This window comes from Myotis nattereri, assembly GCF_964212035.1.
Source record: "Myotis nattereri genome assembly, chromosome: 3".
NCBI lineage: Eukaryota > Metazoa > Chordata > Mammalia > Chiroptera > Vespertilionidae > Myotis > Myotis nattereri.
In genome coordinates, this window is record NC_138077.1 from 2,592,750 (window position 1) to 2,654,076 (window position 61,327).

The window sequence follows — 61,327 nt, forward strand, 5'->3', positions numbered from 1 at the left end:
TCTCTGTCACACCTATGAGCTTAGGCGGGGCAGGCGCTGTGCCCACTGCCTGGGCTGCTACCAGCAATGGACACCAATTGACGGGGGCGGGGGGCGGGGGAGAGGGGTGGGAAGGGGTGAGAAGTAGGCTGTCAACATCTCGGTAGAAGCCACACGAAACATGCCTGAAGTAACGCTTGCGGGCATCTCTAAGGGTGAAATCAATCAGAAGGGGGGGGGGGTGTAATCCCAGAGCTGTGCGCCCTAAACACGGACACATCCTCAGGCTCCCCGGGAGCGGTCAGCTGCCCCTGTGCCCGCCTTGGCGATGGAACCTAAGCGCCTGCTTCCTGCTTCGGCACCTGGGGCTCAGAGCCCCCCTTCTCCTCGGCTCTCAGAGCTGGCCTGGTCCGACTCCCCACATCTGAGGGAAGGGAAGGGCAGGGGCCAGAGCGCCCTCAGCGCGCCCCCCCCCCCCCCCCCCGTTCACCACAGCATCACTGACACCTGGCGACAGGGAAGCAGCCAGGTGCCCACTGCGGGCGAACCCTTCCGATGTGGAGCGTGCACACCTGGAATGTTACTCAGCCGTGAAGAGGGATGAAACCTGATCGTTCGTGACGACATCGCTGGGCCGAGGGGGTATTGTGGAGAGCGGCCACAGCGTTTGCACAGGTTCAAGCCTCGGACTGATGAGAGGGCCGTTCCTCTCGTGGCAAAGCCCTCCCAGCACCATGACAACCAAAGGCTACAGTTGTGAGCTTGACCTCATGGCCCGAACCTGTGGCCCCACGTGGCTGAGTGATGTGGGCTTGATAGAGTTCAGGTGCATGTAACTGACTAGGTTCGAAACCCACGAGAATGTTGTGAACATCTTGAGCCCGCTTGCTTTGCCTCGTGGAATCTGCTATAACACAAAGACTCAGCTTGCAGGCCGTGGGGCTGTCTCTCCATCCGAGACAGCTTTCTTCTCTTGTCTTCTTCATCCCTCACCGCCCCCTCAGGCTCACCCCTGACCGTGCTGGACACGGTTCAGGGTATGATGTTGAGTGAACTAAGTCAGGCAGAGAAAGACAACTATGGTATGATTTCGCTGATGTGGCATCGAAGAAAATAAAACAAATGAATAAACACAACAGAAAAGAAACAGGCCCGTAGGCATACAGAACAAGCTGGTGGTTGGCAAAGGTGGAGGGTGGGAGGAAGGGTGAAGTGAGAAAATAATAAAATAAAATAATAATGGGCCACACGAACCGTCAGCATAAACAACAACAAAAACCCTGCTCTCGGCGGCTCAGGTCCGAGGCAACGAGTTCCACCACCGCCATTCCTTCTCCTCCCCCCACGCCGGCACCAGCCCACGGTCACCGCATGGAATGGAGTCAGGGCTCCCGAGGCCATGCGCGCTGTCCCGGGCCGGCACCTGCCTCCTCCAGCCAGGCAGCCGGTTATGCCAGCGGCTCGGGCCAGGACCCAGCCCCTTCCCTTGCCAGGAGGGAGAGGCCACTGGGACTCTCACTCGCTTCCTGGTTGCTCTGGAATGGAAGGGGCTGAGCCGTAGGCCCTGCTGGACGCCTACTAAAGGAACCGAAGGCATTTCCGCACATTCTGGCAAATTATAGGCATTTAAACATTTTTTCTAAGAGCGGAGGCAAGTAGCTGGCTCTCCGGGCGCTGCTTTCACAGGAATGAACTGTTCCGAAGCCGCCTCCAACCCACGGACCCCGAACCGCTCGACCCAGAGCTCCCATTGGGCTGCCTCCTCCGGGAAACGAATAAAAAGATGCACCATTTTTGTTGCTATTTCAGGGACAGGAACTTTCTTCCTTACTCCAGCTTCATTCTTAAATTTCCTCCTAGAAAAGAAGCCCTGCCATGATTTCATGGCCTCCGAGGGCTTTAACATCAGAACGCTGGAGCTCCACGTGGGCGGGGGGAATGCTGGGAACTGGGTTACCCTCCCTTCCCAAGCCTAGAAAGGGGGCTCACTGAGGGCTGTCTTTCAAGGCGGCTGACTTGTGTGGCTTCTGTGTGAGTTAGGGCAGCACACAGTTTCAACGAGAGCATTTACAGGCTCCTTCATCAGCTGAACGGGGAGAATTCACAGTGAGGCTGTAGGGCGTCTCCTGGTGGCCAAAGGCAGGAACGCGCAGCCCTGGGGGGTCCTGGCAGCTGGACTCAGGGGCTGTCCAGCATTGGGCTGTCCTTCGGGCCATCTGAGGCCACGGAGGAAGGGGTGGCACCTGGCAAATGCTCAGCCATCCGTGCCCACCCTCGGGGGACCTCTCCCGACTCAGATGGCCCCGTGCGTTGGTGTTCATCCCTCTTCATGTTGAACTCAGTGATGAGACCAGCACTCCGCGGAGGACTGTCCGCCTCCAGCTCCCGAGGCGGCCGTCCCGTCTACACCCCAGCCCTGTCCTCCGTCGCCTCTGTGGAAGGGCTGGCCCGAGCGCGAGGGGAAGAAAAGGAATGGGCGGTGGTGGAACACGTCCCCGACCGACCTGTGCCCCTTCGGCGTGGGAAGGCCTTCGCCTCTGGAGCCTCCGCATCCCGGTGAGGAGCCAGGGGATGTGAAGCGCTTCCTTCAGGGCGAGGGAGGGGCTGGCCACGGCAGGAGGGGGGCAGCAGGGGGTGGGCGCCTCGGGGCACAGCTCACACTCCTGGTCCTGGAATTACTACAAATGGTTCACACTCCAGGCTACTCACCAAGAAACTGCCATGAGCAGCTATTCATTTGCACGTTTATAAAAGCGGGAGGCTGGGTGCTGTGTGTGTGTGTGTGTGTGTGGGGGGGGGGTGCTGAAGGATACATGGGAACTCTGCACTTTCTGTCTTATTTTTCTGTAAACCCCAAACTTCTCTAAAATATATATATTAAGTTGTTTTTTTAAAAATATTTTATTGATTTTTTTAGAGAGGAAGGGAGAGGGTTAGAGAGTTAGAAACATCGATGAGAGAGAAACATCGATCAGCTGCCTCCTGCACGCCCCCTACTGGGGATGTGCCCGCAGCCCAGGTACATGCCCTTGTCCGGAATCGAACCTGGGACCCTTCAGTCCGCAGGCAACTCTCTATTCACTGAACCAAACCAGTTAGGGCTTAAGTTTTTTGTGTTTTTTTTTTTAATTGCCTAATAACATGGCCACAAAACATGTGATTTAAAAGCAAGAAAGTCAAGTAAACTGGCTGCAGGTTGCATCTCTCCAGGACAATATTGGAGAACACAAGTCAAAAGAATCATTTGGGCCTGGCTGGTGTGGCTCGGTGGTTGAGCATTGACCCCGGAACCAGGAGGTCACTGGTTCAGTTCCTGGTCAGGGCACATGCCTGGTTTCTATCTCTCTCTCCCTCTCCCTTCCTGTTTCTCTAAAAATCAATGAAAAAACATATTTTGTTAAAAAGAATCCTTTGGTTTTCGAGTAGCTCATTGTGGCGGGTTCTCCCCCTTCAATACTGAGAGAACCCCTTTGTCAGACCACCCCTCGCAGATGGCAGGTGACGGAGAGCAAGCCAGGGCAACACTGCCCCCTCTTGGTGGGAGACAGACTTTCAAAAAACGTGGGTTGCTGCTTGGCACTGGCCATTTTTTGTAGTACTGTCACCAGCGCCGGGGAAGGGTGCAGATCCCTTTGTAAAAGCCGGAAGAAAGGAGGAGCGGGGGGAGGAGGGAGGTGAGTGGGAAGGGGAAAGAGAATTGGGTGCCCAAGTGGTCAGGTACCTAACGTTTTCCGACAGATAGACAGACAGACAGACGTGGGCAGAGGATCAGAGCTGGGAGCCCAGAGGCTGCGGCAGGATCCGTTGGCTTAAACATCTCAGGATGGAGGGCTTAGAATGGAGCTCATGTTCCCATTTAACAAATGTTTCTATTGCTTTCAGAGAGGAAGGGAGAGGGAGAGAGAGAGAAACATCCATGATGAGAGAGAATCTTGGATCGGCTGCCTCCTGTGCGTCCCCTACCCTGGGGATCGGCCCACAACCCGGGCATGTGCCCTGATAGGGAATCGAGCCGTGACCTCCTGGTTCAGAGGTCGACGCTCAACCCTGAGCCCTGCCGGCTGGCCTTTCCATGAATACTACTGTCTGCTAGTCTAGGGAACGACTCCTCGTCCCCTCCTACACCCCGTGGTGCCCCTGTGTCCTAACTGACTCACCCGGGCTCTGGCCGATTCCCGCAGTCCGATGGGGTGTCTCTGGCCTGTGCTGCTGGAAGAAGGGCTCCGCGCAGAGCCTGTGCCTTTGTCTCCCGCGCCCCCCGCGCCGTGTCCTGGGGAGATTCCCGGAAGCGGGCCTGCTGGGCCAAAGGGCACGCGCGCGTGTAGCTCGCTAGACAGTGTCGTTGACGTGAGAAACAGTCACGCCTGTGAAGAATTTTTATTTTTTTAGTTTATTTGAGCCAAACTGCCGGCAACGGTAGGGAAGCAGACTCTGCGGGTTGAGGCCAGGCTCCGGGGAAGGACAGCTTTGCACCTGTTTGTGCATCACAGTCAGGAGAGGAGCGTGGGGGGGTGGTGACATCCCCGGTGATTGATGGGCGAGGGCGGCGGGAGAAGCGCAGCGGGAGCCTCTGGGATTGGATACAGGTTCAGGGACGACGTGCTTTTCCTGCGGTGGGTGCGGGCCAGCGGCCAGTGGGCAGTGAGCTCCGCGACCAGGACGGGTGTGCGGCCGCCGCAGAGCGCTGCCTGTGCTGCGAGGGGCCAGGAAAGGGAGACTCTCACATCCCAACCCTCTGCCATTGTAGCTGCAAAAAGACAAGAGGCAGGCTCCGTTAGGGTGACGATGGACCTCTGCCAGGGAAGGTGCCGGCCTGGGACACGACAGCCCACCACAAACTGCTTTTCAGTTTAAAAAGGTTTAATTCCAGGCCGTCCCTGTGGTGACTGAGGCCTGTGAGTTTGCAGGGCCGCCACGCAGGCCGCCCCTGAGCTGTCGGGTGAGCGTGTGGCCCCGGCGGCCCCCGTGTCAGTCCTCTGGCAGGTGCCACTGGGTCGCGCGTTGTCTGTCTCCTGCTGTGCTGAGCTGGAAGCGCCACGTGGAACTCACTGGCACAGCCTCCCACGCAGGAGGGAGGTCCCGCCGACAGACCGCGACGGGTTCCCACGGCAGGTTCTATCCCCGGGCCCCTGACACAGAGCCGTGTGCGCGCACAGAACAAGCCGTTTGGCTGCTCAGTTATTGGACACGCGTGGGGTGCCCCGCTGACGTATTTCCCGTGGGAACGGCGGGCTACTGCAGCAGCATTAAAAAGGGCACTGGAGTTACTTCGGGGAAAACATCCGCGCTGCGTCCGGAGGAACCTGGCGCCGTGGCCCCGATGGCCTCGCATGGCCCCCAATCCCCTGGAATAGGCCCTCCAGCTCGGGACCTGGGTCTCCGGCTGCCTCAGGTCCCCTCTCGCTCACTCCGACTCTGGATCCTCTTTGCCTGGAAAAGCCGGCCGCGTGGAGGGGCGCGAGGGGCCGCCCCTGGAAGGATGTTGATTCCACTTATCGGAGCCTCATGGAGGCACGCCAGCCTGACTGATGATGATGGACGTGTCATCAACTCCACGGGCTGTCCATCAACTCCGTGGGCTGTCCATCAACTTCGTGGGCTGTCCATCAACTCTGAGGGCTGTCCCCCGACTCCGGGGCTTCTGGGCCCCACGATCTACGGCAGCCGTGGGCAAACTACGGCCTGCGGGCCGGATCCGGCCCATTTGAAATGAATAAAACTAAAAAAAAAAAAGACCGTACCCTTTTATGTAATGATGTTTACTTTGAATTTATATTAGTTCACACAAACACTCCATCCATGCTTTTGTTCCGGCCTCCGGTCCAGTTTAAGAACCCATTGTGGCCCTCGAGTCAAAACGTTTGCCCACCCCTACGGCTTCTGGTAGCAAATCAAGGCTTTGAACTCCTGGAGGTTGATCACCTGCCAAAAACCCCTTCCAGGTGAACGTGCCTGGAACAGGCTCACCCGCCTGGGATACGCGATCCGCGGGCCTAAAGAGGCAGCCGCTGGGATTGAAGAGGCCTGTGAAGGGCGGGGCGGGGGGGGGGAGCAGGGTGGGGTTGGGGGGGAAACAGGAGCCGGGAGCCGGGAGGGCAGGTGGCCACTCATTCAGACGGAGAATGAATGCGCTTCAGGGTCAGGCCTGGGAGGAAAAACGGCTCCTGAAACCAGACCTGCGGCTGCCGCGGGGAAGGGAGATGAAGACAAGGGCGAGCCTTTTTAAAGGAGCAGCGCGCGTCCTCAGTAAGGTTCCCAGACGGTGTGCCAGCCAGCACGGCGTTTGTTTGTTTTGTATTTTTAAACATATTTTTATTGATTTCAGAGAGGAAGGGAGAGGGAGAGAGATAGAAACATCAATGATGAGAGAGAATCATGGGTTGGCTGCCTTCTACACACCCTACCCTGGGGATGGAGCCTGCAACCGGGCCTGTTCCCTGACCAGGAATCGAGCCCTGACCTCCTGGTTCATAGGTCGACGCTCAGCCCCGGAGCCATGCCGGCGGGCGGTTCAGCATTTTGAGGAAGACACCATGGATTTAATAAGAACAGAGGTCAGCAGACAGACCGGGGGCTGACCAAGAAAGTTCAGGGGGGCCCTAACCGGTGTGGCTCAGTGGATAGAGCATCGGCCTGTGGACTGAAGGGCCCCACGTTCGATTCCGGTCAAGGGCATGTACCTTGCTTGCGGGCACATCCCCAGGAGGTGGCGTGCAGGAGGCAGCTGATTGATGTTTCAAACTCTGATCCCTCTCCCTTCCTCTCTGTAAAAAATCAATAAAATATATTTTTTTTAAAAAAGAAAGAAAGTTCAGGGGGCAGACATGGGGAAATCTGAATTGCCAGCCTCTTTTTAAAAATTATTGGAAATTCTTTCTGAATGAGCAGAAATAGCTCCATATTTACTATTAAACATTTTAATATAATAAAATGGGTGCATACGATGCAGAAGGCAAAGGCGGACTAAGGCACTCACAGGTGTCTCACTCCCACCTGGCCCCGCCCCCTCGCTGTGTGTGTGCTGAGTTCTATGATGAGCCACCAGCCACCCTGGGCAGGGCCTGCTGCCTTTCCTGGGATGTGGGAAGGGAGAAGAAAGGAGGGAGGGAGGGAGCCAGGCCTGAGGCAAAGAACTCTCTTCCCAGCCTGGCCAGGAGGGGACACCTCTCATCCAGGCTCCTTGCCACCCAGGGGCAGGGGTGGGGGTGGGGGCGCAGAGCCTTGGCAAAGGGCAAAGGGGGTGTGGTCACGTCTGGGTTTTAATGTCCGGAGTGGGAATGACTTCAAACCTGTGGACAAGGTTATCAGGCTGGAGGCGCAGTGGGAATGGGACCTTTCCTGGTGCTGGGCCGCGTTCCCAGCTCACACTGACCTTGGCTGGTTACTGGAGTGCGTGCCGTCCTGCTGGCTTCCCTGTCGGCGGGGAGTTCGTGTGGTTGTTCAAACAATGAAATCAGGCAGGCGGTGGGCAGGCCGACAGCAAACATTTGCAGGACACCTGTGCTAGGTGCCCGGGACAAGCAAGGACAGCAGCGGCCTGATGGCCGGGGTCCCCCGTGCGGTCCGAGAGTTCTGGCTTGGACTCCCGGCTCTGCTGCCTTCCAGGGCGATTTGATTCCTCTGGGCCTCAGTCTGGTCGTCTTTAAAATGGGGAGAGAATTTCAATTACCTCCCAGGGGCCTGAAAGGGCGGAACGCGACCCCCCACACGAATTCGCCATGATGTGCCGTTCATGTCAGGCCTCTTTCTGAGAGTTGGTGAGCAGGGAGGGACCGGTCAGTGCGGGAAGCCGCCCATTGTCTTCACTAGCAGAGAGGTATGGACAAGGAACCCGGAAGGCTGGTGACCCTTGAGCCCTGGCAAAGGTCAGGGCTAGGCACCCACTGTTTAGTCGAGACAAAGGTAGCTGAAGCAACTTCCCCACCAGATAGTCCTGTAAATCCTCACTGATAAGATAGTCTGCCTGTTACTGGAACTTGCCCGCCTAAGGGCTGTAGGTGGATCCCAAACTGAATAAAAGGATGGCAAGGCCTGAGCACAAGTAGAGTCCTTCTTGTTGTGTTGGGCTCTTGCCTGGACCCCCAACTTCCAAATTATCATTTCTTGTCTCATCTCTGTCATTTGCATGCGGCCCCTCTTCCCGAGCCCGAACCCTGAACCACGCGGACGTAGGTCTAAACAGGTCAGCGGAGCCTGTAGCTGAGCCTGTGTTGCCTCTGAATGATGTTTCTGATGAGGAAAAGAACATGCATAAGTCCCCAAGAAAGCCAGTTGTATTGAGATGCAATTAATACCGAATCTGAAGAGGAAATGTGTGATTAAAAGGAACTACACAAGTGCCTGGCCTGGTGGCTCAGCTGGTTGGAGCGGCGTCCGGTACACCCAAAAGTTGTGAGTTTGATACCCGGTTGCGGTGCGTCTGGGAGGCAACCTATCGATGTTTCTCTCTCTCCCTTCCTCTCTCTCTCAATATCAGTGAACATATCCTTGGGTGAGAATTAAAGAGGAAAAAGAACCACAAGAAGAAGTGCAGTGATCTATGTACGTCTTGGTCGCACGTGCAACGGAACCCAGAGGCAGGTCCAATAACCCGAGGTTCTGAAGTACTGGGAGAGTGACACCAGGCAACTTCCGTCTGGAATGAGATACAAAGTATCTGCACTTGCAGTTGGAGGCAACATCACAGATACAGTTACTGCTGTCTCTCCCCCACCCCCCCCCCCCGACCCCCCTCATAATCAGAGGAAATGCTAAACTTCACGTTGAGGTTCAAGGATATAAAACTCTGATTTCCACCCTAACTGGTGTGGCTCAGTGGATAGAGCATTGGTCTCTGGACTGAAGGGTCCTGGGTTCGATTCTGATCAAGGGCACATGCTCCGGCTCAATGCCCGGCTCAATCCCCAGCAGGGGGTGTGCAGGAAGCAGCTGATCCATGCTTCTCTCTCATCTCACCGATGTTTCTATCTCTCTCTCCCTCTCCCTTCCTCTCTGAAATCAATAAAATATATATTTTTTAAAAACACAAAGCTATAATCTCCCCCCAGGAGCCTGCTGAGCCTATCCATGTGTGTTCCGGGGACCTTGGTCGTGGCGCCCGGCTGTACTCAGGTCGCCCAGCTCATTCCACTGCCAAAGCCTTGAAAAGGAGAGGGGAGGGGACCACGGCTTTGTGCGGACTCCCGTCGCCTTGGAGACGGAGTGGTTCCTTCCTGGGCTGACTCACAGCCTTGCTGAGGGCATCACCCCCCATTTCCAGGCAGGTACACGATCCTGGTGGTTTGTGACCTCAGAAACCGCTCGGCTTACCAGTCCCCGTGTCCGAGAACGTGAACGGAGGCCTCCGTGCTGGGGGAGGCGAAGCCGGCACCTGCACTGCAGCGGTGCACGCTCTTAAGGTGAAAGCGACAGAAAAAAATAAAAGCAAGAACGGAGAAGCCGGGGCGGGCTCCGAGTTCCTCCTGAAACGTGAGCCTGGGCGGCGGTGGGAAAGCTCGGCTTCCTGGTTGGAGGAGGGCTGCTCAGGGTGTCCCTGTACCACACGCTCCACTCGCCCGGCAGGGTCCTTCCCGATGTGACGCCACGAGTGCGCCCGGGACGCAGTCATGCCTGCAAACCCTGAGGCGTGTCGGGAGGCATAAGCACCTCCCACGCGGGTTAAGTCTCTCCAGGCCGGGCTGCTTTGCCATCTCCCCGTTCCCCCTTTCTCTTACTTCGCCAAACGTCCCCCTTCCCGCCAGCGTCCAACGGGCAGTTAGGCCTCCGGGCCCGGATCGCTCCTGCACGAGGACACCCTGGTGGTCAAAAGACCCCTCACTCCGATTCTTTACCAACGCCCCTCCCCCCTGGGGTGCAGGGGGAGAGTAACTTCAGGGAACCAACAGCCAAGATTTCTACCTGAAAACCAGGCTTCCCACTGGGTCCTCGGGGCCTTAACATTTTAACGGGAACCAAGTTTTTATTCTCAAACACAGACGGGGCCAGGCGTGCACACGCTCTTTGGGGTGGGAGGTCCCTGAGCCAGGCTGACCCGAAGGGCAGTCTTCCCAGACCGGAGACCCGGAGGGGGACATCCGGGACCTACGGGGCCGGCACGGGGCCTGGAGCCTGGTGCACACGCAGCATCGTTTCTGGAGATGGGACCAGGACCGAGGGATCTTTCCTGCGGCCACGCTGCTCGGCCCTCTGCGGCCTGGCCGGGCGCGGACAGGGCACTCGCGCCTGCGGTGGAGGATGCCCCCCCCCCCCCCCCCCCCCCGCTCGGTGCAGGCACAGCCCAGTTCTGTTTGCAGGACTTCTTGTTTGGTCCCAGATACCTTTGCGGAGGAGCAGGGACCACTCCCCGGGGCTGGAGGAAAGGGCGGGAGGTTGTAGAGGACACGCCCAAGGACACCCGGACCCCAAGTGCAGGGCGGGGGGGGGGGAGGGGGGCCTGCCCTGGGCTCGTTTTGAAATCGGGGTTCAAGGCAATCTGCATGTTAATAAATGTCCAGCGGCACCGGGAACCCAGGGACCTGAACGGAACCAGTGTTTTTAAAAGCTCTTTCCTCTCGGGAGTGGCCAGGAGCCTCCCAGGGGGCCAGCCGGGCGTCCAGAGTTACTGCCTCCTCCTTTGCCAGTCCTCACCCCAGGCTATTTTCCCATGGACTTCTAGAAAGAGCGGAAGGGAGGGGAGACAGAGAGAGAAACATCGATGTGAGGGGAACACGTGAGTGGTTGCCTCCCGCACACGCCCCGATCAGGGCCGGGCATTGGAATCAAACCCGGGCCCTTCAGTCCACAGGCGGGCGCTCTACCCACTGAGCAGCCGGCCAGGGCGCTTCCCTTTCTTGGTGAGAGAAGTTGCACCTACGTGTGGGCAGAGGGGCGCCGCTCTGTTACCCAGGCCTTGCCAACAGGGCGGGTGGGTGCCTGGGCTCTGTTACCCAGGCCTTGCCGACAGGGCGGGTGGGTGCCTGGGCTCTGTTACCCAGACCTTGCCGACAGGGCGGGTGGGTGCCTGGGCTCTGTTACCCAGGCCTTGCCAACAGGGCGGGTGGGTGCCTGGGCTCTGTTACCCAGACCTTGCCGACAGGGCGGGTGGTTGCCCCAGGCTCCGGGGAGGGCCCAGCAGGGGTGTTTTTGTTTTTTGGGGGAAGAAAAAGCTGGCCTCCGCGGGGTGGGGGGCAGGGGGTGCCGTGGGTCTGGATGCATCCCCACCTCAGGCGCTGGCTCGGGGACAGCGAGCCCCGCGGGGGACATGGGAGCGGCGATGTGGGTCACGCCCTGGGAACTGGGAGCCAAGGGACCCAGGGCCAGTCCGTGGCCCCTCCAGGCGCTAAGCCTCAGGTGGAGCTAGGGACCAGAGCCGCCGCTCACCCCTTCGGCAGGGGAATGCCTGGGGTTCCTGTGCGTATCAAGTGGGGGCAGGAGGAAGGCACCGACCTCCTCCTCCTTGTCCTGGATCCTGGGTGGGGGGGTGAGCGCGGCTGTGGGTCTTGCCTTGAGGACAGTTCACAGCTGCTGTCACTCCACCTGCGTGTGGACTCGCCAGCGGGAGCAGGCGTGGGGTTGAGTCCGGGAGGGTGAGAGGACATCGGCTCCCTCAGGGCCGACATGGGCTGTGCAGACGGTCCCGACATGGGCTGTGCAGACGGTCCCGACATGGGCTGTGCAGACGGTCCTGACATGGGCTGTGCAGACGGTCCTGACACGCCTGGTCAGCTCAGACAGCGCAGAGCCTCCTGGTACCCGCATCGCCATGCCTGTTGCTAGGCGATGAGCGCCTGCAGGCGGCGCTGTTCCAGGTGCTGACGGGGCCAGAGACCAGAAGGCTCCCTGCGCCTGGGGCCCAGGAGCCACAGAGACAACAGCTGAGCAGGGGGTGGGGTGGGGTGGGGTGGGGATGAGGAGAGACTGTGCACAGGCCGGTCCTGGAGGGCGGCCTCCAGGAGGCGAGGCCGGCAGGGACCTGCCAGAAGCCGGAAGGAGCTCCGTGGAGAGGGCGCGAGGGCTTGGGCAGGGCCCGGGTTAGCTGAGTGCGGGGCAGCCAGCGGGCAGTGAAGCAGGGCCAGGGGTCTGAAGGGACCGGGACGCGAGGACAGGCAGCCTCCACGCCTCTGGGTGACAGACCAAGGCGGGGAGGCGAGAGGCACAGCGGAGCCTCTGAGGGAACAGCAGGGAGTGATGTTATCCAGTTTACATTAAAACAATAGTTCTATTGATTCCAGAGAGGAAGGGAGAGGGGGAGAGAGACACATCGATGATGAGAAGGAATCATGGATCGGCTGCCTCCTGCACGCCCCACACTGGGGATCGAGCCCGAAGCCCGGGCCTGTGCCCTGACCGGGAATCGAACCGTGACCTCCTGGTTCATAGGTCGACGCTCAGACCCTGAGCCACGCCGGCCGGGCCCCATGGCACCTTCACGTGGGCTGCTGTCCTGTCCTTAGGAACTTGTGTGGTGCTACCCCTGTGCTCCGGTCCCTGCCTCCTCACAGGCCGTTTCTGCAGCGAGAGCCCCCTTCCCAGGGCTGGTACCCCGGGCCTGCTGTCCTGGTGAGCACCCCAGGCTGGGCCGAGGGGGGCAGGTTTGAGGAGGCAGACCCGCTGGAAGAGGAAGCAGGGTGGTGGGGAGGGTGGCGGGGGGGGGGGGCGTCCATAAGCTCTGGTCTGAATGTCATAGATTGGTCATAAGCCCAAGGGCACGGCTGGGAGGCCTGTGGGGGAGGGGCCCTGTGGGCCTGAGCCCTTTCGTCCTGGAAAAGCAGCCAGAACGACGACCTGAAACTGTAAGTCCCCAGGGGCCCCGCTTCACGGCTCCTCCGTGGCATCGGGTAGGCACACTCTGCCGTTACAGGGGCCACTTGTCACCAGCAGTGGCCTCTCGCCGCCCCTCCGCGGTCTGCCACCTCTGGGTCACCCTCCTTGGCATTGAAATAGCTAATCTGGCGCTGGCCGCCCAGCTCCCAACGTGCAAAAAATCTCTCCGACTCCACAGTGACCTTCACGATTCTATGTATTTGGTTATTTCCTTTGTGTCCCTCTCTATGAACTGGCGTGGCCTTTGCTAATAATTAAAAGTGTTTGCTCAAGTAGTCACCACAGTCAGTAGATAAAAACTTCCCTGAACAGCGTGTCTTGTGACATTAGCTTGTTCCACAGCGAATAAAACCGACAGAGAAAAGCATTTTTTGAAAATGGGTTCAGGGGGATCCACGTAGGGAAGCCTGCATGTATTCATTCACTCGGCGCGTGTTTCTCGAGCTCCCACCTGTTCCCAGCGTGACCAACACACCCCAGGCTTCTCAGAACTGCGTTCTAGGGCGTGGATGAGGGAGACAGGCCATGAGTAGGCACCGTATAGTCCGTGTCATACGCCGATAACTACTGCAGGGAAATACCAGGCAGAAAGGGTGTGTATCCGTGTTCATTGCAGCATTGTTGCTATCAAGATATGGAAACAAGCATCCTTCGGTGGATGAATGGCTAAGAAAATTGGATATATATATATATATATATATATATATATATCCATTATATATCTCTGTAGATCTGTATAAATTGTAAAGAGCTCTGTTATTTTCTGTTTTCCCTATTTTCAGCTTTGAGCCTAAAATCATTAAAAAATAATGCATTAATTTTTTTTAATTAATTGATTTCAGAGAGAGAGGAGAAGGGGGGAGAGAGAGAGATTGATTTGTTGTTCCACTTTATGTATGCACTCAGTGGTTGATTCTTCCAGTGCAGTGGTCGGCAAACTGCAGCTCGCGAGCCACATGCGGCTCTTTGGCCCCTTGAGTGTGGCCATGAAGTTTCAATTGCACTGTATGTGCACGCCTGCACGTGGCATTTTGTGGAAGAGCCACACTCAAGGGGCCGCAGTTTGCTGACCACTGTTCTAGTGCCTTGACTGGGGATCAAACTTGCAACCTTGGCGTATTGGGTCAATGCTCTCATCAACAGAGCTACCGGCCAGGGCTAGACAAATACATTTGTTTAATTACAGGAAATCAAACGGAAATTTGCAGAATTATGTAACATCAGAATGAAAAATGCTTCCTAAGACACTCACTGAAAAGTAGCAGATGCTGCTTTCCATGTTCCAGATGGGACGATGTTGTGTTGAGAGCCAGTGCTGACTGAGTAACTGCCCCAGACAGCACAAAAGGGTGAGTCCAAAGGGCCTCCTGTGGCATGCGAACCAGTGGCCAGGACTGGTGCCAGGACCCATGGCTAGGACTCGTGGCCAGAACTGGTGGCCAGGACCCGTGGCCAGGATTGGTGGCCAGAACTGGTGGCCAGGACCCGTGGCCAGGACTGGTGGCCAGGACCTGTGGCCAGGATTGGTGGCCAGGACTGGTGGCCAGGACCTGTGGCCAGGATTGGTGGCCAGGACTGGTGGCCAGGACCCGTGGCCAGGACCTGTGGCCAGGATTGGTGGCCAGGGCCTGTAGCCAGGACCAGTGGCCAGAACTGGTGGCCAGGACCCGTGGCTAGGATTGGTGGCCAGAACTGGTGGCCAGGACCCGTGGCCAGGACCTGTGGCCAGGATTGGTGGCCAGGGCCTGTAACCAGGACCAGTGGCCAGAACCGGTGGCCAGGACCCGTGGCCAGGACTGGTGGCCAGGACCTGTGGCCAGGATTGGTGGCCAGGATTGGTGGCCAGGACCTGTGGCCAGGATTGGTGGCCAGGGCCTGTAGCCAGGACCAGTGGCCAGGATAGAATAGGCCTTCTCAGTGCTGTTTTCTACAAGGACACGCCCAGGCAGCTCTCAGCCAGCGGCCGCCTGTCGCAGGCCTGCACTCACCAGTTAACTGTCTAATTAAGATGATGAGTGAATCACCTCGTGGCTGATTCAGTTGGAGGTGTTTCCAGAGATGCCAGCCTTCCTCTGGCAGGACGTGTCTGTCCACGCGGCCCGAGGAAAAGTTGATGGGACACTATTGCTCACCTAGGCAGGTGCCTTGAACTCATTTCTTTGTGGAAGCAGAGCCTTGGGGGCCGTCGGTTGGCTGCTAAGAATAAGCTGACAGATGTGGGGAATCTCGGGGGGTTCCGAGCAGCGCCAGTAAACCTGGAGCCTGTCCACGGGCCACGGGAGCAATCCTTATACGCACTTGGAAACCCCAAAGGCTCGGAAAGTGGACCTCACCGGGAAGCAGCACAGGCTGACCAGAACTCGTTTGGTGGTGAACTTGACCTGGGGACCCTGAAGCGAGTCGGGTTTAGACCTGTGCCCTGAGGGAGCCTGTCCCTGTGGAATATGAAGGTGTTTCAGGCACTAATAGCACCCAGTCGTCTTCCTAGGGGTTCCTTCTTCTGAAACACCCGTCCTCAGGGCGTGCCTGGATCTGGGGGACAGTGGGCTCTGCCTTGTCGCCATCAATGATGAGCCATGGGAATGAGAAGGCGGCATCTGGTGATTCGCCAAATGTGTCCAAATCTCGAGACGCCCTGATCATTACGGTAACGGAACCCTCCGTGGACAGGGAGCGCTGCTGGGTCTCAGGGCAGCACCAAAGCCACCAAGAGCCTGGCTCCTCACGTCAGTCCTCAGGGGGCCCCTCCTCCGCCACCTTCAGACTGGGCCGCCCGGGGCCGCCCGTTCCAGCACAGACCCAAGGGTCCGGCCTGGCTCACCAACTTTCTACGTGATTTTCAGCATCACTTCCCTGTTTAGGGACACGATGCCCAGTCTGTGTTCCCGGGAGATTCCTAACCTGGTGATTTCCACAGCCCACCCCCCTTCAAATCCTGTATTTCACCCCCCACCCCCCATCGCCATCTCCCCAAACTCTCAACACACAGCTCGGAGGTGGGAGCACGGGTGCGGGTTTTAGACCTCGGGGAGCCTTCCCCCAGGGCAGCCCCCCTCCCCGTGGGCTCTTCACATGGGAAGAGGGGCCCCCATCCACAGGGATCCCTTCAGAGCAGCTCAGCTGGCTCCTCTTGCTTCTGTTAACAGAGGAAACATTCAAACCTGTAACAAATTTTTGTGAGTTTATTGAGCCAAACTGACAATTGCCAGGAAGCGGAATCTCAGAGGATTGAGATGTGCTCCCGGGAAGGGTGGTTTCACCTGTTTTTACAAATTACCATCCAAGGAGGAGGTGCTGAGTGGGTACATGAGATCCACTGGTGGTAGAGGAGGGAGGTGGGAGAAAGCAAAGCGGGGGACCTCTGGGATTGGATGAAAGTGAAATGACGGACACCTTCTACATGGGCGGGTGCAGGGTGGTTAACAGTCAACAATTAACAGGATAACAAGGACAAGGGGGGGGTTGTGGTTTCCGCCCTGGGCCTGGCCATGGTTGTGCCATGAAGGGTCTGTTAAAAGGGAAGTTACACATCCTCCCGCCCCCGCCCCTTACCCCGACCTCCCAAAGGTGTGTTACCTGGATGCAGAGACAAGAGGCTAAGATCCAAGTTGACCTTTGTCAGGGAAGGTGCCGGCCTAGGACTGACTACCCGCCATAGACTGTTTTTAATGGAAAAGCTTTAACTTCAGACCATCGTTTGTGGCTACTTCGGGTCTGAGTTTGCAAGGCCGCCACGCAGGCCTCCCCTGAGCTTGTCAGGTTTGTTCGCTGCCCCTTTCCGCCCCTCCCACCCCCACTCTGTGCGGGGGGAGGGGGTCTCTGGGACCCCCCAAGGTCTGCCAGACGGAGCGGGGCGTGGCCGCTCCCTTTTCCTCCCAGGACCTCCCTCCTCGCCCTCGGACCCGGGGCGGGACCTGGGCTTTGCAGTGGGGTGAGCGCTGGGCTCTGGGGGCCCAGTGGGGCCTAGGGATTCGGATAGGGGTGCGTTGGGGTGACTTAGATGTCTCTGAACTGAAAGCGGTTCCAGGACACACCGAGAGGCCGGTAGAGCCAGGCTCTTTGCGCTGAAATCCGCTGGACCCGCGAGCAAGGCCGCCATTGGCCGGGCACCGGGGGGCAGGGGCGTGGGGAGCAAACCCCGCCCCGCCCCTGGACGGCGCCGCGGGAGGACTTGGGTCAGACCCGGGCGGCCGGCGCTCACAGGTGCGGCCGCAACGCGCGCGGGACCCGCGGCGGGAGTCAGGGCCCGGGCGGGCGGGCGCGGAGCGGGCAGGGGCCGGTGGAGGAGCTGAGACCCGGAGGGCGCAGCGTCCCGGGCCCCGCGGGTTCTCCCCGCGCCCGGCGCACCCGGGGGCCGCCACCCAAAGCGGATTGCGCCCTCGGCCCCGCAGCAGCCTCAGGAAGGGTCGTCGGCCAAGGACAGGGATCCGCGGCCATGGCCGAGGCCACGGAGCCAGCGCGGGGCGCCCCGGGTGCGCTGGGGCCGCTGGAGGGCCCGGCCCCTGCGGCGGGCGGAGCGGGCGAACCGGGCGCTGCGGGCCCGGAGGCGACGGGGGAGGAGGCGCGCGGGGGCCCCGGGGAGGCTCCGCGGGGCGCGGGGGAGGGCACAGCCGCGACGGCCGGGCTGAAGGCGGGCGAAGGCGCGGGGCCCGACGGAGGGCGTGCGGGCGACTCGGGGGCTGAGACGCGGGGAGCGAGCGGAGCGCAGGGCGAGGCAGAGGCCCCGGAGGGCGCCCGGGAGGGCGAGGAGGCCGCCGGGCGCGGGGAGGAGGCGAGCGGCCCGGAGCCGGTGGAGGAGCCGGCGGAGGAGGCGAGCCTGGGGCGCGGTGCGCAGGGCGAGGCGCGGGGGGAGGCGCAGGGGGCGCCCCGAGACCCCGTGGTCCCCGGGGCGGAGGCGGCGGCGGAACGGGGCCCCGAGGGGCCGGGGAGCAGCGGGCCCGCGCCGGAGGCCGGCGTGGAGGCCGGGGGGCCGGCGGGAGGGGCACCCGGGGCCGAGGGCGAGCCAGCGGGCGGAGGGCACCGCGGTCCCCAGCCCCAGATGGAGGCGGCGGAGGCCGCAGCGGCGGAGAGTGGGGGCTGCAGCCGCGGGGCGCTGGTCGGGGAGCTTCGGGGTGCAGAGGCGGGAGCTGCGGAGGAGGGCGGGGCCCCGGGGACCGAGGCGTCGGAGGCAGCGGCCCCCGGGGATGCCGGGGCAGAGGCTGGCGAGGACGGGGACCAGGGGGGGCCCCAGGAGGAGCTGGAGGAGGCGGCGGAGGAGAGTCCAGTGCGCGGCCCGGGTGAGGCCGGCGAGGAGGCCGCGGGCGGGGGCCAGGAGGGGGCCGCCGACGGCAGCGAGGACGGGGAGGCGCCCGCGCAGCCCGGGGCCACGGAGCTCAGCAACCACCTGGCGGAGGAGGGCGCCCTGGAGGAGGAGGCGGCGCCGGTGAATGGCCGCGGGGAGGACGGCGAGGCGTCCGAGGAGGGGTCCCCGGGCCGGGAGCACGACATCACCCTCTTCGTGAAGGTAAGCTCGCCTCCCCAGCTCTCACGGCCCCGCCCAGCTGGTCCTGGTCTCCCGGGCGCGGAGGGAGGCGCAGGGACCCGGCCTGGGCGCTCGGATCCGCGGGCGGGAGGGCCCATTTCCCCCCCCCCCCCCCCCCCCGGCGCCTGGAGGAGCTAAAGGGGAGGGTTTGGAAGGGCTGGCTGGTTTGCGAGCAGAGGCGGGTGGAGGTTATTGAAGAATTAACTTCGTTTAAAAAAAATGCGACAAGCCCTGTTGGCATTCAGAGCGGTTTCTGCAAAGGAAGCGCTGAAAATGACGGGGAAAATGCAACCTGGTGGGTGGAGGCGGGAGCGGAGCCAGGGCCTCTGGCGATGTCACAGCCCCGCGAGGGGCCCGCTTGGTGGGATCCATGAGGTCCGCTTGGGAGGAACATGGGCTTTTATTTAAATGATAATATTGACCGACCGTTTAAACACTTGTCTGGGGAGAGTAGAGGGAGCCGTGACTCCTGGCGCCCGCCTCGCTGTCCCGCTGCCCCCCTCACCTCCAATGGGGAGAGAGCGCTGACCGTCTGTCAGAGGCCGGCTGAGGGCGCTGAGTTCAATGGGCCGGTTACAAGGCATCCTGGGTCCGGCCCTGGAGCTCACAGGAGGGTCTTTGTTTAAAAAGCCGCTTGCAAAAGCCTTTGGGCCAGGAATGCGCATTGCACGGAGAACCCTAATCCTTCCCAAATACTCTGGGCTTAGAGGCAGGCAAGGCCTAACCTCCCTGCGGAAAAGTAGGTGAACTCTAATGAGCAGAAAGAGGGACGTTCCCAAGGCGATTAAGGTGAGAATTTCCGCAGCGGGCAGGGGCGAGGCGGGCAGGGAGGAAAGGGCGGGCATGGGCTTCTTCCTGGTGAGCAGGTGCTGCTCTGAGCATTTTTAACTGGGAGATTCTGTGTCAGATGTAACCTGCGGGCACAGCCCCCAGGAAGGCCTGGGGAGCCCCAGTCTGCAGGGCAGTCCCGGTCCCGGGAGGGGCAGCTGGGTCAGGTGCTGCCCACACCTGCTGGTTGGGCTACAGGTTCCAGCCTCTGATACAGTTTAGAAACAGTAGCAGCTTCCAACTAGTCTCCCAGCCAGTCTCCTGGCGATAGGCAGTGGCCCAGGGGAAACAGATCTGATCGTTTTGTTTCTCGGTGTAAAGTTCCTCAGTTGTTTATTGTGGAATTTCCCATAAGCCCACACTCCTTAGCCAGGCCACAGGCCCTTCATGATGTTATTCCTGCCCCCTAGGCATCGCCTGGGTATACCCACCCTTTGCCACCGTGGTACCGCTGTGCCAGCTTCCTTTGAGAGGACACATTTTTCCTGCCCTTACATTTTGACCTCCCCCCTCTCCATGCCCCCTGCCTGCTTGTCTGTGTGTCCAAGATCCAGAGCAGGTATCGCCCCCAACCCCACTCTGGGCTGGGCATCGCTCTGTGGGAGCCCCACTCACACAGGACCCTACCCTCTGCGTGTCCCGCCTTTTCCGTGGTCCGTGTGAGGCTCACCCTGCATCTCGACGTGGAGCACAGTCCCGGAGCGATGCAGGTGTGAATGGGTGGCTGCCTGCATGAGGGAGTAGACTGGTAACCCATAGCCTGGACCTGAGAGCTGGTGGGCATCCGGGATCACATCCTGGCTCTGCTACTTTCTCACTGTGTGAGCTTGGGCAGGCGACTTAACCTTTCTGTGCCTTTGTTGCTGATGGATAAAAGGGGGCGCTAATCGTACCTGCCCAGTGGGGTTGTTGTGGGGATTCAAGGACTAAGGGAAGCACTTAGAACAGTTCCTGGCTTGAAATAAGCGTAGTACCGGCGGGGGTTGTCACTGCTCCTCTGCTAGCGCTCACACACTTTCATTGCTTTTGCTCAGAAACAACTCCCTTCTGCCAGGCCAGCGTGGCTCACTGGTTGAGTGTCAACCTATGAACCAGGAGGTCACGGTTCGATTCCCGGTCAGGGCACATAACCAGGTTGTGGGCTCCGGCCCCAGTGTGGGGTGTGCAGGAGGCAGCCAATTCATGATTCTCTCTCATCATTGATGTTTCTATCTCTCTCACCCTCTACTTTCCTCTCTGAACTCAATAAAAATATATTTAAAAATATATTTTAAAAAAACACAAAACAAAACAGCCCCTTCCTACTTCATCCCTGCTGTTGTACCTTTTTGTGGGGAGGTGGGGGGCAAACCCCTGTGGGTACCTAATCCCCTCGATTCCCTGGAGATCAGAATGTGAGGAAAAGTAAAAAGTTGTTTTCCCAGCTCCTGAGTGGTTAGTGCTGGCAGACGCAGGGCCATATCATGGCAGCTTAGCCAGAAGTTTTTGCTTTGATGATTGGCCCGTGATCAGTTCATCAGTCTTTTTTTTTCTCCCCCTTTAAGGAAACAAACAGATTCCAAACAGTGAGATTGATTTTCAAGCCACTACTGCCTGATCCGACTTCTGAGGGCCACTTAAGATGGTCTCATAGAACAGCTGAGGCTTCTCACTTTCTTCTTATCCGGCAAATCATTCTCTTTCAGAGCAACACAAAAGGCCCCAGAGTGAAAAACAAGCAGGAACCCCTGAGACTGTGCACCTTCTGAGCTTGTGATACTTGATTTGAAATCCTGAGAGCAGTTCCGAATGGGGTTTCTTTGCCCGGTGAGCCTTTCCTAGGTTCCTCCTCTGGGCTCCCTTTTATTTGGACCCTCGAGTCCAGCGCTGACTCTGCCCTCCTGGGTTTGTTTCGTAGGCAGGTGCTGGCAGGGGTGTCATGGGGATTCTCTGCCATCGCTGGAGTGTGAATTCACAGAGCTGCTCTGTAGGGCGAGGGCCACAGTGTCTTCCGGACGATGCCCTGCCCTCACATGGCAGCCTGGCAAACGCGGTGTGAGATGACTTTGCCCACATCCTATTTGTGAACGTTTAACTTTTACATGTTTTCCTATTTTTAAAAATAAATGTATCGGTTCCAAATATACCAGCAAGTAATGACACATGGGCCCAGTAATACGTAATAATAAAATCTGCTCCTAGTTTTAGCCACCTGGTGGTTGATGTTGCCCATCGGAGTGAGAATTGTCACCTCATTCATTTGTTGTCTTATCCTATAAATGTGTGAGAATGTATTCTTGGATGTAAAAGAACCAGAAACGTGTAGAACCGGCCGAGGAAAGCTCCCTTAAAGTTTGGATGGTAAATTAATTGCTGATCGGGCTGGCTTTCAGTTTTGTTTTCTCAAAGTGGTGTTAATTTGTCACCAAATTATAGGGCAGCCTTGCGATATTTAGTAAGAAAGGTTCTTTCCTTCTTTACTCAAAACAACAAAGAGCGACTATAATAACATACCGGCGTAATAGCAACTGCCGACAGCATGCCAACCACAGAGCATGGAGGGAGGGCGTGCATAGCTGCGGGGATTTGGTCACCAAGGAAGTCTCGCCTACAGGTGTGGCTCTCCTGATCCGCTGTGTATACTTGGAGGCAGGGTCTTGGGGTGCGTTCGTCTGAGGTACGGATTTCCTGGCAGATTTCTCATGACTTACAGAATCTCAGTGTGGCCGGTGAACAGCCCTGGGCCAGAGTCTAATAATTTCTGAGGTTAGGTTTTGGACACCGTACATTTGACTATTCATGTAGAGCTACTGCTGAGCTCGGAGACTTGCCATCACACTTGTCTCTCCAGGGAGGTGAAGCTGAGGCTGGCATAAGGGAGACTCGAGAAAGAGATGGTCTTGGAATATTTGTCACCCAGAAATGCTTCCCTCCCTCAATCAATTAATCAGTCAATCAAGCCATCCAAGCTTCGTCTCACCATCCAACCTTTGGCAGGATGGGAGTGGGTCTGGAGTCTGTTGGGAGCAGCATCTGATTGACCTCTGGTAGACCAGTAGGCTATGGCTCTCAGCACATGTCACCGGGAGAGAGCATGTTGAGACCTGCTCTGTGGGGCTTGGTCTCCCAGGAGCTTGAAATGGGGGTGTTATTTTCATAACTATGTGTGGACTATGGATTCTGAAGGGAAATGAGCAAAAAATGCACTTCTGTGACTTTCATGATATTTTTTGTTATTTGTGTTTTGAGTGTCTTGCACAACTTGCTTACAAATCACATGTATGAAGTTTGTGAGGGTTAGTTGGGGTGGGAGCTGAGGTAGGACATCATGTGTGCTCGGCTCTTACACGCATGTGCACGCACAGCATGTGCACACGGAGAGACCCACACAGCATCCTCGCCCTGGCGGGGCCGTGGGCTTCTGGGAGGGCTCAGTCAGGGCTTCCGGGTACGACTGGGCCAAGTGAGGCAAGACGCGAGACCTGTCCCCTCCTGTCCCGGCCCAGTGTCCCTTTGGAGGGCCGGAGCCATGCTTCTCCATGAAGACATCTGGGCAGCAGGCGACAGACGTTGGGACCCACAGGGCTGTGGGGACGGGTGATCCTCTTACCGGGTCCCTGTCAGGGCTGAGGGGTCCTATGCTCTGGACCGAGGGGTAAGTGAGCCACTGTGTCGCCCTCAGCGTGAGCTCCTCGGAAGGTGAGCACCCTCCTCCCCTTCCTCCTCCTCACAGCGGGTCCTTTAGATCCTTGGTTTCCCAGGGCCTGCTCGGCTCCACCCCGTCCACCTTCAGACACTGCACACGGGGTCCTGTAAGCATCAATTTCCCTTTGTTTCAGACACAGAGAGAGGAAACCTAGAGCTTGAAGGAATGTGTGCAATGCGAAGCTCTGCTCCATGTATAGTCTCAAGGGGTCACAGCTGCGTAGATTGACCTGCTGACTCAGCGCGCGGGCTTATCCCCTCCGAGCGCTGGGTGCTGTGGGGACACAGTGTCCTTCGAGACTGGCTGGGCCCCGCCCTCCCGAGCACCGTGCAGCTCAGTGGACAGACCCTGAGCACGTGTTCTGTCCCTTGGCTGGAGCAGGACCGCTGGGCGGAAGCTCGCGGCAGCAGGGACCACACAGCTTGCTCCCCACTGTTCTCCCCCCCCAGCTCAGGGGGTGTCTCCGAGCAGACACCAGGTAAGGCCGGTAGGAAGGCAGCCAGGAGCAGGGGAGTGCGAGTACATAGCGGGGGGGCCTGCAGACACAGCGGTTGTCACTAAATGCAGTAGATACGGATTCAGTTGTGTTGGGGAGAGACAGAGAGGGAGGCCTATGGGAACCCCTATGTCCATTGAGCCTCGCTGGGGCGGAGGGCAGGGAAGACAGGAGCGCTCTTTAAAGTAAAGAGACAGGCCCAGCCACGGTAGCTCAGTGGTTGAGCATCAACCCATGAACCAGGAGGTCAGGGTTCGATGCCTGGTCAGGGCACAGGCCCCGGTTGGGGGCTGGATCCCCAGTAGGGGGCGGGCAGGAGGCAGCCAATCAATGATTCTCTCTCATCACTGATGTTTCCATCTCTCTCTCTCCCGCTCCCTTTTTCTCTGAAATCAATAAAAAATAAAAACAAACATTTAAATGTCTTTAACCTCAGCTCCTGTTGATTTTCTCTGCTTCTTTTTGACGCGTGGCAATTCCTAAAGTGGCTCTGTGCCTGGCATGGCTGGGGGAGGCGGCTGTTTTCCTCACAACAGAAGGAGCTAGGAGACGGTGTCCGATCCCGCCTTCAGGGAACACACTTCCTATCAGGCTCCTTCGGAAACGTTTGCGGCCCCTCGCCTGAGCTGCTCTGACTCATTATCTGGGGGTGGGTGCATGGCCTTGAGCATGGAGATGGAGCTTTATTTCGCCAAGTAGCAGAGGAGTGCGGACCAGAGGGGCTGCTGAGTAAAGAATCAGGGTCGGTCACAGGAAGAGAGATTGGAGGCTCTAAACATCTTATATATATATTGTTAGAATTTGTTTTTTGTTTTTTGTTTTTTTTGCCTGCCAAGTCCATAATCTTGACTTAAGTAAAGTAAAAATAGAGATTAAACATATTTATACACAGTTTGGTCATTCATGTAGTCCGTGGCATTCTTTTGTAAAATGTACTTACTGATCTTTTTAAAAAAGGTGATACATTAGGATAATAAAACACTTATTAACATAAAAACATACAATACATTGAACAGCAAGCCTGCTCCCGCCCCAGCCTGTCTGTGTTTCTCCTGAGAGAGAACCATTCACCGCCTGCCCAGAGGGTTCTGTGCGTGTCCAAGCAGACATGTGCATTTCCTCACTGTTAGTTACCTGTTGCCCTGTGACAAATACTCTGATTAGCATTTTGAAACAACAAACATTGTTGATTCACAGCTTTCCTGCATCAGGAATTTCTAGGAATCCATCAGGAATTTCCAGGAATCCGGGAGCAGCTTCGTTGGGTTGTTCTGACTCATGAGGTTGCCATGGGAATGGTGGCAGGGCTGTGGCCTCATCTGAAGGGTTGACTGGGGCTGGAGGACACACTTCCAAGTTCGCTGACTCACGTCTGTTGGCAGGAGGCTCAGTTCCTCGCCACGCGGACTTTCTCCTAAATTCTCGGAACTGGGGTTGCTGGGAGAAAGGCTGTGCCCAGTTAAGAATTTGATGACCTTTATTCAACTTCCTCTTCAAAGAGGCTATGCTGAACTGTGCTCCCCTATCACTGTATGGTGCTTGTCTGCTCCCCCAACTTCCGGAATCTAAGGTGAAAAAGGACGCCCGTTGTCATTTCACTCCGGTCTTTCTTGGTGTGCATGAGGCACCCCGTCTCCTGCCCTAGAAGTAGAAGCCGGTGTCTGTAAAAACCATCTGGCTGAGAGGGAGAGAGCTTAGGGGATTATAAAACCTACATTCTGCAACATGTACATCGTCAACACGGACCCCCCAATTCTTGGCGCCTGCCTGGTGCTTGTACACAGTCCTCATTCACTTATCCGCCCACATGCACTCTTCCAGATCGAGGGGGGCGGGGGGGGGGCGCAGAGCCCGCGCTCAGAGAAGCCACACGGAACAGAAGGACCCGCTAGTCCAGCCTGGTCCAAATTCCTGACCCGGACCAGGGGGCAGGAGCTGCTTGTGTCTCCCACCTTTGGGGTGGTTTGTTTGAGGCCACAGGTAGGTGGGACACTTGGCTTATGTCTGTTCAAGCTGCTGAAATCCAGTGAGCGAAGAGACAGTCAAGGCGAGAGGCTTGGGGCTGCTCGCAGAGTGCAGAGGAGGGGGTGGTGGGGGGAGGGGGAGGGGGAGGGGGAGGGAGGGGATGGAGGACTCCCTGCGGCCAGGCCTCTGCTCCCGCCCGCGTTTTTCCCGGTGACTCACTGTGCGGCCACTCAGGAACCTAAACCTCCGGGTCCGGAAGCCCGGCCGCGTTCTGAACAGGCTTCCGGAACAAGGCGGCCCTTTGTTGTAATAATTCCTTGTGAGAATTTTACAGGGAAATAGCTTTTCATCTCCGCGTGAAAGCTTCTGTTGGTATCGGGCCATATTATTAAATAAGGATTAAAACTAGCCCTGGAGTTTTTAAAGCCTGATTCGTACATGAGGATAAATAGCGAGTTCCACGTGGTCGTGCGTGTACGTCTTGTGACTCGGTCCCACCCACGGTGACATGAACTCGGACATCACGAACCCAGGGCCAGAGTTTAGAGCGAAGAGTGGTTTGGTTCAGGGGTTAAGCTGCGTGGGTCCAGGGTGGCCGCCCCCCATCCTCTGATAACACATGGTTGTTAGGACAGGCGGAAGGAGGAGGCACTGCCCGTCGTGGGGGAGTAGTTAGGGCGAAGAGGCTTTTCGGAAAGGCCGGAGCTGTGCTTCCAGGAAGCCGTCAGCTCTGAAATATGCTGCGAGGCCGCGCTGCAAGGATGGTGAGGTGATGCTGAGGTTCTGGGCAGCGTGCTTCCATGGGGACGGCGTGATCCCCTTTGCGGTCTGGTGTGAGGGACCCCTGGGTCCCCCTGGCTCAGTGGTGGCAGATGGACAGGGCACAGGGGGTGGGGGGGCAAGGAGAGGGGAGCACGCCCACAGCACTCGGACGGGACGGACCTGAACCGTTGGCTGGCTCTGCAAGTGAAGTCGAGCTGCTGCTAGCACGTGCTCCCAGGTGTGCGAGCTTTTATTCATTTAAGACAAAGTGCTCCGCTGCCCTTTCTGCCGGGGCCTCGCTGCCCTCTGAGCGTTTTCCTCCGTGGGCTCACGGGGGGAGAGGGGGTGCGTAACGCGTGTGCCACAGGGTGCGCTGCAGAGTGCCAGGAAACAGCACCGCAAAGGCGTGGGGAGGGGGTGGGGAAGGGGGCGCGACCCCTTTCCAGGGGGGAGCTGGATGGGTCTGACCTCCCCTCTGCAGGGAGCCTGCTCCTGGGCCTGGCTCTGTGGTTGCTGCCGTCCTCACTGGCTCCACTAGGGGGCGGACAAGGGGAGGCAAGAGGGCGGGCCGGGTGGGGGGTGGGGGGCAGACAGTGGCCGGCTGGGTGGTTTCCTGTCCAGGCAGCATCCCTCTGCCTGGCAGAAAAGTTAAGGACGCGGAGGAGCCTTACAGGTGATCCCTGAGCCGCACTGCTCAGTGGAGGGCACAGCTGGGAGCGCTGGCCTTTGGCCTGCAGGCAGCCCCCACAGCCTTCCCTCTTGACCTTGGCAGTCACCCCTGCACTGATAACCAGGGTCCCACATGCAGGGCGCCCTCTGCCTTCAGCTCTCAGCTCTCTCCCGGGGGCCGCCTCCCTCCCAGGTGCGGGGTGGCCTGTCCTCACCGCCCCTGTGCCCACGTCTGCTCCTCGCCGAGGTGCGGGCAGGCCCACTGAGGATTCCTGCCTCCTGGGCACAAGGTTGAGGAAGCAGAGGGGGGACGCTGAGCGCTGAGCGGGGAGGAGCCAGCAGGAGGGGGAGAAGGACGGTCAGACTGGTAGGTGGCCTCTCAGGACTGAGATGCCAGGCCACAGGGTCCCCACAGGGTTGAGGGGACTCAGAGTCGAAATTCCGGGACTCGGCAGGCGTGTCAGATGCCGGCAGCGATGGCAGCCTCTCCTCAAAGGCGGTGGCTGCCTGCACCCCGTCCCCCAAGAGTGCGTGAGGGACCGGCCCTCCCTGTCGCACTGGTGCTGGTGTCTCCTCGTGTCGTCTCTGCCGTCCACTCAGGGTGACGTGGTGCCCGCGGGTGGGCTGGGCCAGCTCAGGCGGGTAGCCCCTTAGGGTCAAAATGCCCCTGTACACCGCGAACTCCCTCCTTTTCCTTTAGATCCGCGGCAGGTCCACGAGAGGGCTCACCGACCCACGGCCACGCTCCTCCGAGGTGGACTGGCTCCCCGTGCAGGCCACTCCCCGGCGCCTCCCCCGTGACCGTGGCCACGTTGTTCTGCGCGAAGAGCGGTGCTTTGCCACCTCAGCTTTGAACCCCAGTTTCCGAGCCTCCCTTTCCCCCAAACGTCAAGCTGAATGATGGGGTTCCGGCTTGGATTTGGAGCTGTGAGTGGGCGTGGCCGCAGCAGGACTGTGACACGTTAGGGACACGTAGGTGGCTTCTGTTTGGGCTGTTGTACGTAATGCTGCGGCAGGCATGGGCGTGCACACGTGTTTTTGAGTTAGTGTTTCTGTGTTTCAGATAAATACCAGAGGGGAGTTGCTGGGTCATATGGTGGTTCTGCTTTTAATTTCTTAGAGGAAACTTCATCCTGTTCTGCACAGTGGCCGCCCCGGTTCACATTCCCATCCACGTGCCCAGGCTTCCGCTTCCCCGCGTCCTCGCCAGCACTTGCTATTTCTTGTTTTTGACAATCAGCGTCCTCACCGGTGTGAAGGGAGGTCTCGCTGTGGTCTCGATCTGCACTCCCTGATGGTCCGTGGCGTGGAGCATGTTTTCATGCATGTTCAGCCGTCTGACATCTCTGGAAAATATTCAGAGCCTTTGTCCGTTTCTTAACTGGATTTTATTTATTTTTTTTGCTACGACGTTGTATGAGTTCTTTATGTGTTTTGGGTATTCCCCCTCTATCGGGTGTTTGATTGGCAGATATCTTCTTCCATTCAGTAGGCGGCCTTTTCATTTTGTTGATGGTGTCCTTGGCTGTGCAGAAGCTTTTTAGTTGGATGTAGTCCCACGGGTTTAGTTTTGCTTTGGTTGCCTTAGCTCAGTGATGGCGAACCTATGACACGCGTGTCAGAGGTGACACGCGAACTCATTTTTTTTGGTTGATTTTTCTTTGTTAAATGGTATTTTAATATATAAAATAAATATCAAAAATATAAGTCTTTGTTTTACTGTGGTTGCAAAGATCAAAAAATTTCTATCTGTGACACGGCACCAGAGTTAAGTTAGGGTTTTCCAAAACGCTGACACGCCGAGCTCAAAAGGTTCACCATCACTGCCTTAGCTTTTGGTGTCAAATCCCAAAAAGTCATCGCCATGACTGATGTCCGGGAACTTATCGCCTATAATTTTCTTCTGGGATTTTTTTTTTAAAATATATTTTATTGATTTTTTACAGAGAGGAAGGGAGAGAGATAGAGAATTAGAGACACCGATGAGAGAGAAACATCGATCAGCTGCCTCCTGCACATCCCCCACTGGGGATGTGCCCGCAACCCAGGTACATGCCCTTGACCGGAATCGAACCTGGGACCTTTCAGTCCACAGGCCGACGCTCTATCCACTGAGCCACACCGGTTTCGGCTCTTCTGGGATTTTTATGGCTTGAGGTTTTACATTCAGGCCTCATCGTTTTGGGTTGATTTCTGTGTGTAGTGTAGACAGTGGTCCAGTTTTTTTGTTCTGCGTGTGGCCGTCCACGTTTCCCGACAGCATTTATTAAAGACACTGTCCGTCCCCATTGCTCTTCTTTGTTCTTCTGTTGTAAGTTAATTGCCCACGTATTCGTGTGCTTAATTCTGGGCTCTCTCTCCTGTTCAATGGAGCGATGCTCCTGTTTTTTATGCCAGTCCTGTACTGTTTTGGGCACTATAGCTTTGTAACATAGTTTCAAATCAAGGAGCGTGATGCCTTCAGCTGTGTTCTTCTTAAGATTGCTTAAGCTACTTTGGGTCCTCTGGAATTTATTTTTGAGTTTTTAATCTTCCGTAGCCATAGCAACCAGCTGTAGTAATTAATACAGCTTCTCACGCATGCTGGGACTTTTTGGAAAGACACCTGACAAGCACACATTTACAAAGTGAACGTTCATAAAGCGAGGCACGAGCGTTCTTCCGGCTTTGCCACGTCCTCCAACACCTGCCGGAAGCTGCGGAGGGAGCCACCAACATGGACCCTTCCCTGCTGTGTCTGGGGAACGGACACTGTGGGGAGGGGAGAGGTCGCCGGCGTGGGGGCTCTGTCCCAGGATGGCCCTGGGGAAGGCAAGAGTGACCACCACCACTGACGCACCGGCTGCGGCTTTCCCTGACAGCCCTCTGAGCCCAGGCCTGCATGGAAGGCTGGTGAAGGCATTTCCTGACAGGAGCATTCTTCCAGATCTTTCCTCTCACACCACCCCGGCGATCCCTGCCTTCTTCCTGAAAACTTAACGCAAAGCTCGGACTTCGCCTCCTTCAGTCTGAAAAGGAAAGCTCTCCGACCCTCTCATAAGAATTTCCTCAATGAGCTTATGATGTTTCTGATTAACTGACTAGTTTCAGTCTGAACAAGAAGTATTATAGACAGACCAGCCCCCCAGCCCCCAACCCACAGAACTTTCTTAAGCTGAGACCAACCTCATTGTCTTCAAGGTAGTAGATTTTCTTCTTTGTCAAATAGACAGTTCCAGACCTCTGGCCTCCTTAAAACTTATAAATATTTAAAAGAAAAATAGAGAGAAAAAGATACTTTTTTATTTTTTCAGGAAGCTACATATTTCTTTTTTAAATCCTCACCCGAGGATATTTTTCTATTGATTTTTAAAAAAATACACTTTTACTGATTTTTTTACAGAGAAGAAGGGAGAGGGATAGAGATTTAGAAATATTGATGAGAGAGAAACATGGATCAGCTGCCTCCTGCACACATCCTACTGGGGATGTGCCTGCAACCAAGGTACATGCTCTTGACCAGAATCGAACCTGGGACCCTTGAGTCCACAGGCCGACGCTCTATCCACTGAGCCAAACTGGTAGGGCTTTTCCATTGATTTTCAGAGAGAGAGTGGAAGGGAGAGGGAGCGATGGAGAGAAACATCGATGTGAGAGACATTGATTGGTTGCCTCCCACATGCGCCTGACCAGGGCTGGCGATCAAGCCTGCACCGAGGTACGTGCCCTTGATGGGAGTTGAACTCCAACCCTTCAGTCCACAGGCCGATGCTCTATTCACTGAGCCAAACCGGCCAGGGCAGGAAGCTACATGTTTTTCTAAAGAATTTTGCGAAAGAGCTAGAGAATTCCAAACAAATAGAGAAAGTTGAATGTGAACACTTTGAGAGGAAACGAGAATCTCTTGTCTATGGTTTCTCTGTCCCACCCGCCCCAGCGCCTCCTCCCTCCTCTCTCCACTGCTCCGAGAGGGGAGAAGTAATTCACAAACCTTCCATCGTCAACTCCCTGCCAGGACAAAGTGTGCATGTCCGCTGCTGATCCCAAGTCAAGGCGCGGTCCTACAGGCTTGCTGTCCGCGTCCCTGTGGCTGGGGATGGAGACCACACACCCTAGCCTTTCCAGGACTTTCCCGATTTTAAAGCAGAAAATCCTAGGGTCCAGGAACCCTAAGTCCTGGGCCAATTGGGAAGGTTTAGCCTCTGATAGGGGCTAAAATGGAACTGGTGACGTTTCCCAACAGAACCTAATTGGGGATGGACGCGGTAAAAGTGGTGGTGAGTCTGAACGTGCATCCCCAGACCACGAGGGGGCGCCCACAGCAAAAGGGTTAGATTAGAATCACCCACTCGGTGGCTTAGAACAGCTCACACTTGCCATCTTACAGCTCCATTGGTCAGAAGACATGGGTCTCTCGGCTAAAATTAAGGCCTCGGCGGCCCCATCTCTTCTCGGGGGCCGTGGGGGGAATCTGCCTTTGTCTTCCCTGCTTCTGGCGGCCGCCTGATCCTTGGCTCACGCTCCCCCCAACACTCAGAGCCCATCTCTGAGGGCCGCCTGATCCTTGGCTCACGCTCCCCCCCACACTCAGAGCCCATCTCTGAGCGCTGTTCCCTCGCCACGTCCTCCCGCCGCACTGGGGGCGCTCTCACTTTTAAGGCTGGCGGGATCCGACTGCCCCCCTGCACGTCCAGGCTCGCCCCCCGCCTCAGGCCTACAGCCTTGACGCACGGCAAAGGCCCGTGTGCCACGGAAGGCGACATGTTCACGGGCTCTGCGTGTTAGCCTGTGGCCACCTCGGGGGCCATTCCTGGGCCTGCTGCACCAGAAGGCGGTCTCAGAGCTGGTTCTCACTGTGCCAGCGCCGCCCCGGCCGTGACCAGAATGAGCTGTGGTCGGGGTGGACCTGCTTGGAAAGTCAGCTGGTGGCATTGTCCGCAGCGGCTCCTGAGCTTGTCCCACCGGATCCTGGGCTCGCCGTGACCCTCGCCGTGACCTTCGCCGTGACCTCTCCGAGCCGGGAATGCGAGGGCAAGCCTGACCGTCCTTCCACAGCAGGACGCGTCCTTGCTGAGGGCGCAGTGCTCTCTGGGTGCTTTTACGGAAAGTCCTTCACGGCCAAGGTCAGGCATCTGCGTCCACCTGCCTGGAAGAACATTCCAGACCCAACTCTTGGCCCTGTGACGCGGCGCATGCTCCGTGGCTGTGAGGCCTGCACGGAGCCGGTCCCACGGGCTTCTCCTCTGAGCACCTGCCCGGCCCGCTCTGCTGGAGGACGCTGTGGGTGCCTGCGGGGGCGTGTGGCTTTGCAGGGTGCCCTGGTTTCTGCGGGCGGGTGCCAGGCCCGCATGGGGGTGGGGGCTCCGCGTGCTGTGAGTCGGGCAGAAAGCCTGTCTGCGCCCCAGTGTGGGGTGAGCAATGCGCTGCCACCCTCACCGTCCCCTTCAGGCCCAGCAGGAGTTCCCTCCAGAGGGAGCAAACGGGCGCGGAGGGCATGTGCAGAGGACAGAGCGGCGATGGTTCCGGGGACAACTGGGGACCCTGTGGGCTGGGGGCCTCTGGGGCTCCGTTCTCCGCGGGGAGGGGCCTGGCTTCTTTGGGAAAGGAATGCCATTTGCTCCCTGGTGAGTTGTGCCGGAGGGACTTCCGTGGGCGCTGTCGGGAGTGGGACGAAGTGAGCAGTGGCAGGCTCTCCGGGGCGGTGAGTCACTGGTTCTGGGCAGAGGCCACCCCAGGAATGTGACCAACAGGAAGTAATTAGTAAACAACTCGGTGCTGTACTGGCAGCTCCCTGCAGAGAAGGGGGCAGGAAGCTGCCCAGAGTTGGAGGGAGCAGGGGACTCGGAGGGGAGGGCTCAGCCACCGACCGACGTGGGAGCTCGTGGCGGGGGGGGGGGGGAGGGGGTGTGGGGGGACACGGGTGTCCCGGGAAGGTGACATGGGAAGGTGGAGGGCACAGCGGGGCCTGAGAGGGGATCGTGTTTGAAGAGAGTAACTGGCTTGACTGGCATCTATTGGGAAGTGGAAAGGCAGGAAGGAGGGAAGGAAAGACAGAATAAGGAGCGATGGACAGGTGAGGGAGGGAGGGCTGAGGAGGGGAAGGAAGGAGGGGGAGGGGGATTATTGGTTTCCGAGTGTCCGGAATGATTCCGTGTGTCTTCCACATCATGTCACAGTCACTGCCGCCCACCCTGCGGGCAGCACCTGACCCCCCATCGTGGAGGAGGAAGGCCTGCCCTGGCGGGGTCCCTGCCCTGGGCACCTGCCTGGGAGCAGGGTCGTTCCAGTCGGTGCCTGAATAGCGTCCAGCAGAGCGATGGTCCTATCAGGATGCAGCCAGCAGGATTCAGGCCCAGAAATGCCAGACAAAGACCCAGCGGGAGGCGGGGTGGAGGCTGGAGACCAGGGCGGAGAGATTTCAAAGGAGGAGACACCGCGGGGGACAGACTGCTGGTCAGTGAAGGCTGGGAAAGGCCTGGCTTCCACCTCGAGGCCTGGAAAGGAGCTGGGCCGGTGCCTGGATCCAGTCTGGGAGACAAGGGAGACCTCTGTTCGTCGAATCCTGCTTGTGTCTTCGGGTGGGTTACGGTGTCTCTCTGAGCCTCAGTTTCCTCATCTGTAAAATGGGACTAGGAACAGGACATCCTGCAAGAGTCTGCGAGGATTGAACCCAGGATGCCCGTGACGGTGTGGGACCCTCCGTGGAATCAGAGCGGTACGCGTTTGCTGTTACTGGTTTTGAAAAGTCGCCTTAGAAATCACGGAGTTGGGAGGACGTTTCCTTCAAAAACACTGTCGTTGGACAGGGAAGGGTGAGTGAGGCTGTGGGTCCTCCCTGTGTGACGACAACCTTCCTTCATGCTGAACCTCAGATCCCAACGGGGCGTGTTGCCTACACCCCATCGCGTGGGCTTCCCTCCCCAGGCGACAGTGGACCGCCGGCAGCGGGGTCCCCTCAGGCTCCCTCAGGGCAACTGCAAAAGTCAGACGGAGCCCCGCCCTTTAACCTCCACCAGCAGAGGCCTTTGCTGCCGCTTCTTGCAAAGAAAGTGTCCCCTTGCAGTGTCCGCCCTGCGGGGGGCCAGGGGGGCCAGGCACCCCCAGCTCCCTGGATGCCCTGTCCCCTGGGCCTTTGCCCGGAGGCTGGGGGGACTCCCAGACCCCAGGGCCAGGCCAGGGCCCTGCTCTCTTGCCTCCTGGCGGAAGACCTGTCTGCTTTTGCGATTAAGAAAATGACTTCAGTTGTTAATCCCCCTTGGGATAGGTATCAGAGGCGTTGCTCGTTTTTGGGGGGGAAAAAATCACCAGTTCTTCAAGGATTCTACGGGTTGGCATGAAAATCAGACGGATTGAGCCTTGTTAAAAGGACCCTAAATTCCATAATTGCCTGTTCTGTGCTCACGGGTTTGGAAGAGTGACGACGATGATGTTGATGATGATAATGACAGTAATCACTGCCTTTATGGGTGCCCGGAGACCCGGCATCTCACACAGAGTCCTGCACGGAGGGCGGCAGCGGCGTTTTCCTGCTTTAAATGCAGAAGCCGAGGCTCAGGGAGAGCAAACAAACTGCTCAAGGCCACACATTCCTAGGAAGGGGGGCCCCTGCCACTCCGTCCCCCTCCCCTGCCCCTCCGTCCCCCTCCCCTGCCCCTCCTGGTCTGGTCTGGTCTGGCTGCAGTAGCACCTTCCCCGTGACCATGACCTTGACCATGTTGCCTCCCAGACAAGGGATGCTGCGTCCAAATGCAAACTTCAGCTTGCCAGGCAAATGGAAAGGATTACACACGTCTTTGAACTTACAGAATTTCTCAAAGGCAGGAAGCTCCCATCTATTTAAAGACTGCGTTTTCAGTCAAACCATGAGGCGAGAGGTTCGGGGAGGACAGTGCTGCCCTGGACTCAGGGCGTTGCACTCTCTCCGTACCTCTCCCTCTCTCCTCCGCCCTCCCTTCCACTCACCTCCCCTGCTCCCTCTCCCTTCCCCCTTCCCCTCTCCCCCACCATCTATTCTCTTCCCTCACGGTGGAGGTGGATGTCACTCATGGGGTGATCTCTTCCTACTGGGAGCCAGGAGCCTCTGGAAGGGGAAGGCTCGTAGACCTGTGCCCCGAAAAGGAGGAGCGGGGGGGGGGGGGGGGCGGGGGCGGGGCGCTCTCTGGAATGACCAGCTCCAGGTGCTTAGGAGCCATGGGAGCCGAGCCCTGTCGCTGTCCCAGTGCTTGCGGGGTGCCAGGCCTATGGCCTGGGCCTGTGGGAGCCACCGGGTGAGTGTCAGGGTCAGAGATCCCAGCTCTCCCTGCGCATGCTTCCATGTGGGAGCAAAGGGCAGTCCAGGGAGTGTCCCCCACCCACCCGCCAGGCTGCTCGCTGGGGTGGCACATTTCCCCAGCCCGACCTCCAAATGGCAGGTGTGGTGCGTGCTGGGTGCAGAGGCCCCGGTCCACGTGGGGGCGTGGGGCGTGCATTTCCAAGCACAGCCGTTCCACATGCTGCGTGCTGGTGGCTGGTGACCCTCAGGTCCTCTCGTACCAGGAAGGGTGTTCCTATAACTCTAGAGTCAGTTGTTCGTGCCGTGGACTTGTCTGCGAGGGAAGGGACCCGGCTCCGTGGACACGTCCCGGGAAGACCCGAGGGGCCTGGGAGGGTGACTGCTCGGGTGACAGGCCGAGGCCACTGTGCAGCCGGAGGTGTGTGTCCGTGGCCAGTCCCCCAGGCCTGGGAGGCACCCGCCTTCAGCGGAGGACCGGCAGAGGCAGGGACGCCGTGGGTGGGTCGGAGTGAGGGAGCCGCCTCCCACGGGCTGGCTCGGACCCTTCCTCTGGCAGCGCTGCGTCCAGCCTTCCGCGGGGCGGGCGGCCAGCGGAGCGGAGGCCTGGCCCGCCCTTTGGCCACTTTGTTCCTGTCCCAGGAGAGCGGATTCGGTGGCTGCCCACGCCTCCCCCAGCCCTGGCCGGCCGCTGCGTTTCCTCAGCTTCCGTCCCTCCGAACAGTGGCCCGACACGGGCCACCGGCACTCACCGTTTCCTCCACGTCCCTGGGACGGGGCCAAGCAGACAGCTGCCCGGAGGCCTGCGGGCCCAGAGCGCCCCCCACACGCAAGACACGCATCTTCCCCCCACGGCAGAGGGCCGGGCCTCAGGGAAGGGACTAGGACATCGCCAGGGACCTGCCTCCATTTCCTCTCCCCAGCTTGCTTTCCACCACACGGGTAAAGTGCTGACTTCGCAGAACGTGTTTACCACATAGGCCCACAAAGAATTTTCTAGAAAGAAGGTCGAGCCAAGAAAGTGGAGAAGCAAGATGGAGAGTGTGGGCGTGGCTGCTCCGGGGGGGGGGGGGGGGAGGAGAGGGTGGGGCTCCGCGAGCTGCCCTCGTTACCCCCTCCTGTCCCATAACCCCCTCCTGTCCCATAACCCCCTCCTGTCCCGTAACCCCCTCCTGTCCCAGAACCCCCTCCTGTCCCGTAACCCCCTCCTGTCCCATAACCCCCTCCTGTCCCGTAACCCCCTCCTGTCCCATAACCCCCTCCTGTCCCGTAACCCCCTCCTGTCCCATAACCCCCTCCTGTCCCGGAACCCCCTCCTGTCCCATAACCCCCTCCTGTCCCGTAACCCCCTCCTGTCCCGTAACCCCCTCCTGTCCCGTAACCCCCTCCTGTCCCGTAACCCCCTCCTGTCCCAGAACCCCCTCCTGTCCCGTAACCCCCTCCTGTCCCGTAACCCCCTCCTGTCCCAGAATGTAACCCCCTCCTGTCCCGGAACCCCTTCCTGTCCCGGAACCTCCTCCTGTCCCGGAACCTCCTCCTGTCCCAGAACCCCTCCTGTCCCGGAACCCCCTCCTGTCCCAGAACCCCCTCCTGTCCCATAACCCCCTCCTGTCCCGGAACCCCCTCCTGTCCCAGAACGTAACCCCCTCCTGTCCCGGAACCCCCTCCTGTCCCGGAACCCCTCCTGTCCCAGAACCCCCTCCTGTCCCGTAACCCCCTCCTGTCCCGGAACCCCCTCCTGTCCCAGAACCCCCTCCTGTCCCGGAACCCCTCCTGTCCCGGAACCCTCTTGTGTCCCGTAACCCCATCATTACAACAGGCCAGACAGAAAGCAATTTTAGAGCAACCCGGGTTATGTGAATGTGGTTGTATTGTAGCCCTGGCAGCTGGCTGATTCTTCTAGAATCTTCTAAAGGGTGTCCCAAAATTCACGCAAGAAGTAATTTTGATAGAAAACACAGGTTTATAATTAAAATTGTAAATTTTTTATTGATGCATAAAGTGTACAGTGTAGGGTTATGTATGGAATAGCACATTGGGTAAATGGCTTCCACGGCTTTGCTGGCACAGACACAAAGCCGTGGTCTTCCTTGGTCTTCATAGTCCCTGCTCCTGGGCCATCATTGGTACTTGGTCATGCTTATCAAATTAAAGGGATTGAAATCAAAGGGCAGCAGATATTAGAATCTGATTCACTAAACCAAGTAAAATGAGGCTTTTATTTATTTTTTGTTGTTGTTAATGCTCACGCAAAATTCAAATCTTGCGTGAATTTTGGGACACCCTTTTTCGGACCCCATGGCCCACCGGTGGCGCCCGCTGTTCTGGAATGGGTGACGGCCTCAGGCCGCCGGCCGTGCTGGGTCGCCACAGCCCGTTGTACGGCCACAGGGGAACGTGTGCAGGGAAAATGCCCGCAGAGCTTCACCTCGTCTCTAAGCTGTGGGTGCTGAGGCCACGGTTGGTCCCTGTTGGGTTCTGGGAAGGAGCCTAGAAAGGACTCTAAGGCTTTAGAGAGGCCGGTGACAATGGCAGTTTCTATTTATTTTATTTTATTATTATATTTTTAAACCCTCACCGAGGATATTTTTTCAGTTGATTTTCAGAGAATGGAAGGGAAGTCGGGGAGAGACATGGGTGTGGAGAGAGACGCACTGATGGGCTGCTTCCCACACACGCCGATTGGGGCTGGGGAACCAGCCTGCAGCCAGGTCCTGCCTGGACCGGACCGAGCCCCAGGCCCGCCCGTCTGACACTGAGCACACGCCAGGGCCCTTCTTACTGTTTAAAGACGGTACTTCTCCTCCCGCTCTATTTGTCCAAAGGCGTAGCCGCCGGGATTAGGAGACGGTGAGAGCACTTTCCAGGGAGAACCCTGGCTTGGGCTTGAGGTGTTAGGGACGAAAGGTGGGGAGGCCTGTGGAGCCCCCTGCGGATGCCCCGGGGAAGGTGGACACCCCGGGGGAAGGCTGCTGGCTGCAGGGGCCCATCCTGCCCCGGGCCTGGAGCCGCATCCAGCCCCGCAGGCAGGGCTGGCAGGGTGCATGGCCCCACATTAAGATGCGTTACACCAGGACCCGGACTCAGGAGACAGGGGGAGAGAGAAATAGGAACATCAACGATGAGAGAGAGTCATTGATGAGCTGCCTCCTGCACACCCCACACTGGGATCAAGCTGGCAACTCGGGCCTGTGCCCTGACCGGGCTCGAACCCTGACCTCCTGAGCCACACCTGCCGGGCTGTGCTCTTTTGAATTAATATTTCTCTCTCTCTCTCATATTGAAGTAAGACTCCGTCGGCTCTGGATGGTACCGGGTGCCTCCAGGTTTGGCTGTCACACTCAGTCTAAGAAGGTTCCTGTGGTGTCTTTTGTGCCCGTATGCGCTCCTCTCTGGTGGCAGTGGGTCGCTGGGTCGCTGGGCCAATGCTCCTTGGCTCTGGTAGGTCACTGCGAGCAGGACCAGTGCTCTGCCTTCCCGTTCCCTCGTGGTGTGGTACTGCCGGCCTCTCCGCTGTAGCCGCCTGGCAGCTGTGCAGCGGGTCCCTCCGTGGTTCCCGCTTGCCCGGCCGGCTGGCTGATGACGGCAAGAACCTTCCTGTGTCTCAGTGGACACTGGCATTCCACCTTTGGTGAACAGGCTGATCAAGGCTTTAAAGTTGGGTTGTGGGTCTTTCATTCTTGTTGACTGACGTGTAGGGGCATCTCGTTACTAACAGCCACTCCCGGTGACTTAACACCGAAGTCAGGGACCCACCTCGCTAAGCCCTCCTGAAATGGCCCAGTTTTCCTGAGGCCCCTCCCTCCCTCCCTCCCTCCCTCCCTCCCTCCCTTCCTCCCTCCCTCCCTCCCTCCCTCCCTCCCTCCCTCCCTTCTTTTGTTTCTTTTTTTTTAGACAGAGAGGAAGGGAGAGGGAGAGAGAGATAGAAACATCAGTGATGAGAAAGAATCATGGATCGGCTGCCTCCTGCATGGGATGGAGCCCGCGACCCGGGCATGTGCCCTGACCGGGAATCGAACCGTGACCTCCTGGTTCCTGGGTCCACACGACACTCAATTACTGAGCCACGCCGGCCGGGCTCCACTATCATCTTATCAGCACCACAACCTCGCCAGAGACCTGTGGCGTGAGGAAGGTGGACGAGGGGCGAGGCTCAGGACCGCCGTTTTTAGTCTGGATTCCGCCACCTCGTTTCCTGCGTCCCCCTCTCTTCTCCGCCAGCCTTTCTCCTCCGCGGGGCGCATGCTCAGTACGCGCTGTGCCTGCGTTTGGGGATGTGGGTGGATGTGACCGGCTTGGGGTCACCAGAGGAATGGTTTCATTACCTTCTGCCCTGGGCGCCCCCTGTGTCATAATCTACCGTGTGCGCCCAATGGCTCCCATCTCTCTGCTCCTGGGAATCGGAGGCAGGGGTGGAAGCTGTGCAGGCCCCAGGGAGCTCAGAAAGTTGCATCGTGTCCAGGGTGCTCAGGGCGCAGGTGGTCCCAGTCCCCCTTCCCAGCCGAGCGCAGCCCAGAGGGCTGGCCTGTGTCTCTGTGGCACAGGCTGATGGTCTGTTCTCAGCACGGTCACCCCGGAGGGCGGAGGGCGAGGTGTGTGCAGGAGAGGATGGAGGGCCACTGGGGGCGGGGGGGAGGGGGAGGTGTGTGGCCTCTGGGGGGAGGGGGAAAGTGTGTGCAGGAGAGGATGGAGAGCCACGGTGGTGGGGTGGGGTGGGGGAGGTGTGTGATGGAGAGGAGAACAGAGACAGAGCGCCTTCTGCTTTGCCTTTGGTGACAAAGGGAGTTCCCTCTCACCGCCTACACTCTGCACGGCTACTGGAGGCCCAGCGAGGCGGGTAGTTGTGGTGGGGGGGGGGCGGGGGGGGGCGGGGGGGCGTGTGCGGGTGTCCTCGCCCTTCCCCCACCCTCCCCCTTGGCCCAGAGGCCTAGAGAGGTGTATTCACAGCACCGTGACCACTCACACATGTGCAGTGGTTTGGGTGCGCACTGCGGCCTCCATCGGTGGCTGCGAGGCTGGCTCCCACGTGGTCTCTCCTTGCAGGCCGGCTGTGACGGGGAGAGCATCGGCAACTGCCCCTTCTCTCAGCGCCTCTTCATGATTCTCTGGCTAAAGGGCGTCATATTTAATGTGACAACAGTGGACCTGAAAAGGTAAGACAAGGTTCCTGCGTTATCGAAATAACGGCTTAATCACACACACACACACACACACACACACACACACACACACGGTGCTCTCCAGGCATGTCCATCCTCAGCCAGGACCCCGCGTTGGCCTGAGTGTGGGTGAGCAGCAGTCACACACACACACACACACACACACACACACACACACACACACACGGCGCTATCCAGGCATGTCCATCCTCAGCCAGGACCCCGCGTTGGCCTGAGTGTGGGTGAGCAGCAGACACACACACACATACACACACACACACACACACACACACACACACACACACGGCGCTGTCCGGGCATGTCCATCCTCAGCCAGGAACCTGCGTTGGCCCGACTGTGGGTGAGCAGCAGTCACAGGCCCGGGTCAGAGGGAATCAGGAAGGAGTAGGAGTTGGGGCGCCAGAAGGAACCTGCTCCCCAGTTCCTGGTCAGCCATAGCTTCCCACAGGCCCGTGAGCTCCACTCCTGGCCGGGCCTGGGGAGAGCCCACTCTCACCTCCGTGTCCAGAGCGGGCCACACGGCCACTGCCCTGAGACACACGCCAAGGCCTCGTCTCCTCTACGTTCTCAGCGGTGGGTTCTCTTTAATGGGGGGGACACGCCACACCTTGGAAACGGAGCTCGGCCCTGGCGGCTGCTGACCAAGGCTGCTGTCCTTCCCCCCCTGCCCCGCTCCCCTTAGGAAGCCCGCCGACCTGCAGAACCTCGCTCCGGGGACCAACCCGCCTTTCATGACGTTCGATGGGGAAGTCAAGACGGACGTGAATAAGATCGAGGAGTTCTTGGAGGAGCGCCTGGCTCCCCCGAGGTAGGCCTTAGGGGGCAGCCTCACGGCCGGTCCCCACTGTACCCGCTTCCCAGGCAGCTCGAAAGCCTTGGCCGTGGGAGTCACTCCTCGCTGCCCGTCCCCCCACCCCCGGGGTGCGCCACAGCCAACAGAGTGGGACTAGAACCCCCCACCCCACCCCCCAGTGGGCCGGGCTTTGCTCTGAGCCTGCAGCTTGGCAGGTCGGGTTCGAAGGCAGGAAGTGGGGGGTGGTCAGTGCCGTGTGGGTGGGCCACGTCCTAGGCGCTTGGCTGGAAGGGAGGGAGAGCATGCTGGCATACCATGCCCTAGAGCCTGGACCCGGAATGGAACCTTCTAGGCCCGCACCTTCCTTTGAGCAGGGAGGGAGCGAAGACCAGTGCGGCCAGGTGAGCCCTGTGCTCAGGCCGAGAGCAATCAGTCTAGACCCGTGGTCGGCAAACTGCGGCTCGCGAGCCACATGCGGCTCTTTGGCCCCTTGAGTGTGGCTCTTCCTAAGCCTTACGAGTACCCTAATTAAGTTAATAACAATGTCCCTGCCTATATAGTTTAAGTTTAAAAAATTTGGCTCTCAAAAGAAATTTCAGTCGTTGTCCTGTTGATATTTGGCTCTGTTGACCAATGAGTTTGCCGACCACTGGGTTAGACCTTTCTCCCTGCCCTGGTGGCTCCAGGCCTTGGAGATGAAACGCTTAGGACAGCACTCAGGGAAAGTTTTTGTTTTTGTATCCACTCAGAGAAAGACACACCCCCTCGGTGTCATCCCTGCTCAAGCATCGCTCCTCTGTGACATCCCCATGTCCCCATGTTGAATTTTTCAAGGTACCCTAAGCTGGGGACCCAGCACCCCGAGTCTAACTCCGCTGGGGATGACGTGTTTGCCAAGTTCTCAGCGTTTATAAAGAACACCAAGAAGGATGCACACGAGAGTGAGTGTCTGCCGCCTCCCGGGGCTCTGCTTCCAGCCTCCCCTCGGCCTCTGTGTGGTTCGGGGTCCCGGGAACCGCGCCTCATGGCACAGCGGGAGCCTGTGTCTAGCGATGAGGGAAAAGTGCCTCCACCTGGACCTGCAGTGGGTTTCGGAGACACCGCGCTTCTAGGGCTTGGAAGCCGGAAAGCACCATGTTTAGGGCAGCGGTCGCCAACCTTTCGGACCTCACGGACCATCAGTGGCCCACGGACCAGCAGTTGGCGACGCTGTTTTAGGGCGAACCACTCGGCCCGCGTGCCGTGCCCAGCTGCACCCGGAGTCAGTTTAAGGGATGCTGCCGCCAGGGCCTGCTCCACGATAGGGTTTCCATAAAGACTTGGGAAGAGATGAGTGAGTTCTAGACACAGAAGTGGGGGTAGGCGGCAGCGGGGGGTAGGCAGCAGCGGGGGGTCGGCGGCAGCGGTGGGTAGGCAGCAGCGGCGGGTAGACGGCTGTGGGGGTAGACGGCCGGGGGCGGGTAGACGGCCGGGGGCGGGTAGACGGCTGTGGGGTGTAGGCGGCTGTGGGGTGTAGACAGCAGCGCGGGGCAGGCGGCAGAATTGTTTCCCGGGAGGAGTGAGGCCCCGCCAGCCTCCTCCCCCCTCTGTTGTGAGGGGCCGACCCCCTTGTCGCTCAGTCGTCCCCCTCTGCCCTAGGCCACGAGAAGAGCCTGCTGCGGGCCCTGCGGCGGCTGGACGACTACCTGACCAGCCCTCTGCCCGACGAGGTGGAGGCCGACGGCGCGGAGGACGTGGCCGTGTCCGGCAGGAAGTTCCTGGACGGGGACGAGCTCACGCTGGCCGACTGCAACCTGCTCCCCAAGCTGCACATCATCAAGGTCGGTGGCTCCGCCGCCCGGACGGGGCTGCGCACGCACGTTTGACTCGTGGCCGGGGACAGCGCACGACCGGAATGCGAGGAGCCCGGCCACCCGGTTCAGACACGCGGGGTCCGGTGTCCTCCGCCCTCGGGGCGTCCTCGTCGCTCTCTCCACGTGAACGCCACGGGAGCGGGTGCGTGGTCACACCGGCGTCTGACGCTGAGGCTGGGACCTGCTGAGTGGGATCTGTGAGATGAACTGGGACGGCCGCCGGGTGTGGTGACGGCCGCCGGGTGTGGTGACGGCCAGGCAGCCACGCTCCGTGAGGGGCCGGCCCACTCCCACGCGGGGGTTAACAACCTCAGTTAGTTCATATTCTCTCTCTCTCTCCTTCTCTCCTTTTTTCTTTCTTTTAAATATATTTTTGTCGATTTTAGAGAGGAAGGGAGAGGGAGGGAGATAAAAACATCAATGATGAGAGAGAATCACTGATCGGCTGCCTCCTGCACGCCCCCTACTAGGGATCAAGCCCGCAACCTGGGCCTGTGCCCTGACCAGGAATGGAACCATGACCTCCTGGTTCATAGGTCGATGTTCAACCACTGAGCCACACTGGCCGGGCAGCAGCCTCAGTTCTTAACATCAACCCCACAGCTGGGGAGCAGGGACAGCTCTCTGGCTCGGCCGCGGCCGCATCTGGCGTCCTGTCTCCCCAGATGTTGTGCGTGAAGTGAAAGTCACGGGTCATGCATCATTAGGGTTGAGAGATGCCCTGGGACTGCGGTTCTTCTGCACGAGAATTCAGACGAGATTTCAGCTGATTTCAGCTCGGGAAGGCACAGGAATTGTGGAAGCGGGAACCCCTCGACCTGGCCCCCGACCGTCTAACTCAGAATTCCGGGGGTGGCCCTGAGGTCCGGGGGCTGATGGTCCCCCCTGGAATGCTGGGCCGTGGCTGTCCCGCAGGGGTACCCCAGCCCCTTTCACCTACACGTGTCAGCTACTAGGTCATCGTCACCACTGCTATGCCCTTGGCCCTCAGTGACCTCAGATGCCCCAGGAAGAAGTCTTATTCCGAGGGCATCTTTATTATTCACACCCCACTGGGTCCAGAGCTGGGTCCTTGGTCTGGAACAGCGGTTCTCAACCTGTGGGTCGCGACCCCTTTGGCGGTCGAACGACCCTTTCACAGGGGTCGCCTAAGACCATCCTGCAGATCAGATATCTACATTATGATTCATAACAGTAGCAACATTACAGTTATGAAGTAGCAACGAAAATAATTTTATGGTTGGGTCACAACATGAGGAACTGTATTTAAAGGGCCAGAAGGTTGAGAACCACTGGTCTAGGACAGTGGTCGGCAAACTGCAGCTCGAGAGCCACATGTGGCTCTTTGGCCCCTTGAGTGTGGCTCTTCCACAAAATACCACGTGTGGGCGCGCACGTACAGCGCGATTGAAACTTCGTGGCCCAGCCCTAACCGGTTTGGCTCAGTGGATAGAGCGTTGGCCTGTGGACTGAAGGGTCCCGCGTTCGATTTCGGCCAAGGGCATGCACCTTGGTTGCGGGCACATCCCCAGGAGCGGGTGTGCAGGAGGCAGCTGATCGATGTTTCTCATCGATGTTTCAAACTCTCTATCCCTCTCCCTTCCGCTCTGTAAAAAATCAATAAAATATATTAAAAAAGTAAAAAAGAAAAGAAACTTCGTGGCCCATGCTCAGAAGTTGGATTTTGTGGAAGAGCCACACTCAAGGGGCCAAAGAGCCGCATGTGGCTCGCGAGCCGCAGTTTGCCGAGCACTGGTCTAGAAGGATGGGGGATGGGAGAGACTACACGGCGACGCTGTGCTCTAATACACACCCAGTCGGCAGTTAGAGGTGTACGGATGGGTTCGCACAGCCTGTGGCCCTGAGGCTCCTGTGGGCGCCGCCCCTGCCCCCGCCTCGCTCTGCCTGCACTTCTTCCTCCCCTGGCCCGATCCCTGCCCCGGTTTCTTTTCTCTTCTCTCTTTCCTGTTGTGCTCGAAGGCACCTGTGAAATTCTAGCCTCAAAGATATTGCTGGTCCCACAAGGGAGGGTTCTGAAGAGAGCATAATAAATAGCTTTGCAATGTTATAACGACAATGTAAGTAACGTTGCCAGTGCTGACACCTGAAACGTAATGAGAGCGTGTTAACCCTCCCGCCTGCGGCCTTGGCGATGGTGCTCCTGTGACAAAAGCATTTCACATTTCAGTTTGAACAAAGGGTTCAGAGCGAAGTAAAGCCGTCCGTGGCTCCCATATAGAACCCATCAGCCGAGTCTCCGAAGCCACTTGGCACTCAGATACCACACAGCCTCGCGGTCCCGCCGGCCGAGCATTTCCCACAGGACAGGAGAGTCAGTCTGAAGGGATTGATGGTGAAAGAGGAGGGTCTGACAGAGGGCTTTGGCATTTATTCCCGTCCTGAAACCCAGCATTGGCTCCGTCTGTCACACGACCAGGAAGGGACAGACTCCAGCGCAGGACTGAGGGACGCCACCCAGAGTGACCGCCGCAGGGACGGCGTGCGTCCGGTCTTCAGCAAGGCCGGGGGGCGCTGGGGTCCATCCCGCAGCCCGAGAGCGAGGAGGCGGAGATCACCTGGGAGCGGAGGCCTCTGGGAGGCAGGGCTGGAGGAGGAGCCACGGTGGCACCTTGTTTGCTTTCTCTCACTGTCCCCTGACCCAGAGGACAGGGCGGGAGGTGCAGTGGAGGAGAGAAGGGAAGTGGCGTTTTGCTTTGTGGCTGCTGACGAGACGTAAATGACCTGAGCTTGCCCCTCCCTCCCTCCCTCCCTCCCTTCCTTCCTTCCTTTCTCCTTTTTCTCGCTCTTTCTCTCTCCTCCTTTCCCTCCCTCCCTCCCTCCCTTCCTCCCTTCCTTCCTTCCTTCCTTCCTTCCTTTCTCCTTTTTCTCGCTCTTTCTTCTCCTTTCCCTCCTTCCCTCCCTCCCTCCCTCCTTCCCTCCCTCCCTCCCTTCCTTCCTCTCTTTCACTTTCTCTTTCTTCCTTCCTTCCTTTCTTTCTTTTTAGAGAGGGGGGAGGTAGAAAAGCATCGATGTGAGAGAGATACATCTATCTGTTGCCTCCCATACACGCCCAGACTGTACCCCAACTGGGGATCAAACCTGCAACCTAGTTAAGTGCCCTGTCCGGGAATTGAACCTGTGACCTCCTGGTGCCCAGGATGATGCTCCAACCAACTGAGCCACATACACCAGGGCCTGAGCTTCATTTTCAGCCAAGGTGGCCTCCTGCCTAAACGGTGAGCCTCAGAGCGGAGGATGCCTCCCCTGGACCCTGACCCTAACGGTAACCCTGACCCTAACGCGTCCCCTGTGACAGAGTGTAGAGCAGTCTTTGGAGAGACTGTTTGAGGGTAAATATCCAAGTTGGCCAACCAGCGGCCCTGTCTCACTCCCTGGGCCCTTCACACTGGTGTTAAGCACATGGTTGGCGCAATGGGTCTTCCTTGTTCAAAGATGATTCACAACCAGAAAGAACTCACGTGGAAGCAGATGATCAAAAAGGGGAGGGGAGGGTAAGGAGACAGGAAACTGGAGAGAGAGGCAGTGGAAACACGCATCTGATGAAGAATTGCTCCCATAAATTACGGAACATTCCAGACAGACGTGTCTCTACAGCCTCAGAGAAATGGAGGAGTACATGGATCTTTGGAGAAAAAAACTCAAAGGCAACACGCAGATGTCAAAAATAAATACAACGTCACTGAGAAGAGGACAATCAGGCAGGCAGAGCTCAGGAAGAAGACAAATAACTCACTTCAGACGCAGAGGCTAGATGAGAGGCCACAGGAAGTAGAAATGGACAGTGCAGGCGTGAGCCAGGGGCTTGGAGGGTGGGCCTGAGAAAACCGCCCCAAACCAAGCGGAAAGGAACCCGGAGGGAGGCTCCAGATGGACACAACCAGGCACAAGGGGACAGGAAGGGAAACCAAAAAAAGGGGGCGCAGAGGGAAAGTCACTTTGAACTGAAGGATGCCCCAGGCCTTCAGTTTAAACAATGGGCCCTTGTCCGGCCGGATGGCTCAGCGGTTGAGTGTTGGCCTATGAACCAGGAGGTCACGGTTTGATTCCCGGTCAGGGCACATGCATGGGTTCCAGAGTCGATCCCTGGTGTAGGGCGTGCAGGAGGCAGCCGACCGATGCTTCTCTCTCATCATTGATGCTTCTATCTCTCTCCCTCTCCCTCCCTCTCTGAAATCAATAAAAATATATATTCAAAACAAACAGAAGTCGCGATCAGAGAGAAAGCGGGCAAACGCAAGCGCCAGGAGAGCGGATGGCCGCCACGGGCACCAGTGGGCAGGGACTCCAGGGGGAGACGGGAAGCGAAGCAGGGGCTTTCTCCAGGCCACGCGTCCTGTTTGCGGCCACACCGCGTCCGTGGCTGCCGGCCACCCCCCATCTGAGAAACAAGCCCGAAGACCTTCTAGTCTGTGGTTAAGCCCCAGGTGGCTTCACTCAGACACCCCAGATCCAGCGCACAGATCAGAGCTGGTTTTTGTAGCCCCAGATCCCTGTGAGGGGATGAGCTGTGTCCCCTAAATTCATATGGTGAAGCGCCAACGCCAGGACCTTGGAACGTGACCTGATTTGGGAACAGGGTCTTGGCGGTTCCTGTCTGACTAGTAGGGTCACGTGAGGTTATATTGGAGTCGGGGGGCCCCAACCAATATGATTATAAAAAGGGGGACACTGGGCACAGAGACACAGGGCGAAAACCATGAGGAGCGGTGTTCTGCTGTCACGGGACCGGGAACCGGCAGGAACCGGGAGGGGGACCAGACACAGTCCCCCCCGGCCTGCAGAGGGCGCGGCCCCCTGACACCTCGATCTTGGACTTCAGTCCACCAGGACTCGGAGAAGGAAGTTGTGTTGTCAGCCGCCCAGCGCGTGGTGCTGTCAGGGCAGCCCTAGGACACGGACAATATCCTCACGGGGGACACTTCCTTTGTGGCTACCTCCCCAACAGCACCCCTGCAGCCAAGGGAACATCGCACCGTTGTGTTGTCCGTGACATTTCCTGTCGGTTCCCTGCCCCTACCATGTCCCCGGGGTGAGGACTTGAGTCTGTCCTCTGCACCCGGCCGACCACAATGCAACGACCCTCAGTGGCAGAAGGCGGGGTGTCTGCAGGCCTCACACAGACACGTGGGATCCAGGAGGCCCCGCGTGGACTTCACAGAGGACTGAGCACAGTCCGAACTGAAGATCCATCCTGAATCCTTCACCCCCAGCCCCCGGGAGCACAGCCCCCGGAGAGGAATCTGTGGGGCCGCAGGGGAGTCCACGGGACACAGAGCCGGGTGGCTGTGAGAACTGGGGGCAGCGTGGCCTGGGGCCACTGTGTGGAGGCCGGTACCTCTCTAACCTGCCCCGTCCCCAGTGTGTCCCCTGCGAAGTCAGCGTCACCCGGGCCCCGGGGCCTTGGGGTGGCAGAGGGCCCCCCTCAGGGAGTGCGCCGTCTCCTCGAGTGGCCATGCTGGTGGGTTCCCCTCTGACCGTCTCCCCTTCATTTTCAGATCGTGGCCAAGCGGTACCGAGACTTTGAATTTCCGTCTGAAATGACGGGCATCTCCAGGTACCTGAGAAACGCCTATGCCCGGGACGAGTTCACCAACACGTGCCCGGCCGACCGGGAGATCGAGCTCGCCTACTCGGACGTGGCCAAGAGGATGAAGTGAAGGGGCCTGGCCTGGCCCAGCCGGCGCGGCTCTGGACGGTGCTCTCTGCGTCTCCCGCAATAGCCACCCTTCGCCGGAGAGCACCCCGTTTTAGTAACGCCCCAGACTGGCCCTCTTACCACCAAACGGCACGGGGCTGTCACGTCCCCTCCCGCGTGCCTCTGAGCAGCACCGGCGCTGCCTGCTGTCCCCCCGACTGTCGTTCCTCTTCGTCGCCGCCTCTGACGGTCACCGGCGTCGGGATGCTCAGGGCACGTGTTTTGCAGTTTAAGTTCCAAAGCAAATCAGGTTTGGGCTCAGTGCCTCCTTTAATGAAAACGGCGTCTGCCTCTGATATTCTCTAGTCGTTAGCCTGCTTTTCTCTCTAATAGTATTTTAACTTTTTTCAGAATGAAACTGCTGTTTTTGTAATTACCCAGTAACAGGTGCCGATTTTAACATTTTAACACAATGTCAGAGAGTAGAGAGATAGAAGAAAAAGATCACTTGAAATTTCACTGCCCTGAGATAACCACTGATAACCGACTTGGGCGTCTCCAGACCTTCCGTGTCTCTCTCTTCTCGCCCCCCCCTGCCCCCCTCCCCCCCCCAACACTTCATTCCTGCCTGATACTGCAGTACGTTATTTTGAAGGACTGGCGAGGGGGCCTCTTGTGATGCCTCGGTGATCGCTGTGGAGGACCCAGAACAAACCGCCGGCCATGCAGGGCCAGGGAGGTGCTTGCCACCGGGTTTCCAGGGTGGAGAGCGGGGGAGTCCACAGACCCGCAGGGACCGGCAGGGACCAGGAGCTGTGCTGGCCCCGGTCTGCCGAGGTGATGCCCTCGCTTCAGGGCCCAGGGGAGCCTGCATCCCAGCCCTGCTCCCCTCCTTCTCTCCCCTCCCCTCACACGGAGACCTGCCCCCAGGGGGACTCTCAGCCTCAGCCTCAGGGAGAGAATTCCCTGCCCTGGGTTACAGGTGAATCGAGCCCTAGATCCCGGCCCTTGGCCGCTGTCTCTAAGCCCGGGCACTGCGCCTGTTCAGTGACCCGTGGGCCAGCCTGGTTCTCGCTGCTGCTCTGCCCTTTGTCATGTCATCTCGGGATCAGGATGGGAAAACCCAGAGAGATGAAGTTCACGGCGACAGCGGCGGTTCTGGTAACCGGTGGGGCTGGGAGGAAGTGGAAACCACTGAGGCAGAGCTTTCTGGCAGCCGGGGCTCCCCGCCCGCGTCCCCGCAGCCCTCGGTGTGGGCCGGTGGGGCTCCGCTCAGGCCCCAGGCGGGAGGACAAGACCTCCCAGGGCTTCAGTGTTACTTGCCCGCCTTCCTCTGACATTGACACTCATCTCAGAAACCCTCCTGGAGAGCGGATCGGGGCCTGTCGCTCCCGCTCAAATGCTCATTAAAGAAAGAGACTGCGCCAGCGCGATGGGGGTCGTTTGGAGGAAGGTCAGATGGGGTCTCACTGGTCTGGGACCCAGCGGGCAACGTCCAAGGAGAGTCGCGGCGTCTGCACGTGTCACCAGTACACGCGTCACCGCTGCTTAGGAGCCAGATGTGTAAGGCGAGCTTTGCGATGTCACCTTCAAACTGGGTACGTGCATGGACTACCCTCTGTCACTACTGCTAACCTGGCACTTTCAGATGTTAACCGTGATCTCATCAACGCCACACGCCTTAAAATTAAACCAATTACAAAGCTGTTTGGGTGGAACTGATGTCCTTATTTATTTGCTTGTTTTCGCTTTGCATTCTCCGCTGAGATGGAGGAAAAGGCGGAAAGGACACGGGCGTTCTTTAAAGTGGCGAGTGCGGCGCCAGAGATGAGTGTGTTTGGCTGAGCGTCAGCCGGAGCTGAGTGTGAACCACAAGACGTTTCCCCGGGGCCTGAGGTCGGAAAGGACACCTGTGACGTCCCGTCCGGGTGGCTGCGGAGAGGCCCTGCTGACTCTGGGGGTCTAAGAACATCTTTCAAACCCAAGTGTGACTGGCAAACAATATGACGTTAGTCTCGAGTGTACCACGCAGTGATGGGGTGTTTACATGCCTCACGATGGGTCACATGGACGTCTAGGGACACTTGTCGCTATGCACACTTATTATGACACTAGAGGCCCAGTGTACGGAATTCGTGCACTGTGGGGGGGGGGGCTCCCTCAGCCCAGCCTGCGCCCTCTCGCGGTCCAGGAGCCCTCAGAGGATGCCACGGAGGCAGGAGAGGCTCTCGCCACTGCCGCTGTGCTCACCAGCAGTGAGCCTGGCTTCTGGCGCACTGACTGTCAGGGGGCAGCTCCTGTGTTGAGCGTCTGCCCCCTGGTGGTTAGTGTGCATCATAGCAACTGGTCGTTTCACATATTAGCCTTTTATTATATAGGATGTGCTGCTGCCACGGACCTCGCTTTCACAGGCAGCTTTAGCTCATGGCGTTCCTGCAGGAGCCCCCCACCCCCTGCCCCACCTCCTGCACAGCTGCTCTCATGGTGGGGGGGGGGTGGAAATGGTTGGGGCCGCTGGGCTGGCATCAGTCTTTGCTACATGTGGTTTTGGAAACAAATGCCCGGTTCTTCAAACCTGCCAGGCAGAAGGCAAGTAGGCACACATTGGGGGGGACCCCTCCTTCTAGCTGTGAGGTTCTCTGGGGGAGGGGTCCCCTTTCTTTGGCCCAAGAGACCCGAGAGTGAGAAAAGGGGGGCTTCACGCTGCACACAGCCCCAGTGTAGGTTGATCGGAACCCGGAGTGTCGCCAAGGTGGATTTCTGGACGCCGCCCAGCACCGGGGGTGAGAGAGCGGACTTAGCCCGGGGAAGGACTGTTGGAGACACACGTCCGAGGGATCAGTTAGTCTCTTGGAGCCTTGCTCTTCTCACCTGGGAAGTGGGAACAGCCGCACGGTCACGTGGAGCTCCGTGGGCTCAGGCTGCTGTGGAAGCCGCCTCGCCCGGGGGCTGCAGTTTCGCCTGGTTTTGCTCTTCCGTGTGTCATGTCAGATGGGACTGGCCCGAGCCCACAGGCTGGCCGCCCCCAGAACTGTTCTCACAGCCGGAAGCTGTGCCGTCTGCAGGTTGCCCTCCCCGTCGGGGGGGTGTAACGGTGGGAGGAGGAGGGCGGCGCTGGGGCTCGCGTGCACCTGTGACCAGGTGAGGCCTGGCCCAATGGGCGGTCACCTGCCCAGACCTCGCGAGGTCCAGACCACGGGCCTCAGGCCTTAGGCCTTGTATCGCCAAGAGAGGAACTGGGCCCATGGAGTCTCGGGTGTCCTTTTTAGCCACAAAATGCTCTGATTTTAATAAACGCTCCTCACGCAGCTGAGCTGTGACATGCTCCCCGCCTCGGAGAAGCCGGGGACTCAGCCCCAGAGCTGAGGCTGACCGAGTCCCGCGTGGGGTGTTTCCCAGACCGCCTCCTCCTGAGAGATGTTCAATCACACAATGTCGCTATTTAAAAAAAATTAAATTTAAAAAGTGTGTTTTTAAACGATTTTTATTCTTGCGTTTTTATGTTCTGGGAACAACATGATTTTTTTAGGGGGAGACAAATCTATTCAAAGCTGCTGGCTTTGTTCTCCGCCGCTAGCTCACTCGCTGCTCAGTGCGCCGGTTGAGCGTGGACCTCTGAACCAGGAGGTGAGGGTTCGATTCCAGGTCAGTGCCCAAGCCAGTGCTGTGGGCTCCATCCCAGTGTGGGGCGAGCAGCAGGCAGCCCAGCCCACCGCCGATTCTCTCTCTCCCTCTCCCTTCCTCTCTCCCAAGTCAAAACAAACATATATTTTATAAAAAGGTCATGTTGGCCGAGATGAACGCGTTTCCCTGACTAGACGTGAGTGTGCGGTTTCAGCCCGTGCGATCCTCAGAGCCAGGCTTTCTGTCTTCATCCTGAGCACATGTCCGGCTCTGGGCTCCCTGAGCAGGTCGCCACCAGGGCGGGGCACTCGGGCCTCAGGACCGGACCCCAGACCCGCCCTCCGTTGGGGGGTGGGGGGTGGTGGCTGCAGAAGCGGTGTGACCCTCCCCCCAGGACCAGGCAGCACCCCTGACTCTGAGACCTCGGGATGCCCTGCCCGGCCGCCGCAGAGCTGAGGAGACGGTTCACAGCACCTGCATGTCACTGGGACTCGCGCGGGGAGGGTGCCGCTGGGCTTCTGGGCAGGTGGACGCTGCCCGGTTGGCAGAGATTCCCAGGTGACATGTGACGCGCCACCTTGCAGGGACCACCACCTCCGCACCTGCACCGGCCCTGCAGCCCCTGCAGGTCTCCCCGAAGCCCTGTGGGGTCTGCCCGGCGTTTGGAGCTGGGGGCACAGAGGGGCCTCGGTCACCTGCGAAGGACACCTTCCCAGGCTGCTCCCGGGCCTGGCTCTCGCACATGCGTCACAACGAAGAAAAGCCACTGGATCTGGAACCCAGAACCGGGGAGAGCTTAGTGCCCGAAGCTGCTTGTGGAGCAAGTCATACCCAGAGGAAGGCGAGTCCAGCTGCCCGCACGCCCCTCCCAGCACACAGGATCACAGGGGTGAGGCAAGCCACACACACACACATACACTCACACACACACACACACTCACACACACATAAACACACACACTCTCACACACACACACTCACACACACACACATACACACACACACTCACACACACACTCACACACATGCACACACACACACACTCTCACACACACACACACACACACACACGCACGCACACACAGGTCTGAGAGTTTCCTCTTCTCCAGGGGCCTGGGAGGGGCAGGGTGGTGCAAGGGTGGGCCTGGGGCCTGGGAGGGGTGGGAGCAGCCAGAGGACTCAGCTTGGATATATATATTTTTAAATTTTTTTATTGATTAAGTTATTACATATGTGTTCTTATCCCCACGTCCCGCCCATCCCCCCATTCAGCTTGGATTTTTACCGAGGGTCTCAGTAAACCCTTGGAAGGCAGGAAGCGGAATGCACAGTGGAGCTGGTGTGTGACACTCAGCCACCAACAGGACGCTGGCAGGAGGACCAGGCCACAGTGGCTGCTCTTACCCCGCAGAGATGAGCTCCGGCCACGGTCAAGGTCGGTCTCCTCTGGCCGGGGCTTAAGTTGCCCAGGAATCGGTGCAGGGGACTCTGGGTTAATTCAGACACTTCTCACAAGCAGTAGCCAGTGTTCAATGGTTTTGATGACCTTTTAAGATAGAAGAGGTCATTCAGGGACAAAGCATGCCCCCCTTTAAAGTCATTTCAGAAGTGCCTGCCGGCCTGGCTCAGGGGTCGAGCACTGACCTATATGCACCAGGAGGTCGCAGTCCGATTCCGGGTCAGGGCACATGCCCGGGCTGGGGGCTCGATCCCCAGTAAGGGGCGTGGGGGTTCAGAATGCAGCCAACCCATGATTCTCTCTCATCATCGATGCTTCTCTCTCTCCCTCTCCCTTCCTCTGTGAAATCAATAAAAATATATTTTTTTAAAAAAGCTGTTTAAAATGATTTCAGAAGTGACTCACTTGAATGAAGAGTGTGAATGTGGCCCATGTGGGTGCCGAGTCCATGTGGATGCTTCTGGAAGACCACACTCGCGTCTGGGTTTTGTATCCCATCAGCGTGTTCTCAGGCTGCAGCTTCTGCCTACCTGGGCCCCCCACCGTCCCTAACTGGGACTCTGAGTGCCTGTGCCAGGAGCGGCCTGGCCTCCGCGGGCCGGGTCCCAGGGGTCCTCTGGGGGGGGCTTCCCTGCAGCTCTGGGACCCGCCGGGAGAGAGGATGGGCAAGTGCCTGAGCATGGACGCCTGGGAGAGAGCGGAGAAGAAGGGGGCTCCTTCCTGGTGGCCGCGCTGGGCCTCCGAACGCAGCGCCGCCTCCGGGTCAGGGAGCGGAACCGGGAGTGAAGCGACTCCTCTGGTTGGGAGGCTCTCAGCACCCCTTCTCTCCCCAGCGCCACTGAGAGCCCCACCTGCCTCTCTAGGAAGATGGAGGGGAACCTCTCTGACTGTCTACAGCGCCTGCGGGAAGCCACCGCCCTCCACAGCTGTTTGCAACGGGGGCTGCCAGCTCTGCTCCAGGTGCCCCAAGAAGACCTCCTGGGCCTGGGTCCTGCGAGGAGCCCCCCTCCATCCAGGTCGCTCCTGACACCGAAACAGGCACCGCGCACCGTAGCCGGACCCCTCCCTCCGTCCAGCGGCCCTGAGAGGCCGCGGCCACCTCTCCGCCTTCCTGCTGGGAGCCGTCCCCATTTGTCATCTCCATCGCCAGCCGCTCTTTACCACGGCCGCCAGTCTTTACAGTTCCCACCCGTGTGATTCCACGAGGTAACACTGGGAAAACCTCACGGCGCCACGGAAATGTTTATTATGGTGACAGTGGTCTGGTCAGCCACGAACTTTCAAAATTACTTTAATGGAAAAACAACTTTTTATTAAAGTATAGCTGGCATGCAATATTATACTTGCAGCACAGTAACTCCACAGGTGTATACGGTACCGTGTGAGCGCCATGCTGAGGCAGGGCCCCGCCACCACACACAGGGCTTGTGGTGTTATTGCCTCTGTGCGCGGCTCTGTAAGCCCCTCCGGCTCATTTGTTTGATGACTGTGGGTTTGCACCTCGTACTCCCCTGCGCCTTTCACCACCCCCTCCCGCTCCCCAGGCAACCGTCAGTTTGTTCTCTGTCTCTATGCGTCTGCTTCTGTTTTGTTTTGTTTGTTCATCTGCTTTGGTTTCTTTCCAGAGGCGCACAGACATGAAGTCAGAGGTATTTGTCGTTCTCTGTCTGACTTGTTTCACTTAGCACACAACCCGCAGGGTCCATCCATGTCGGTGCAGTTGGTAAAGTTTTTAAAGCAGCGGAGAGAGGTGGGCCTCTCTGTGTACCTGGGCCTCTCTGTGTACCTGGGTCTCTGTGTACCTGGGTCTCTGTGTACCTGGGTCTCTCTGTGTACCTGGGCCTCTCTGTGTACCTGGGCCTCTCTGTGTACCTGGGCCTCTCTGTGTACCTGGGTCTCTGTGTACCTGGGCCTCTCTGTGTACCTGGGTCTCTGTGTACCTGGGTCTCTGTGTACCTGGGTCTCTCTGTGTACCTGGGCCTCTCTGTGTACCTGGGCCTCTCTGTGTACCTGGGCCTCTCTGTGTACCTGGGTCTCTGTGTACCTGGGTCACACCGTGTACCTGGGTCTCTGTGTACCTGGGCCTCTCTGTGTACCTGGGCCTCTCTGTGTACCTGGGTCTCTGTGTACCTGGGTCTCTGTGTACCTGGGCCTCTCTGTGTACCTGGGCCTCTCTGTGTACCTGGGTCTCTCTGTGTACCTGGGCCTCTCTGTGTACCTGGGCCTCTCTGTGTACCTGGGTCTCTGTGTACCTGGGCCTCTCTGTGTACCTGGGCCTCTCTGTGTACCTGGGCCTCTCTGTGTACCTGGGTCTCTCTGTGTACCTGGGCCTCTCTGTGTACCTGGGCCTCTCTGTGTACCTGGGCCTCTCTGTGTACCTGGGTCTCTCTGTGTACCTGGGCCTCTCTGTGTACCTGGGCCTCTCTGTGTACCTGGGTCTCTGTGTACCTGGGCCTCTCTGTGTACCTGGGCCTCTCTGTGTACCTGGGCCTCTCTGTGTACCTGGGTCTCTGTGTACCTGGGCCTCTCTGTGTACCTGGGCCTCTCTGTGTACCTGGGTCTCTCTGTGTACCTGGGCCTCTCTGTGTACCTGGGCCTCTCTGTGTACCTGGGTCTCTGTGTACCTGGGCCTCTCTGTGTACCTGGGTCTCTCTGTGTACCTGGGCCTCTCTGTGTACCTGGGCCTCTCTGTGTACCTGGGTCTCTGTGTACCTGGGCCTCTCTGTGTACCTGGGCCTCTCTGTGTACCTGGGTCTCTGTGTACCTGGGCCTCTCTGTGTACCTGGGCCTCTCTGTGTACCTGGGTCTCTGTGTACCTGGGTCTCTGTGTACCTGGGTCTCTGTGTACCTGGGTCGCACTGTGTACCTGGGTCTCTCTGTGTACCTGGGTCACACTGTGTACCTGGGCCACTCTGTGTACCTGGGTCGCACTGTGTACCTGGGCCTCTCTGTGTACCTGGTTCACACCGTGTACCTGGGTCTCTGTGTACCTGGGCCTCTCTGTGTACCTGGGTCACACTGTGTACCTGGGCCTCTCTGTGTACCTGGGTCACACTGTGTACCTGGGCCTCTCTGTGTACCTGGGCCTCTCTGTGTACCTGGGTCACACCGTGTACCTGGGTCACACTGTGTACCTGGGTCTCTCTGTGTACCTGGGTCACACTGTGTACCTGGGCCTCTCTGTGTACCTGGGCCTCTCTGTGTACCTGGGCCTCTCTGTGTACCTGGGCCTCTCTGTGTACCTGGGTCACACCGTGTACCTGGGTCACACTGTGTACCTGGGCCTCTCTGTGTACCTGGTTCACACCGTGTACCTGGGTCACACTGTGTACCTGGGTCTCTCTGTGTACCTGGTTCACACCGTGTACCTGGGTCACACTGTGTACCTGGGTCTCTCTGTGTACCTGGGTCACACTGTGTACCTGGGTCTCTCTGTGTACCTGGGTCACACTGTGTACCTGGGTCTCTCTGTGTACCTGGGTCGCACTGTGTACCTGGGCCTCTCTGTGTACCTGGGTCGCACTGTTTACCTGGGTCACACTGTGTACCTGGGTCACAATGTGTACCTGGGTCACACTGTGTACCTGGGTCTCTCTGTGTACCTGGGTCTCTCTGTGTACCTGGGTCACTGTAACCTGGACAGCCACATCTCTGCAGGAACATTCAGGTCATGTTCAGAGGGTGGTGGCACTGGCTCCCCAGAGGCCTCTGGATTGGCCAGACGCATGCGTTCGGGCTCTGGCTTCAGAGTGTTTCACCGAGGTGTAATACGCGAGACGGTAATCCGTTGTGACCTGTAGGATACATCTAGTCGCCCGAACTGTATTCATCAGAAAACCTTCTCTTGTTGCAGCAGGGAGGAGGGTGGAGGTGCGCAGGCCTCGCTGGCTGTGTCCGGCTCCTGTGGGGAAGGAGGCCCCACGCAGTTGGCTATGGGACGTGGGTTCATCACCTGTGTCTCTTCCTGTTCCCTCCCGCAGCCGGCAGCACCGCAGCCCCAGCTGGGAGACATCTAGGTCCGTCCTGGGAACCACGGAGCGAGCAGAGGGGTTACACCTGTTCCCCTTCTGTGGGCTAGGTGCAGTGAGCTGGGCTGGCGCACCCATTCCTGGCTGCACCCCAACTTTCCCAAAGAGCGCTGACTGCGACCACCTCCCCCTGCCTGTGGGAGCCACTGCAGGTCTGTGCCCAGCCCCCTCCCATGACACCAGGCCTGCCCAGGGTGGAAATGCGATGAATCTAAAACTGGAATGAAGAAAGTTTAGCTTGGGGCACACACTTTGTGTGTATGTGTTGTGTGCTTTTAAAAACGTATTTGTGCCCAGCCGGTGTGGCTCAATGGTTGAGCATCGGCCTACAAACCAGAAGGTCAGGGTTCAACTCCTCGTCAGGGCATGTGCCCAGGTGGCAGGCTCGATCCCCAGTAGGGGGCGTGCAGGAGGCAGCTGATCAATGATTCTCTCTCATCATGGATGTTTCTGTCTCTCTCCCTCTCCCTTCCTCTCTGAAATCAATTAAAAAATATAAAATATATATTTGTATGCTTATTGGTTTAAAAATTTTTGTCTGGAGCAAGAAGTCCCTACCCGTGCCAGCCCAGGGCACTAAATCCTGAGAACAGACAGCTCAGCACCCCCGGAGACCCAGGGCGCTCGGGGCGAAGGCCTCGCTGGTCTGCTGGGGAGGAGGCCCAGGCAGCCCCCAGGACTGGACCGCGCTGTGGGAGCGGCCTCCTCTTCCCTGTGTGTCCTGAGGCTCGCACCGCGTTGGGCCATGGCGTGGGAGACAGAGGGTGCCAACAGCATTGCACAAAGTCGCCAGGCAATTCACCCCGTGGGCACGGCACCTGGAATCATAATCAGACCTCGACTTCTTCACAGCCTTCTCGCTTCGGATCTTCCAAATAAAAAATAAATATTGAGCCCTAACTGGTTTGGCTCAGTGGATAGAGTGTCGCCCTGCGGACTGAAAGGTCCTGGGTTCGATTCCAGTTAAGAGTATGTACCTGGGTTGTGGGCACATCCCCAGTAGGTGTGCAGGAGGCAGCTGATCGATGTTTCTCTCTCATCGATGTTTCTAACTCTCCATCCCTCTCCCTTCCTCTCTGTAAAAAAATCAATAAAATATATATATAAATTGGGGATGTGCCCGCAACCCAGGTACATGCCCTTGACCGGAATCGAACCTGGGACCTTTCAGTCCGCAGGCCGACGCTCTATCCACTGAGCCAAACCGATTTCGGCAATAAAATATATTTTTTTAAAAAATAAATACGGAGGGCAATTCTTCCTTTCGTCCTCCGGGTTCGCAGGAGCGGTGGGTCATCGTGTGAGCGCCCTCTCGCTGCGTGCGGAAGCTATTGACTATGACCTCCACAGCAGCACCGTCCGCCTGGGCCGTGACTAAAAGGGGGGCTTGTGAGGCTCTGGACTAATATTTCCTCCCTTTAGACGTGGCGGGTGTGCCAGGCTCTCCCTCTCACCCAGCGCCTGCTTTCCTCCCATTACCGGGCCCATTGTTTGTGTCCCGTTGGCTTGCTGTGCTCGGAGCAGCCGCAAGGGGGCAGCCAACCCCAGTGCCCGGCCTTAGGCGGCCCTGGGCTGCAGCCGCTTTGGAACCTGCCTGGAGGGGACAGATGATTGGATTAGGTCGCCTTCTGGGCTGGATACAAGCACTTGGTCCTGGAGGGAAGCCCAGCCCCGCTGGTCTCCTCCGAGGGAGGGAGCCATGGGAGCCGTGGGAGCCGCGGGAGCCGAGGGAGCCGTGAACCGAGCAGACCTGGGAATTACCTGATGGGTCTGGGCTGTGAGGCGAGGGAGCCCTGTGCACGGCCGGTCCTGCTGCTTCTGGTCTGAGGGGCTGGATCAGAGGTCTGAGTGCCATTCAAGTCACAGTTCCCTCGGGCGACACGGACAGCCCACCCAGCCCTGTGGGTCCCGGTGAAACCACTGGCAAACCTGCCTTCCCCGCAGGCCACGGGCTGCCCACGGAGCCCAGCTCAGGGCTCTGAGTCACTGGGGGGCCCCGTGGTGGCCAAGGCCCTGGGGGTGCTGGCTCCTTGGAGATGTTACTTGGCCGAAACAAAAGGACCGGGAGCTTTGGTGGCTTTGTGACCCCGTCCAGGGCAGAGGGCGTCGGCCATGTCACTGAGCGGCAGCTCTGAGCACCGTGCCAGCTATGCCTGGTGCCCATGGTGCCCGGTGCCCGCAGTGCCCGGGCCTGCAGCTCTCATCCTCTGTGGGGTGTGGGGTCGCGGGGGAGATGAGGCAGTCGCCTGCACAGGGACCAATGAGACACGTGACTGCGGACTTGACGCTTCGGTTCCAGAGCCTCCCCATCGGATGCTGCCTCGGGTGAGCCACTGGGAGGCCCAGGAGGCAGCGGGGATGGGAAGGGCGGGCGGGGAAGGAAGAGAAGTGGGGGCTGTGAGCGAGGACCAGGGAGCCCCTCCCACCCTCCGTCCTTCCCTGATGGGGACGCGGGAGAGTTCAGGAAGCTGGGAGTTTGTCAGCGTCACGGGTCTTTACCACAGACACGCACACAGCCCAGGGCAGTGTGTCTTCACTTTTTATTTTTTTGGAAGATATTTTTATTGATGTCAGAGAGGAAGGGAGAGGGAGAGAGACAGAAACATCAATGATGAGAGAGAATCAAGGATCGGCTGCCTCCTGCACGCCCCACACTGGGGATCGAGTCTGCAACCCGGGCCTGTGCCCTGATTGGGAATTGAACCTCCTGGTTCATAGATCGATGCTCAACCACTGAGCCACACTGGCCGGGCTTAAATGTATTTAGTTGTCAGAATCACCGAGGACACGCTCACGCGTGTCTATGACCTTTTACCTCCGGCGTCAGCATGTGCTGGCGGCCCAGTGATTCGCCTGGTGAAGTTCCACAGGATCATGGTAGTTTGGGGGAGACCCCCCCACTTTCTACTCCTGGAAAGACAGGCACCTCGAGGGCTGGTGACTTGGCGAGTTCCCTGCTGTTTGGAGGTGAGGCTGAAGCCCCCCCGCCCTCCTGACCTGCGCGGGGTGGCCACAGGGGGGACCACGCGTGGATGAGCTGCCCGCGGGCTCTCAGCTGAGCTCTAGAAGCGCCATGTCTTCCGGGGACCACACAGTTCCTCTTCCTCTCCCTGCCACTCACTGCTTGAGTATGAGGGGGCAGGTGCTGCCAGAGGGCCGGGACCCGTGTGCAGGCGGCCGGGGACCCATGAGCAGGTGGCTGGGGGGACCTGTGTGCAGGCGGCCGTGGGGACTCGTGTGCAGGTGGGTCCCGTGTGCAGGTGGCTGGGGAGGCCTGTGTGCAGGTGGGACCTGTGTGTAGGTGGGACCCGTGTGCGGGTGGCCGCAGGGACTCATGTGCAGGTGGCTGGGTGACCCATGTGCGGGTGGGACCGTGTGCGAGTGGCTGCGGTGACCCGTGTGCAGGTGGGACCTGTGTGCAGGCGGCTGGGTGATCCACGTACAGGTGGGACCCATGTGCGGGTGGGACCCGTGTGCAGGCAGCCGGGGGCCCTGGTGCGCACCTCCCTGCTGCCCTCTGGCCCGCCCTCTGCTCAGGTGCTGAGCCCCCTGCAGGCTGGGACAGCCCTCACGGAGACGCTGCCATCTCCCTGGGGCACCAGCCTCCCAAGGGCTCTGTGTCTGAGCCAGATGCCAGCTGCAGGCAGTGGGCAGGGGAGGCAGTGGGCAGGGGAGGCAGCGGGCAGGGGAGGCAGCGGGCAGGGGAGGCAGCGGGCAGGGGAGGCAGCGGGCAGGGGAGGCAGCGGGCAGGGGAGGCAGTGGGCAGGGGAGGCAGTGGGC

At 58.5% G+C, this 61,327-nt stretch overlaps 1 protein-coding gene across 1 annotated transcript; it reads left to right on the plus strand.

Moving 5' to 3' along the window:
* Positions 1-17,215: 17,215 nt before the first annotated feature.
* Positions 17,216-50,142, plus strand: CLIC6 (chloride intracellular channel 6; the record flags this gene model as incomplete). Its single annotated transcript, XM_081088039.1, has 6 exons — positions 17,216-18,283; positions 39,998-40,107; positions 40,817-40,942; positions 41,762-41,868; positions 42,566-42,747; positions 48,297-50,142. The coding sequence occupies 6 exons, from the start codon at positions 17,216-17,218 to the stop codon at positions 48,456-48,458; spliced, it is 1,755 nt and encodes a 584-aa protein (XP_080944165.1). The 3' UTR covers positions 48,459-50,142.
* Positions 50,143-61,327: the final 11,185 nt, after the last annotated feature.